This window comes from Stenella coeruleoalba (genome assembly GCF_951394435.1).
Source record: "Stenella coeruleoalba genome assembly, chromosome: 7".
NCBI classification, from domain to species: domain Eukaryota; kingdom Metazoa; phylum Chordata; class Mammalia; order Artiodactyla; family Delphinidae; genus Stenella; species Stenella coeruleoalba.
Window position 1 is genome coordinate 66,771,368 of NC_137153.1, and position 72,089 is coordinate 66,843,456.

At 37.5% G+C, this 72,089-nt stretch overlaps 1 protein-coding gene across 7 annotated transcripts; it reads right to left on the reverse strand.

The window, feature by feature from the left end:
* Positions 1-3,193: 3,193 nt before the first annotated feature.
* On the reverse strand, positions 3,194-51,190 carry IL33 (interleukin 33). 7 transcript variants are annotated; one of them, XM_079927272.1, is made up of 10 exons: positions 51,156-51,190; positions 28,411-28,578; positions 16,611-16,718; positions 10,341-10,466; positions 9,654-9,794; positions 8,406-8,513; positions 7,444-7,494; positions 6,452-6,549; positions 5,007-5,088; positions 3,194-4,590 (listed from the first exon to the last, which is right to left on the reverse strand). In XM_079927272.1, exons 3-10 carry the CDS (start codon positions 16,705-16,707, stop codon positions 4,559-4,561), a joined length of 735 nt encoding a protein of 244 aa, XP_079783398.1. In that variant the 5' UTR covers positions 16,708-16,718; positions 28,411-28,578; positions 51,156-51,190; the 3' UTR covers positions 3,194-4,558. The 7 variants fall into 7 exon arrangements, with proteins under 7 accessions (XP_079783398.1, XP_079783397.1, XP_079783392.1 ...); XM_079927271.1 differs by having other exon boundaries at positions 3,194-5,088; positions 6,452-6,546; XM_079927266.1 differs by having other exon boundaries at positions 3,194-5,088.
* Positions 51,191-72,089: the final 20,899 nt, after the last annotated feature.

Here is a 72,089-nt window from a genome sequence, read left to right on the forward strand (position 1 = left end):
AGACTTTAAACAACCTGTTGCATTCTACTTAAATTAGGAATTTTCTTTCCCCAACTCCCCAAATTTCAACTCTTACTTAGTTTTCTTTCCCAATTCTAAGTCACTTTACTCATTCAAATAAAATTTTCCTGACAATATTTCAAGGTGTCCAATAAATGCATAAAAATGTAAAGAACATAAATAAAATGAGGGAAAACTAAATTTTGACATAATTGTCATTTCTGATAAAATGAAATGGGCAGATTCATTCTGGTAATATGTGTTATCCAACATCAAAACAAATGCAAGTTTGGAAGTTTTAGCCACAACAATCAGAGAAGAAAAAGAAATAAAAGGAATCCAAATCAGAAAAGAAGAAGCAAAGCTGTCACTGTTTGCAGATGACATGATACAATACATAGAGAATCCTAAAGATGCTACCAGAAAACTACTAGAGCTAATCAATGAATCTGGGAAAGTAACAGAATACAAAATAAATGCACAGAAATCTCTTGCATTCCTATACACTAATCATGAAAAATCAGAACAAAAATTAAGAGAACACTCCCATTTACCATTGCAACAAAAAGAATAAAATACCTAGGAATAAACCTACCTAAGGAGACAAAGGACCTATATGCAGAAAACTATAAGACACTGATGAAAGAAATTAAAGACGATACAAACAGATGGAGAAATATACCATATTCTTGGAAAAGAAGAATCAAGATTGTGAAAATGACCAAACTACTCAAAGTAATCTACAGATTCAGTGCAATCCCTATCAAACTACCAATGGCATTTTTCACAGAACTAGAACAAAAACTTTCATAATTTGTATGGAAACAAAAGACACCAAATAACCAACGCAATCTTGAGAAAGAAAAATGGAGCTACAGGAATCAGGCTCCCAGACTTCAGACTATACTACAGAGCTACAGTAATCAAGACATTTATGGTGCTGGCACAAAAACAGAACTATAGATCATTGGAGCAGGATAGACAGCCCAGAGATAAACCCACGCACATATGGTCACCTTATTTTTGATAAAGGAGGCAAGAATATACGATGGAGAAAACACAGCCTCTTCAATAAGTGGTGCTGGGAAAATTGGATAGCTACATGTAAAAGAATGAAATTAGAACACTCCCTAACACCATACACAAAAATAAGCTCAAAATGGATTAAAGACCTAAATGTAAGGCCAGACATTCTAAAACGCTTAGAGGAAAACATAGGCAGAACACTCTATGACATAAATCACAGCAAGATCCTTTTTGACCCACCTCCTAGAGAAATGGAAATAAAAACAAAAGTAAACAAATGGAACCTAATGAAACTTAAAGCTTTTGGCACAGCAAAGGAAAACATAAATAAGACCAAAAGACAACCCTCAGAATGGTAGAAAATATTTGCTAATGAAGCAACTGACAGAGGATTAATCTCCAAAATTTACAAGCAGTTCATGTAGCTCAATATCAAAAAAACAAAAAACCCAATCCAAAAATGGGCAGAGGGCCTAAACAGACATTTCTCCAATGTAGACATACAGATTGCCAACAAACACATGAAAGGATGCTCAGCATCACTAATCATTAGAGAAATGCAAATCAAACCTACAATGAGGTATCACCTCACACCAGTCAGAATGGCCATCATCAAAAAATCTACAAACAATAAATGCTGGAGAGGGTGTGGAGAAAAGGGAACCTTCTTGCACTGTTGGTGGGAATGTAAATTGATACAGCCACTATGGAGAACAGTGTGGAGTTTTCTTAAAAAACCAAAAGTAGAATTACCATATGACCCAGCAATCCCACTACTGGGCATATACCCTGAGAAGACCATAATTCAAAAAGAGTCATGTACCACAATGTTCATTGCAGCTCTATTTACAATAGCCAGGACATGGAAGCAACCTAAGTGTCCATCAACAGATGAATGGATAAAGAAGATGTGGCTCATAGATACAATGGAATATTACTCAGCCATAAAAAGAAATGAAATTGAGTTATTTGTAGTGAGGTGGATGGACCTAGAGTCTGTCATACACAGTGAAGTAAGTCACAAAGAGAAAAACAAATACCATATGATAACACATATATATGGAATCTCAAAAAAAAAAAAAAAGAAAGGTTCTGAAGAACCTAGGGGCAGGACAGGAATAAAGACGCCGATATAGAGAATGGACTTGAGGACACGGGGAGTGGGAAGGGTAAGCTGGGACGAAGTGAGAGAGTGGCATGGACATATATACACTACCAAATATAAAATAGATATCTAGTGGGAAGCAGCCGAATAGCACAGGGAGATCAACTTGGTGCTTTGTGACTACCTAGAGGGGTGGGATAGGGAGGGTGAGAGTGAGAAACAAGAGGGAGGAGTTATGGAGATATATGTATATGTATAGCTGATTCACTTTGTGATAAAAGCAGAAATTAACACACCATTGTAAAGCAATTATACTCCTGTAAAGATGTTTAAAAAAAAAATGCAAGTAAATGACAAAAAGCTACCATACATTTGAATGTTTTAATCAAATAATACTGACTATAGTGATGGTGGAAAATATTTTTTTAAAAAAGGAAAATTAAACTTGTAAAATAAGATAACCTGATTGAAAGATATCTAAATAAGCAGTTGGAAGTCCCAGGTTAAAGTTTTAATGCAAGTGTATGTTGGCTGTTTGATCTTGGGTAAAAGTCACTGAATACCTCCTTTGTACTGGCCACCATGATGGGCACTATGAGTACAAAGGTGAAAAAGACACAGTCTCTTCTCTGAAAAATCTTACTTAATTTTTTTTTTTTTTTTCGGTACGAGGGCCTCTCACTGTTGTGGCCTCTCCCGTTGCGGAGCACAGGCTCTGGACGCGCCGGCTCAGCGGCCATGGCTCACGGGCCTAGCCGTTCCGCGGCATGTGGGATCTTCCCGGACTGGGTCATGAATCCGTGTCCCCTGCATCGGCAGGCGGACTCTCAACCACTGCGCCACCAGGGAAGCCCCTTACTTAATTTTGAATCACCAAAAATATTAGACAAATGACCTACTCCACTTACCAACATTGATGGATTGGTGTATGCTTACTTTCACTTAAGAATTTCACAATATGAGTCATTTTATCATAAAATCATTATGGTCTCACATACTTTTGAAAAATACAGTTTATTCAAGAATATGAACAATGTAATGGATATATTTGGTTACTTAATAATAATCGTTTAAGTATATCATACAGATACACATGGTCAACATTTAGTGTTTTTCAGAGGGAGTGATATAGATTCTGCTTTTATTTTTGTCTCTATAGTAAAATTATTGACAAAGTAATGAATCAAAGATATATTGTTCTATAATTGTTTGCACTCATACAGTAATTCTCAGCCTCTTTTATTTTATGTTCCATCAACAGTTATATTCAATATATCTCAACAAATTAAAAAGCCGACACTTTCAGAAAAAGTCATTTTATAAGTATTCTGTCATTATGTTTGTCATTTATTATCAGTATTACACCTGTGAAGAATTACAGTAGAAATTGCTAAGGTTTTAAAATAAGCAAAAATTATTTAGTAGTTGAGAAATGTTATTATATGGTTGAGTATAAACTTTAGTACCTTAGTAGCAATAAAACACAAAGACGTTTAATGAAGAATACTGCCATAAATAGGTTTACATAAAATTCTACACCATCAGGTAGAAAAAGCAGAATAACAATGTTGGCATTCAGAGGTCAGGTTACGTGGAAGTGAGGTCAGGGGGTGCAGAAGGACACAGATGGTCAAAAGAAATGGAGAAAGAACAGAAGTCAAGTGAATATTCCATAGTAAGCAGGGTTATTGGGAAGCTAAACAACAAAAGGCCTTGTGCATGTCGGAAGAAAGGATGAGAAGAAATTTTGTCCAAGGTAATGAATATATCAAAAGTCATAGATTCCTGGAAGCCAGGGTCAGAAGAACATATGAAGGATAACCAGTTATTGAAAGTGTAATGTTAATCCTATGTCCCGTCTAAGCTCTAGTAGGTTAGAGGACTTATGTCCACACCATGGTACTTGGAACCCATGGTACTTGGAACCCATGGTACTGGGATGCCCAAACATATATTGTGGCTCAGTGCTTTTAAAAATATTCTAGTTTGTTAGATATTCCTAATAATTTCAATTTCATGTCTGAACTAAAATTTATTTCACTTTCTAATGTAAGAATGCCTTGCTTAAAGTTAACTCAGTCTATAAAAATCAGAATTTTAAAAGTGAGTTAGAGGTGAAATTATTCACTTTTAAAATACTAGATTTGTTTTCCTTAATTTTTAAATTATCCTTGCTTTTTCACATATTTATATTACCTGTCTAACTATATAGGCATCTGAAGTTTCGGTATTTACAAACTTGGTGTTTTATTCCAGTTGTGAAATGGTAAATCTGTGTAGCTTCCAGTTGTTTTTTTTTATTAGTGGCTCTAGTGTTTGAGGCTATTATTTGGAATGAGGGAGAATTATGTCCCTATGTAGCTCTTTAAGTTGATTCCTGTCTAAAGCAAAATTGCGGATCAGTCCCTTTGCTTCTCCCCAGAGGTCTCAGCTCAAAATATGAAGAAGTTCTTTCAGGACTGAAAGAGGAAAAATGTAAAGGTCAGGCTGTATCTCTTCAGAATGCTGGCAAATCTCTTTACCAATATGCTATTTAATATACCAATACTTGTACTGAATATGCAGTGATACAGAGGGAAATAAAAAACAGAACTGAAGGATTATAAAAAATATTTTTATACATAATAAGGAAAACATTCCTCAGCATACTAAACATTCCATTTCCCTTCATGTTATCTGTCTCTTTATCGCTTATCCTTTCTCCAGTGGTAGCTGTTTGGACTACTCAACCCAAGATCCGCAGCTTTCCATCATATTAAGTTTGAGAGCTTAAATATGGTATTCTCTTCATTTGAATCCTCAGGGTGTTCCCCTCGTTTAATAAGAGCTAGGTGGTTATCCTTTACTCCTAGAAACACTCCAGGATTGCTCTTACATTCAAATGAAACACATTGGGAGGTCTCCTCATGAAGGACAAAGAAGGCCTGTTCTGGCAATTGGTTTTCACATTTTTGTAGCTGAGGAAGACAAGAGAGAAAGTAACCAATATGTGAGTTGGAAGTCCAGAGTCAACTTTACATCCCTGTATTGGAAACTAAAGGAGAATAATTATTCATAACTTGATATTTCTAACAAGCCTGCTTACTGAGAAGGGGATGGGAGGTGGGGAAGAAATAAGCAGAGGGCCAAAGTAGGGGGATTTGATTTGATTCACTGATAGTATATTTTGAGAGACATGATGGCTTAGAATGAATGGATCTGGATGCAGTATTTCTGGATTCATACTTCTCTTTTGCCATGTAGTATCTCTGAGACCTGGACACTTTGCTTTACCTTTCAAGCCTCAGTTTTTTAGTGTAGCCAGTTTTCTAGATCGGTCAACTCCCAACTTACCCACAGATACATGAGTGATAGAAAATGATTATTATTTTAAGTTATTAAGTGTTAGGGATGGTTTGTTACACAGCAAACCTAACCAATACAATAACTTCATAAGAGAGTTATTGTGAGAATTAAATGAGATAGTACTTGTAAAACCTTTAGCACACTTCTTGGTATATAATAAAGCTCAGTAGGGGTCAGCACTTATTATTGAGTAGTTATATATGCCAAACACTATTATATATACTTAGGAATGTTTTGTTAAGGGAGATGCTGATTACCATCCAGAGTTTATATTAATACCTTGCATGGCTATATTAGTTAGCTCTATATATTTATATAATTTATCTTCTATATTATACTTTAATGTTTTCTTCCTTGTGTCCACTTTGGCTTGTTTGTTCCTCAAGATGTTTATAATTCTTCATCATGACCAATATAATACTGCTATTTACTAACTGAAGAAGACAATGCAGTGAATCCTATGATTAAAATGTAGATTATTATGTTATCTATATATCTTGGCATGTAGAAATGACTCTCCCTTTAGCAGTCTCAGAGTATAAAATTAGTTTTTCAATTGCCTAAGAAAACCATATTTTACAAGGAAATACTTCCTGGAAGAACACAGTAGTTCCTACAGCCAAATAGAAAGGATTCAAGTCATTCTATATAGCAGTGCTTCTCAAACTTTAATGTACCTATGAATCTCCTGGAGATTTGTTAAAATGCTGATTTCGATTCAGTTGTGAGGGAGCCTGAAAGTCTACATTTCTAAAAAGCTCCCAGGCAATGCTGTACTGCTGGCAGAGATCAAACTTTCAGTAGCAAGGCTACACATGCCATTTCACTCCCTTCCATGTTCCAGAAGCAAGTTATTAATCATAACTGATTTTGTTTTATGTACAATAGCACAAACAAAACTTCTTCTTCAAAGTACCCCAAATCTGCACAGATGAGTAGAGTCAGTCATGACAGTTAGGTGCATATTTCTATTACCTCCACAGAATGCTCCTTACTGTTGGCATGCAGCAAGAAGTCTTTGTCTTTTGTGGGGCTCAGGTTTACCATTAACTTCCGATGATCATCACCACCTTCTTGCAATTAAAAAATGCAAATTATAAAGTTAAGAATTGTAACTCATTTTAATTTAAATGAATTTAACACCCAGGAAAAGAGTCCAAGATGTCATATAAAATAACTATTTCATTCAACAACACATCTCTTAGAAATACTTGTACCCAGATGAAACTAAAGAGTCATTGGACAGTAAGGGGTAATTCTAAGTCCCCTTAGGAGAGAGGTTAGTTTTCTTATATACTATTAGAATACTAGTAGAATTGTGAGTCTCATGGGTGTTGCTCTAGTTGTCAGCTTCCCTGTCTGCATAGAAGGCCACTGATGGTTGTCCCCCAATATCCAACTCCTCTTTTTGTGTAATAATAGAATGTTTCCCAGCCTGCCTTCTTGTAGCTAAGTGTAGCAATATGTCTAAGTTCTGAGCAATATAAGGTGAATAGAAGTGTCAGGTGCAACTTCCAGGTTGCGTCCTTAAAGGGAAATAGAACTCAAATAATACATCTGTCTTCCTCTGTCCTGCTGAATGGATATTTTCATGGTGGCAAGGAATCTTGAACCATGTGGATGTTGGCAGAGCCACAAAGAGAAAAGGAGCTGGGTCTGGGCAACCTGTTGAGCAGAACTGCCATTCCAGCCCTGGCTAAAACAGAAATAAAGTTTTGTATAACTTAAGACACTATTATTCTGAATCTCTGTTAAATGTAGCCAAACCTTTATCCTAATTATTAAACTGCAAAATGGATGAGATGGAATATATCAGTTTAGAATCTTAGATCCAAGATTTTTACCATGAATTTGGGCTGGAGAGAACCTTCTGAGACTGCTTTCCTTTCCCATGGAGAATTTTTGGATTTGTCTTTACCCTAAATTTAGGAATTCAAGCACTAGAGCTACCCAGCTTTCGAAATTACCTGTTTCACTTGAGGGGAATTGGGAATCATAGTAACGGAGTAACACCTTGTCTGAAAGAGAATGCATAAAATCCCTTTGGTGAGATACAATTTTATCAAATGGTTCAGTTTCAACATATATATAACATCAGAAAACATCCTCTTCTTTTATTGTATATCAATAAAAGCAAAACTTCTGTGGTTTTGAGAAAGGTCTTAAAAATGTGTAAATATATTCTGAGGAATTCTCCAACAATGTTGGTATTAAAATATTTAAAATGTTGTTCATAGCACTGGTATATTCTTTTACTAGGGTTTATACTTTAGTGATACTGATAAAGCTGGAAAGACCTAGTAGATAATTTAGCGATAGCAAGTATATGTGGTACCTCTTTCCACATTTCACAACAGATACCACTTCTCAGTATCATCCTTCTCCCCTGATGAATCCTGAATAAGCTTTTTTTTTTTAACTTATTTTATTTATTTATTTTTGGCTGCTTTGGGCTTTTGTTGCTGCACGGGCTTTCTCTAGTTGTGGCAAGCAGGGGCTACCCTTCGTTGCAGTGCACGGGCTTCTCATCGCGGTGGCCTCTCTTGCTGCAGAGCACGGGCTCTAGGCGCATGGACTTCAGTAGTTGTGGCTCGTGGGCTCTAGTGCGCAGACTCAGTAGTTGTGGCACACAGGCTTAGTTGCTCCGTGGCATGTGGGATTCTCCCGGACCAGGGCTCAAACCCATGTCCCCTGCATTGGCAGGCAGATTCTTAACCACTGCGCCACCAGGGAAGCCCCCTGAATAAGCTTCTGAATCCTCCTCAATATAGTGATATTCAAGCATCCCCTGCCAATGCATTGGAGTTAGCACATAGCATGAAATCTATTTGCCATGTCTGAGTTAATCTATTGTTTATGGTTTGGTAAATTTATTTTTTTACTTTACTAGTCATCATTATATCATTAAAGACAAAAGGAAATATTCTACCTTTCTCTTGGTCTTTTCCTAAGTCTTCAACATAGATCTCATAATTTCCATCCTCGAAAACAAAAGTAATGTATTGATCGTTGTATGTACTCAGGGAAGCAGAATGTTCTGTAACAAGTAAAAATCTTGTCATTAAGAATTCAAAAACCTTGTTTCCATGAAAAATCTTTTAGAAATTAAAAAAAAGCTTTCTCAATAGGTTGTGTTTGTTTCTGCAATTTGAGCTGCACTTTGTCCATCACTGTTGGACAGATGAAAGCCTCTGGCACAAGCTTAATGTAGCTAAAAGGCTGAGGTGTGCCACCTGAATGGGATTAAAGATGCTAGCATCCTGCATGAAGGCCATGGTAGGCCATGTTAGTGTGCTTATGGGAGGGTTTAGTGGGGAGAAAGAAGCTGGAAAAGTTATAGAGTTTGCCTGAGGAAACCTCTGCTTCCTGACTCCACATGATCTAGGGAACTATGGGCAAGAAGGGGCTGTATTTTGATAGACATGGATAAGTGAATACCCATCTGTAAAGCATGGAGTTACTCAGAGACTTTCAACAGTCCTGGAGAATGCAGGTGTGAGCCTCATTCTGTCTTCTGGCTAAATAACAGTGACACTTAAAGCAGTACTCTCAATTTTTTTTTAATATACGAGCACACATAGAAAATGATAATATTTCTACAGCATGTTGGGGTAAACTGGAGCAGATTTAGAAACTACATATATAGGTCCTGGAGGAAAAAATCGTATTTTCTTTATAGTATAGAATTATGCTAAAGAAAATAATATATAAAAAATTAAGAATATTAAATATTGAATATTTGCACAAGTATGTGATATAATTTAAAACCATTTTAACAACTATTTAAAATACTTGAGTTGAAATTATATTTAAAAAATATAATAGCTCTTCCTTTTATTTCATTGTCAAAATGTTGAAGTTCGGGGAGATAATATGGTTTTTCCCCTAAAGGATAATGTATTTTTCTCAGGAATAATGTATATGAAATTCCAATCCATAGCAAGCATTTCAAAATAATAATGGAATGCTAACTGTAGAACGCACATGCATTGTTAGAGCAACTACCCTGTACTTAGTTTGGATACCACTACATGGGCACATCAGCAACAAATGGACAGAAGTTTCTGATATATTTACATGAAATTGTAGACTTGGGGCTGCTTCCTGGAGTGGCATTTCCAAGGTCCGTGTCTTACCTCCCTCCTCACCCTCACACCACCCCTGTGACCAGTCTTACCTTTGATACTTGGAAGACCAGTTGCTGTAGTATATTTCTGGACCCTAGTTTTATCGAAGGCGAAGCTCTTCACAGACGGTCCAAGGTGTTCCAGCTCCTGACAGGCAGCGAATACCAGATGTTTCTCTTTGTACATTTTAGCTGCAGGATAGGTGTAGGAATAAGACTGGACTGTCAGTCCTCACTCTGTGCAGACTCCTCTCCCATCTCTCCTTTGAGGATTTCCAGTCTAGGCTGCTTGCTGACAATGATGAATGACCCCAGGATTTCAGTCACCCCATGGTCTGAAGGAATCAATACCTCCTATACACTTATATCCCAATAGGGCACACCCGCTGGAGTCCAGGCAAAAGAAAACTAGTCACCCATGGTCTCAACACCCAAAAGGCAACCACTATTCATTTTAGTTTACTTCCTTTAAATGAAAAAAATAAAAATATTGTAAATATATTTATAATTTTGTATCCTCTATTTTTACTTAATATTATAGCATAACCATTTCTCCCATGCTATTAAAAACTCTATATGCCCTTCTGAAAATGGCTAAAAAATAGTTCATCATCCTTACTCTTTTCCAGAAGGAATTTGGATGAGGGAAAAATTTATGTATCTTGATGTGGTAAGTGAAGGCAAATAGATGCCCATCATTACGTTGAAAAATTATCAGGAAATGCAGTTTCTCCTTACCTGTTCTTGGTGAATGCCTTTTGGTGGTTTCTTTCCTAAAGTAACAGGTCTTCTTTTCTATTTTAAGGCCAGAGCGTAGCTGCATAAAGACCATGGGGCAAACTTCTTCAGCCTTCTGTTGGGATTCTGAGCAATTGAAAAAATTGTGATACCATTTCATTCCATCCATCTTTATCCTTTTACAAACCCTGAGTGTACCAGACCAAGAAAGCAACTACAGGTCCACAGTATCTTATCAGAAACCTTGGGGCCAGTTGTGTTTCAAAATTCAGAGTTTATTACATTTTAAGATTGTCATGTAGACCATATATTGTATATACCTAGAACACCCAGCAGGGACTAGGGAAGCACCTCATAATAAAAAATTTTATAGTGAAACAGGAAAATTTACATAAAGTGAAATAAATAAAGACCTCATGTGGTTCAGGTCAGGATTTAGCTGTCAAATGAGTTCAGGTCATATTTTGCTGTCAAACGAGATACGAAAAACTTTAGGTCTTTAGAAAAGATTTTGGTTTCAAAATTGGTTTAAGGGAGTGTGGATCTACATCCAACATATAGCAATTTTTGCCTAACTGAGCGGGAGCTCTTTGATCATATGAAATCTACAATCATTTCTACTTATCTAGAGTATACTTTTAATAATTTTGGAGAGATGACTATAGTCTATAAAAGTTATTGATACTAAAAATAGCCGACCATGTTAGGGAGCTTTCTGCCTATGTTTTCTTCTAGGAGTTTTGTGGTTTCAGGTCTTACGTTTAAGTCTTTAATCCATTGGGCATTAATTTTTGTGAGTGGTGTAGATAGGAGTTAGGTTTCATTCTTTTACATGTTATTATCCAGTTTTCCTAGCACCATTTATTGAAGAGACCATCTTTTCTCCATTGAGTATTTTTGACTCCCTTGTCAAATATTAGTGTGTCTACAGTGGGCCAAGCACTGTACTGATAATTCTACATACTGTTGCCTTTAACCCTTCACGAATAATATTGCAAGGTAGGTATTATTCTCTTTGTTTTACAGATGATGATTTGAAGTTCTTAGCATTCACAACACTTGCCCAAGGTTACAGGTCTGGTGAGAAGATGTGACTCAAGTGTGTCTAATATCAAAGCTATGCTTCCATCTACCTCCATCTAAAAAAAATGCTACACTACAACTTTAGGGAATAGCAAAATGCAAACTGAAATTAAATCAGTTGAAGTAAAAAAAATATAATCAGTTATTCAGTAATTCTGATTTCATTTATCCAAATAAAAATTAAAATCTCAAATAAAACATTAAATTTGTCACTTGGAAATCATAAAAAGCCTTTCAAAGTCAAATAGAAAAGAAACACTTGAGTCATAGGATCTCAATTTCCAACATTATAGTAAATGAATTATCAAGCAATTTATGCAATGTAGCCAAATTTCAATTATTGACAGTAATTCAGAAAATGAAAATAATTCCTTGTGATTTGAGACCCATTCTATGATTTTTTTTTTATTCTCAAGAAGATTTGCCTTCCTAATATGCTTTTCAAAGTTAAGTGGAATAAACTTTTGTTAGTTACTGTTTTGAATTATCTATATCTTACTTCCAATTCAGATGGGCATCTACCTTTAAGTATCTTCAACTGCCTGAACAGGGAAAGGCCATTAAATCATACTCATTCACCCTGGAAATCCCTAATATTCCTTTATAATACAGATATGTCAGCTACAGTATCTCACATTTATATAGTGCAAAGATAATTTACAAAGCTGTGCCAGAGCCAACACTGAACTTGGTCTCCTGACAACTAATTTAATACAATATGTCATTAATTGCATGTTTTGTGCTGGTCTTAGCCTGTCAATAACCAATGTTGTTTTCGGACTGGCTGTTAAGGTTCTTATTATGATTGCAAGATGACCTTCAGCAATAACCATCAGGAAACTGAAGAAATAAAGGTTAATTAATTATAGGATCTGTAAATTACACTGCATATCTGGGACCCCACAGAGAAGTCACAGGTAGAGAGGGTACACGGGCGTGGGGTTCTGCTTTTATTGGGGTTGAGGGTGGGAGCCTAGGATAGCGAGAGCTCACTATTTATTGGTGAATTTAAAACATAAAGGCAGGAATTTAAAGTGTGGGAAGAGAAAAAAAGAAAGTAGTCCAAATGGCCAGTTATGAAAATCAACCAAGATCTCCTTTTCTTTATCTAGTCTTGTGGCTGGCCATGTATTTATTTGAGATAGCCATCTTTGAAGTAGATGCCTCTTTGTAGTGGATACCTCTTTGAAGTGCATGCCTCAGGAATCAAAGCTTAAGTCGGGCACTTGCATTACAAAATAGAAAAACAAAATCCACCTGTCAGGGTTTACACTATACTGTATCACATCGTCTCTTCAGAGTTAAAAGGCATAAGATGATGCTCTAAGCATGCTCATTCCTGTATGCTTCTCATTATGTGTAGCATCCCATGAGGCATCCCATGCCAGGTATGTCTAATATTGAGAGTGGACTCTTTGGGGAGGAGGATATGGGTCTTGGGTAGTTAGAAGTGAGGGTCATAGCACTGGGGAAATATTATGGATGTAGAAAAAGAGAATTGAGGGCTAAATATGTGAATGTAAGGGCTAGCATCTAGTGAGACAAACACTAAGTATAATTCCTTGGGGGATGACTGTGTTTGAAGTATTTAAAATACTTTACATTGGGAGAGTTTGGAAGAAGGTATACTTTGGTATTCGGGGCAGCTGAAACTGTGGTGTGAGGGTTGTGTTCTTGGGAGGAAAGCATGAAGCGGTCATGGCCTTATGAACTCTGTAGAAGAGAGTGTTCCACTAGGGTCAAAAAGCGAGCTCAAACTTATGAAAAGGCTGTTGCCATTTCCTGTGTCTCCATCCTGCTTGATATCTGAGGGCAGTGTATTTATATGGCTTTTAAGGAAATTCTCATAAACAGTTTCATCATAGCAACTGCATGATGAAATCCCTCAGGCATTTCTGGTGAGTAAATGGGAATGGGCCTGGAAATCTTTTTGTAGAGCCAGACCACAGCTGGCAGGAACTACAGAAGGGAATCACTTCATCTTTCATTTTTTCCCCAAACACTAATTTTACCAAGGGCTCTTTGCCCTGTTTACTACCTTTGACCCATTTGTTGCATTTGACTTGGGGACCACTTCCTTCTTTGAACCCTTCTTCCCTTGTTGTATCAGCTGTCTCCTTGGATTCTCCTTGTTTCCCTCTGATCAGTCCATCTCTGTCTCTTTGTTAGTTCTTCCTTCTCTGCCTGATCCTAAAACGCTGGTGTTCCTGAAGGTTTTGTCCTTTGCCTTTTTTTCTCACTCTAGGCTTTCTTTCTGGGCAATCTTGCTTGCTCCAATGACTTCAATCATCTTTTTCTATGTTGATGACTCCCCAAACTGTAACTCTACCTTTGGTCTGTCTCCTGAGCTTTATATCTGTTGCTCTTTCTCTACAGAAATTTTGATGCCACAGGGCATTTTGACTAAAGTTACCTTAAAGCATGTCTATTTCTATCTATGTAGAGCCTTCTGAATTCTGGACATCTCTACCTGAATGACATACACATACCCCAAATGCAAATATACTCATAATAAAAAAACAACTTCTTTATCTTTTACCCCCAATATATTCCTCCATAATTCCCTATCTTTAAAAACAGTACCTCTATCTGCCGTTATCTGCCCAATTTTTAAATCAGAAAGCTGAGAATTATCCATTTTCCCCTCTCTCTATCCTTCAATTTATTCGGTTTACCTTACTGATTTCACTTTCTGAACGTATCTGAATTTTAGTCTTTCCATTCTGCCATCTTAGGTCAGGCCCTCATCACCAGACCCCTAAGATGAATGCAGTAGACCTCTGATCAGTTTCTATTTCTACTCTTGCCTGCTTGCTCCATCTTCACTACCACCAACATGGTCTTTCCAAAATAAAAATGTCTTGTTTTTCCTCAATTAAACATTTTCAGTTGGTTCCCTACTGTCCACAGGATAAAGTGAAAGCTCCTTCACTGTAACAGAAGATCTTCTGTGGAGAGCTGCAAACTAAAGGGGGTGATCCCTACTCAGTTCTACCTTCAACTATTGTCATGTAGGGATATGGGCCCATTTGTTGCTAGATCTTCAGATTTTTTGAGAGAAACCACACATTCAGACTTTTATGCAAAATCTCCCAATTTTTAAATGTTGTCTCAATTAAAAAACAACAGTAATACTATTCAGGCCAACTAAAATACTCCTGCTGGATGGATATGTCCCAGGGCTCCCATATTGTGACCTCTGGATAGATACATAAGGACACTGTATTTTCAGGGCAGGGAAAGGGTTGATGGATATGGGGGAGAGGAATTAACAGAGGAGAATGGCCTGACCCTGAGGAGTAGCTTCCTAGAAACGGGGAAGGAGATGAGTTTGGGGAGAGGCTTTCCTCTAGCTCATGAAGTCCCGTACCCTGTTGGCACTAGAGGTGAAATGCCCTGGTGCTGACCAGAACTCATGTGGGACCTGACTGTATGGATACCTGTAGTGGTTGGGTATTGCGTTTTATGGCTTTGTGATTGTGTAAGATCCTGCTAGCCCAGGGGAGGAGAAGGAATTAAAATGAACTTTGTTGTTTGGGGGCTCAGAGCAGTTTATATAGAAAAATAAGATGTGACATTTTTGAAAAGCAGTTCATACCTGTCACACACCACACAGGGATCTGTTGAAATTTTAGCCAGGAGTGTTTAAATAATGACAATTATAGTATTAAACTGAGCCAATATTGTTGGAACGGAAAATCTGCTAAGGAACCATAAAAATAATGCGATGAGATTTGGGATTATCTTTATCATTGTTTCTCTGAATGGTGTAAATAAGCAGTTAGGGCCACTGAACCCCGACAGGTGGGGTTACATTTTCATTTTCCATCAGTGCCAGAAACTCTGATGTATATTCCAGCCTGCTCCCTCCCTCATTCCAGTATCTACATAGAGCCCACATCTCCTAGGGTACAAAGAAAATTCATTTTTTATTAAGAGGGAATTTGGAGACACAGAGTCACTTCTAATGAGTCACTGTTCCTGCAAGGAGCATTTTGACTCAGACATAAATAAAAGAACTAACTTAGCTGTGATTTCCTGGTGATTCAGAAACCGCAGTCCAATTACTGGTTTTCCTACTTACAAAAGAAGAGCATGGGTGGGCCAGAGCCTCAGGGAGACAGAAATGATATTCTTTAACACTGCTTTCTCTTCTCGCCTAAAATGTTCAGGGAAATGCAGAAGAGCACAAAGGACAAAGATATGCCAGTCCCCACTACCATTTCTCATGCTGTATTTTCTTTCTGGTCCACCAGAGCTCTGTTAATTCTTTTGTGTTACTGCTCTCAAATGAAAAACATGAGAATAAATTTGCATAATTCTTTTCTAGGATAAGTAATTTTAAGAATCAAAGATGTTAATAGTCCTTTGATTTTAAAGGTAAGGCTACTACCTGACTTAGTTACCTTTCAACTTATTCCAAACCCTTTGAGTTTGCAATTGGACAGACTTGAGCATCATTTGGTCAATTCTGCTTTATTTGGGTCCTGGATTATGCAAATATATTTGCTTGTTATTCTCTCCTTTATCAGAAGTCTCAAGTCAAGACCACAAGCTCGATATACCAAAGGTCTTAATAAATGTTTGTTGAATAAAAGTGGGTCCGTTTAAATTTTTGTTAGGAAATCTGGGAAAAAGGTTTTGGGATTTGGTGGCAGGAAGTATGGGTAGAGAAGGGGTTAATATGAAGGGCCATAATTACGTTTATCACTATTAGCAGGTTTAAGTCATCTGAGCCACTCCTGTTCTGTGATATATCAAATAAGCAAAAGTTGGCCAGATATAGTCTGTTTAAAACCAGCACTGGGCTTCCCTGGTGGCGCAATGGTTGGGAGTCCGCCTGCCGATGCAGGGGACACGGGTTCGTGCCCCGGTCCGGGAAGATCCCACATGCCGCGGAGCGGCTGGGCCCGTGAGCCATGGCCGCTGAGCCTGCGCGTCCGGAGCCTGTGCTCCGCAACGGGAGAGGCCATAACAGTGAGAGGCCCACGTACCGCAAAAAACAAAACAAAACAAAACAAAACAGCACTGACTGTGTTACACATTTATGAGCCATCCCTTTCAATTTCAGCTCTTGTATTCTTAGTAGTTTTTGGTAAGGTAGAATGTATAAACATTGGAATAATAAAGATTTGGTAACAGGTAAAAAATAGTGTGTAAAACAATCAGAAAGGCTTAAGTCCTTACTTCTCAACTTGGGAGATTTTACCAAGGCTTTGCCTGCTGAGCTGTTCATCTTTGCTGGGGAAATTTTGGTGGTTGAATACTTCATTTCAGGCTTCATTTTTCAGGCTTCTGTTGGATTAACATATAACATAGTTCAATTGTCTCAACTTGAAAACAAACAGAAACAACTGTGGCTAACTCAGTATAAAATTGATAACATAGCCACATAGAGAAAATAATAATTTCAGTAAAGTTTGAACATCATATTCTGAATATATATCTATACTAGAAGTATAGTGAGAGGACAAAAAGAACTGTAAAGAAATCTTAAACTTTACTTTCTGGGTTTGTTGTTAGTGGAAATATTGGTATTGAAATTCTGAGATTGTTTTTGCTATACTATGGAATAAAACAAATGTATTGGTGTTATAGGATTTTCACTGCAGGGAAAAGGAGATATAAATATAAAATAAAAGAAGAAGGGAAAATCCCTGTAGTGTTAAATTTGAATTACCAATATCAGTGTGCCCATATCTTAGTTTCTACATACTTTCTCCACTAAAAGGAGCCAGGATTCTAGATCTGGGCTGGGAAAGTAGAAGTGAACATTGAGTACCTTGTTGTGCCATAAAGCAGTGAGTCATTAAAAAATTAGTGAGATTGTGTCAAAAGGACACAGGAGCCCCTTTGAAGGGTCTCCTGCTGGGCAAATTTGTCATAGTTTGTGCATCAAAAAAAGTGATGGTTGCTACCTGGGCTCTTTGGTGGGGCTAATGGCAGACTCTGGGAGGGCTCACACCAAGGAGTACTTCCCAGAACTTCTGCTGCCAGTGTCCTTGTCCCCATGGTGAGCCACAGCCTCCCCTCACCTCAGCAGGAGACCCTCCAACACTAGCAGCCATGTGGATGACAGGCTCTTGGTGCTCCAGCCGGGTGTCAGGGCTGTGCCTCTGAGGTGGCAGAGCCAAGTTCAGGACACTGGTCCACAAGAGACCTCCCAGCTCCACGTAATATCAAATGGCAAAAATCTCCCAGAGATCTCCAACTCTGACCCAGCTTCACTCAATGGCCAGCAAACTACAGTGCTGGACACCCTATGCCAAACAACTAGTAAGACAGGAACACAACCCCACCCATTAGCAGAGAGGGTACCTAAAATCATAATAAGGCCACATACACCCCAAAACACACCACCAGACGTGGACCTGCCCACCAGAAAGACAAGATCCAGCCTCATCCACCAGAATACAGGCACTTGTTGCCTCCACCAGGAAGCCTACACAACCCAATGAACCAAACTTAGCCACTGGAGACAGACACCAAAAACAACGGGAACTACAAACCTGCAGCCTGCAAAAAGGAGACCCCAAACACAGTAAGTTAAGCAAAATAAGAAGACAGAGAGACACACAGCAGATGAAGGAGCAAGGCAAAAAACCACCAGACCAAACAAATGAAGAGGAAATAGGAAGTCTACCCGAAAAACAATTCAGAATAATGATAGTAAAGATGATCCAAAATCTTGGAAATAGAATGGTGAAAATACAAGAAACGTTTAACAAGGACCTAGAAGAACAAGAGCAAACAGTGATGAACAACACGATAAATGAAATTAAAAATTCTCTAGAAGGGATCAATAGTGGAATAACTGAGGCAGAAGAACAGAGAAGTGACCTGGAAGATAAAATAGTGGAAATAACTACTGCAGAGCAGAATAAAGAAAAAAGAATGAGAAGAATTGAGGACAGTCTCAGAGACCTCTGGGACAATATTAAAGAAACCAACATTCGAATTACGGGGGTCCCAGAAGAAGAAGAGAAAAAGAAAGGGACTGAGAAAATATTTGAAGAGATTATAGTTGAAAAGTTCCCTAATATGGGAAAGGAAATAGTCAATCAAGTCCAGGAAGCACAGAGAGTCCCATACAGGTTAAATCCAAGGAAAAACACAACAAGACACATATTAATCAAACTATCAAAAATTAAATACAAAGAAAAAATATTAAAAGTAGCAAGGGAAAAAGAACAAATAACACACAAGGCAATCCCCATACGGTTAACAGTTGATCTTTCAGCAGAAACTCTGCAAGCCAGAAGGGAGTGGCAGGACATATTTAAAATGATGAAGGAGAAAAACCTACAACCAAGATTACTCTACTCAGCAAGGTTCTCAATCACATTTGACTGAGAAATTAAAACCTTTACAGACAAGCAAAAGCGAAGAGAATTCAGCACCACCAAAGCAGCTTTACAACAAATGCTAAAGGAATTGTCTAGGCAGGAAACACAAGAGAAGGAAAAGACCTACAATAACAAACCCCCCAAAATTAAGAAAATGGTAATCGGAACATATATATTGATAATTACCTTAAATGTAAATGGATTAAATGCTCCAACCAAAAGACATAGACTGGCTGAATGGATGCAAAAACAAGACCCATATATGTGCTGTCAACAAGAGACCCACTTCAGACCTAGGGACACATACAAACTCAAAGTGTGGGGATGGAAAAAGATATTCCATGCAAATGGAAATCAGAAGAAAGCTGGAGTAGCAATTCTCATAGCAGACATAATAGACTTTAAAATAACAACTATTACAAGAGACAAAGAAAGAGACTACATAATGATCAAGGGATCAATCCAAGAGGAAGATATAAAAATTGTAGATATTTCTGCGCCCAACATAGCATTTCCCTTATGTATTGAGGTGCTCCTATCAGCCATAAAAGGGGAAATTGACAGTAACACAATAAGAGTAGGGGACTTTAACACCCCACTTTCACCAATGGACAGATCATCCAAAATGAAAATAAATAAGGAAACACAAGCTTTAAATGATACATTAAACAAGATGGACTTAATTGATATTTACAGGACATTCCATCCAAAAACAACAGAATACACATTCTTCTCAAGTGGTCATGGAATATTCTCCAGGATAGATCATATCTTGGGTCACAAGTCAAGCCTTGGTAAATTTAAGAAAATTGAAATCATATCAAGTATCTTTTCTGACCACAATGTTATGAGACTAGATATCAATTACAGGAAAAATCTGTAAAAAATACAAACACATGCAGGCTAAACAAAACACTACTTAATAACCAAGAGATCACTGAAGAAATCAAGGAGGTAATCAAAAAATACCTAGAAAAAAATGACAATGGAGACACAACAACTGAAAACCTATGGGATGCAGCAAAAGCAGTTCTAAGAGGGAACTTTATAGCAATACAGTCCTACCTTAAGAAACAAGAAACATCTCAAACAAACAACCTAACCTTACACCTAAAGCAATTAGAGAAAGAAGAACAAAAAAACCCCAAAGCTAGCAGAAGGAAAGAAATCATAAGGATCAGATCAGTAATAAATGACAAAGAAATGAAGGAAAAGATAGCAAAGATCAATAAAACTAAAAGCTGGTTCTTTGAGAAGATAAACAAAATTGATAAACCATTAGCCAGACTCATCAAGAAAAACAGGGAGAAGACTCAAATAAATAGAGTTAGAAATGAAAAAGCAGAAGTAAAAACTGACACTGCAGAAATACAAAAGATCATGAGAGATTACTACAAGCAACTATATGCCAATAAAATGGACAACCTGGAAGAAATGGACAAATTCTTAGAAATGCACAACCTGCTGAGACTGAACCAAGAAGAAATAGAAAATATGAACAGACCAATCACAAGCACTGAAGTTGAAACTGTGAATAAATATCTTCCAACAAACAAAAGCCCAGGACCAGATGGCTTCATAGCGAATGCTATCAAACATTTAGAGAAGAGCTATCACCTGTCCTTCTCAAAGTCTTCCAAAATATAATAGAGGGAGGAAAGCTCCAAAACTCATTCTACGAGGCCACCATCACCCTGATACCAAAACCAGACAAAGATGACACAAAGAAAGAAAACTACAGACCAATATCACTGATGAACATAGACGTAAAAATCCTCAACAAAATACTAGCAAACAGAATCCAACAGCACATTAAAAGGATCATACAGCATGGTCAAGTGGGGTTTATCCCAGGAATGCAAGGATTCTTCAATATACGCAAATCAATCAATGTGATACACCATATTAACAAATTGAAGGAGAAAAACCATATGATCATCTCAATAGACGCAGAGAAAGCTTTCAACAAAATTCAACATCCATTTATGATAAAAACCCTACAGGAAGTAGGCATAGAGGGAACTTTCCTCAACATAGTAAAGGCCGTATATGACAAACCCACAGCCAAAATCGTCCTCAATGGTGAAAAACTGAAAACATTTCCACTAGGATCAGGAACAAGACAAGGTTGCCCACTCTAACCGCTATTATTCCACATAGTTTTGGAAGTTTTAGCCACAGCAATTACAAAAGAAAAAGAAATAAATGATTCCAAATCAGAAAAGAAAAAAGTAAAACTGTCACTGGTTGCAGATGACATGATACTATACATAGAGAATCCTAAAGATGCTACCAGAAAACTACTAGAGCTAATCAATGAATTTGGTAAAGTAACAGGATACAAAATTAATGCATAGAAATCTCTGGCATTCCTCTACACTAATGATAAAAAACCTGAGATTGAAATTAAGAAAACACTCCCATTTACCATTGCAACAAAAAGAATAAAATATCTAGGAATAATCATACCTAAGGAGACAAAAGACCTGTATGCAGAAAAGTATAAGACACTGATGAAAGAAATCAAAGATTATACAGACAGATGGAGAGATATATCATGTTCTGGAGTGGAAGAATTAACATTGTGAAAATGACTATACTACCCAAAGCAATCTACAGATTCACTGCAATCCCTATCAAACTACCACTGGCATTTTTCACAGAACTAGAACAAAAAATTTCACAGTTTGTATGGAACCGCAAAAGACTCCAAGTAGCCAAAGAAATCTTGAGAAAGAAAAACAGAGCTGGAGGAATCAGGCTCCCTGACTTCAGACTATACTACAAAGCTACAGTAATCCATACAGTATGGTACTGACACAAAAACAGAAATATAGATCAATGGAACAGGATAGAAAGCCCAGAGATAAACCCATGCACATATGGTCACCTTATCTTTGATAAAGGAGGCAAGAATATACAATGGAGAAAAGACAGCCTCTTCAATAAGTGGTGCTGGGAAAACTGGACAGCTACACATAAAAGAGTGGAATTAGAACCCTCCCTAACACCATCCATAAATATAAACTCAAAATGGATTAAAGACCAAAATGTAAGGCCAGACGCTATCAAACTCTTAGAGGAAAACATAGGCAGAACACTCTATGACATAAATCACAGCAAGATTCTTTCTGACCCACCTCCTAGAGTAATGGAAATAAAAACAAAAATAAACAAATGGGACCTAATGAAACTTCAAAGCTTTTGCACAGCAAAGGAAACCATAAACAAGACCAAAAGACAACTCTCAGAATGGTAGAAAATATTTGCAAATGAAGCAACCGACAAAGGATTAATCTCCAAAATTTACAAGCAGCTCATGCAGCTCAATAACAAAAAAATAAACAACCCAATCCAAAAATGGGCAGAAGACCTAAATAGACATTTCTCCAAAGAAGATATACAGACTGCCAACAAACACATGAAAGAATGCTCAACATCATTAATCATTAGAGAAATGCAAATCAAAACTACAATGAGATATCATCTCACACCAGTCAGAATGGCCATCATCAAAAAATCTAGAAACAATAAATGCTGGAGAGGGTGTGGAGAAAAGGGAACCCTCTTGCACAGCTGGTGGGAATGTGAATTGGTTCAACCACTATGGAGAACAGTATGGAGGTTCCTTAAAAAGCTACAAATAGAACTACCATATGACCCAGCAATCCCACTACTGGGCATATACCCTGAGAAAACCAAAATTCAAAAAGAGTCATGTACCAAAATGTTCATTGCAGCTCTATTTACAATAGCCCGGAGATGGAAACAACCTAAGTGCCCATCATCGGATGAATGGATAAAGAAGATGTGGCACATATATACAATGGAATATTACTCAGCCATAAAAGGAAACGAAATTGAGCTATTTGTAATGAGGTGGATAGACCTAGAGTCTGTCATACACAGTGAAGTAAGTCAGAAAGAAAAAGACAAATACTGTATGCTAACACATATATATGGAATTTAAGAAAAAAAATGTCATGAAGAACCTAGGGGTAAGGCAGGAATAAAGACGCAGACCTCCTAGAGAACAGACTTGAGGTTATGGGGAGGGGGAAGGGTGAGCTGTGACAGGGCGAGAGAGAGTCATGGACATATACACACTAACAAACGTAGTAAGGTAGTTAGCTAGTGGGAAGCAGCCGCATGGCACAGGGATATTGGCTCGGTGCTTTGTGACAGCCTGGAGGGGTGGGATAGGGAGGGTGGGAGGGAGGGAGACGCAAGAGGGAAGAGATATGGGAACATATGTATAACTGATTCACTTTGTTATAAAGCAGAAACTAACACACCATTGTAAAGCAATTATACCCCAATAAAGATGTTAAAAAAAAAAAAAAACAAATGGGATCTAATGAAACTGAAAAACTTTTGCACAGCAAAGGAAACCATAAACAAGATGAAAAGACAACTCTCAGAATGGGAGAAAATATTTACAAATGAAGCAACTGACAGAGGATTATTCTCCAAAATTTACAAGCAGCTCATGCAGATCAATATCGAAAAAAACAAACAACCCGATCCAAAAATGGGCAGAAGACCTAAATAGACATTTCTCCAAAGAAGATATACAGATTGCCAACAAACACATGAAAGAATGCTCAACATTCTCTAATCATTAGAGAAATGCAAATCAAATCTACAATGCCATATTCTCTCATAAAGGTCAGAATGGCCATCAACGAAAATTCTACAAACAATAAATGCTGGAGAGGGTGTGGAGATAAGGGAAACGTCTTGCACTGTTGGTGGGAATGTAAATTGATACAGCCACTATGGAGAATATATGGAGGTTCCTTAAAAAACTACAAATAGAACTACCATATGACCCAGCAATGCCACTACTGGGCATATACCCTGAGAAAACCATAATTCAAAAAGAGTCATGTACCACAATGTTCATTGCAGCTCTATTTACAATAACCAGGACGTGGAAGCAACCTAAGTGTCCATCATCGGATGACTGGATAAAGAAGATGTGGCACATATATACAATGGAATATTACTCAGCCATAAAAAGAAACGAAATTGAGTTAATTTGTAGTGAGGTAGATGGACCTAGAGTCTGTCATACAGAGTGAAGTAAGTCAGAAAGAGAAAGACAAATACCGTATGCTAACACATATATATGGAATCTAAAAAAAAAAATGTCATGAAGAACCTAGGGGTAAGACGGGAATAAAGACACAGACCTACTAGAGAATGGACTTAAGGAAATGGGGAGGGGAAAGTGTAAGCTGTGACAAAGTGAGAGAGTGGCATGGAAATACATACACTACCCAATGTAAAATACATAGCTGGTGAGAAGCAGCCGCATAGCACAGGGAGATCAGCTTGGTGCTTTGTGACCACCTAGAAGGGTGGAATAGGGAGGGTTGGAGGGAGGGAGACGCAAGAGGGAAGAGATATGGGAATATATGTATATGTATAACTGATTCACTTTGTTATAAAGCAGAAACTAACACACCATTGTAAAGCAGTTACATTCCAATAAAGATGTAAAAAAAAAAAAAGAAACAAGAAAAATCTCAATAAACCAACTAACCTTACATCTAAAGCAATTAAAGAAAGAAGAAGAACAACAAAAATCACCCCAAAGTTATTACAAGAAAGAAATTATAAAGATCAGATCAGAAATAAATGAAAAAGAAATGAAGGAAAGAATAGCAAAGATCAATAAAACTAAAACTGGGTCTTTGAGAAGATAAACAAAATTGAGATATCATTAGGCACACTCATCAGGAAAAAAAGGAAGAAGACTCAAATCAACAGAATTAGAAATGAAAAAAGAGAAGTAACAAGTGACACCGCAGAAATACAGAGGATCATAAGACATTACTAAAAGCAACTATATCCCAATAAAATGGGCAACCTGGAAGAAATGGACAAATTCTTAGAAAAGTACAGCCTTCCAAGACTGAACCAGAAAGAAATAGAAAATGTGAACAGACCCATCACAAGCACTGAAATTGAAACTGTGATTAAAAATCTTCCAACAAACGAAAGCCCAGGGTCGGATAGCTTCATAGGAGAATCCTGTCAAACATTTAGAGAAGAGCTAACACCTATCCTCTCAAACTCTCCAAAATATAGCAGAGGGAGGAACACTTCCAAACTCAGTCTACGAGACTGCCATCACCCTGATACCAAAACCAGACAAAGATGCCACAAAGAAAGAAATCTACAGGCCAGTATCACTGATGAACATAGATGCAAAAATCCTCAACAAAGTACTGCAAACAGAATCCAACAGCACATTAAAAGGATCATACACCATGATCAACTGGGGTTTATCCCAGGAATGCAAGGAATCTTCAATATATGCAAATCAATCAATGTGATACATCATGTTAACAAACTGAAGGATAAAAACCATATGATAGTGCTTCCCTGGTGGCGCAGTGGTTGAGAGTCCGCCTGCCGATGCAGGGGACACAGGTTCGTGCCCCGGTCCGGGAAGATACCACATGCCGTGGATCAGCTAGGCCCGTGAGCCATGGCCACTGAGCCTGCACGTCCGGAGCCTGTGCTCCACAAGGGGAGAGGCCACAACAGTGAGAGGCCCGCGTACTGCAAAAAAAAAAAAATAAAAAAAAAAAGAAAAAGAAAACCATATGATAATCTCAATAGTTGCAGTAAAAAGCTTTTGACAAAATTCAATTCCCATTTATGATTAAAAACGCTCCAGAGTTTTTAATCAAAATAAAAAAGCCAATAAAAGGCATATATGACAGACCCACAGCCAACATTATTCTCAATGGTGAAAAACTGAAACCATTTCCTCAAAATCAGGAACAAGACAAGGGTGCTCACTCTCAGAACTATTTTTCAACATAGTTTTGGAAGGTTTAGCCACAGCAGTCAGAGAAGAAAAAGAAATAAAAGGAATCCAAATTGGAAAACAAGAAGTAAACTGTCACTGTGTGCAGATAACATGATACTATACATAGAAAATCCTAAAGATGCCACCAGAAAACTACTAGAGGTAATCAGTGAATTTGGTAAAGTAGCAGGATTCAAAATTAATGCAGAGAAATTTCTTGCATTCCTATACACTAACCATGAAAAATCAGAACATTGCATTTACCAGTGCAACAAAAAGAATAAAATATCTAGGAATAAACCTACCTAAGGGGGCAAAAGACCTGTATGCAGAAAACTATAAGACACTGATGAAAGAAATCAAAGATGATACAAACAGATGGAAAGATATACCATGATTTTGGATTGGAAGAATCAACATTGTGAAAATGACTATACTACCCAAAGCAATCTACAGATTCAATGCAGTCCCAATCAAATTACTAATGGCATTTTTCACAGAAGTAGAACAAGTTTTTATGTACAGTTTGTATGGAACACAAAACACTCCAAATAGCCAAAGCAATTTTGAGAAAGAAAAACGGAGCTGGAGAAATCAGGCTCCCTGACTTCAGACTATACTACAAAGCTAAAGTAATCCATACAGTATGGTACTGGCACAAAACCAGAAATTTAGATCAATGGAACAGCATAGAAAGCCCAGAGATAAACCCATGCACATATGGTCACCTTATCTTTGATAAAGGAGGCACGAATATGCAATGGAGAAAGACAGCCTTTTCAATAAGTGGTGCTGGGAAAACTGGACAGCTACATGTAAAAGAATGAAATTAGAACACTACTTCACACCATACACAAAGGTAAGCTCAAAATGGATTAAAGACCTAAATGTAAGTGCAGACATTATAAAATTCTTAGAGGAAAACATAGGCAGAACACTCTATGAAATAAAGCACAGTAAGATCCTTTTGGACCCACCTCCTAGAGTAATGGTAATAAAGGCAAAAATAAACAAATGGGACCTAATGAAACTTAAAACCTTTTGCACAGCAAGGGAAACTAAAAAAAAAAAAGAAAAAAACAAAGCAACCTAATCAAAAAATGGGCAGAAGACCTAAATAGACATTTCTCCAAAGATATACAGATTTCCAAGAAACCCATGAAAGGATGCTCAACATCGCTAATCATTAGGGAACTGCAAATCAAAACTACAGTGAGATATCACCTCACACCAGTCAGACTGGCCATCATCAAAAAATCTAGAAACAATAAATGCTGGAGAGGGTGTGGAGAAAAGGGAACCCTCCTGCACTGTTGGTGCAAATGTAAATTGATGCAGCCACTATGGAGAACAGTATGGAGGTTCCTTAAAAAACTAAAAATAGAACTACCATATGACTCAGCAATCCCACTACTGGGCATATACCCTGAGAAAACCATAATTCAAAAAGGTATGTACCACAATATTCATTGCACCACTATTTGCAATAACCAGGACATGGAAGCAACCTAATTGTCCATCAACAGATAAATGTATAAAGAAGATGTGGCACATATATACAATGGAATATTACTCAGCCATAAAAAAGAACGAAATTGAGTTATTTGTAACGAGGTGGATGGACCTAGAGTCTGTCATAGAGAGTGAAGTAAGTCAGAAAGAGAAAAATACCATATGCTAATGCACATATATGGAATAAAAAAAAATGGTACTGATGAACCTAGTGGCAGGGCAGGAATAAAGATGCAGATGTAGAGAATGGACTTGAGGAAACAGAGGGGGAGGGGAAGCTGAGAAGTGAGAGAGCAGCACTGACATATATACAGTACCAAATGCAAACTGGATGGCTAGTGGGAAGCTGCTGCATAGCACAGGGAAATCAACTCGATGCTTTGTGATGACGTAGAAGGCTGGGATAGGGAGGTGGGAGGGAGGCTCAAGAGGGAGGGAGTTTGGGGATATATGTATACATATAGCTGATTCACTTTGTTGTACTGCAGAAAATAACACAACATTGTAAAGCAATTATACTCCAATAAAGATTAACAAAACAAAACAAAAAAACAAAGTACAATGGGAAACCAAAGAAGGGTTTTAAGTAATATGGAATATGACTTAGTTTTTAAAAGAGTGCTCTGACTGCCATTTTAGGAACAGATTGAGGGAAGTAAGAGGGTAGGAATGAAACCAGTAGGGAGTCTGCATTAGTGCAAACTCATAATAATGATGGTGGTGGCGATAATACTAACAGTTATAACAGTTACAGTATCTTGGACATCTTCTTTGGGTCAGATGTTTTACATACATTATTTATAATTGTCACCATGACACTAATATTTGAATATGATTGCCTCCATTCTAGAAGTGAGGAAATAGAGGCTCAGAGAGATTAAGTATTTTGGAAAAGGCCACATAGCTAATAAGTAACAAAGTCAGAATCTGAAATCAAGTCCATCTGGTTCTTTCTCTTATTCTATGGAAGCCATTGGTAGAATGAAGTAGAATTATATTCCTGGGCCTTTAATTCCATTCACTGTGTCATCAAGATTGCATGTTCTGGTTTGTGCAGAGGATCTCTGAGGATGTGGTGGGATTACACAACCCGTTGTTGGCTACCAGAAAATTACTGAAAGGAGTCAGCATCCCAAAACTGGTCCTGTCTGGTAGGGGGAAGAAAAAATGGGGATTATGGCTAAGCTTGGCAACACTGTCAGACTGGCCATCAGACTGTATGTCAGACTGTATGACTTAATTCTGAGAGATTTTGCAGGGAAGCAGAAGGGAGAAGGTGAGAGAGGAGTGTGCTCACACTGACCTTCTACTCCCTTGATTGTGGTGGCTTCACTTCTTTCTTCTGGGGGAGATCAGAAGTAAGTGATGTCGAGGAAAGGGAGATTGAGTTTGGGGAACCATGAGACAGCACTCAAACTGAATCACTTCCTGTCCCCCACTCCCCACATCTCTGAAAATTTCTACATGCCTCCTAGGGAGAGGAAACACTCTATTAAGAAATCTGGCAAATCAATCTATGACTCAAGCTGAACCTTTTGTTAGAGGAGGGGAAGGATGGTATGAGTTTTTAGGAAAACTTTCTTTTATGTCTTTAAGGTAAATAACACAGTATTTATAAAACACTTCTATGCTTTCTTACGGTTTTCCTGGATGCAGTCTTATCTAATCATTTTTATACACTGGTACGACCTGCCCTTCAGACTTTCTAGCCTCACACAGCCCCTTCCTCTATGCCCTGTGCATTTTAGACCCACTGGACTATTTACTGTTCCTCAAGCTACCATGCACTCTCACACCTCCATGCCTTGCTCAAGTTGTTCCTCTTGCTAAAGTTGCCTCTTCCCCTTTACCTGGGAAACTTCTATTTAACCCTTAGAGCTCAATTCAAATTCCTTTGTCTCCCAATCAGCAGAATTTATTGCTTCCTCCCTTATTTGCTTATCGTATCCAACTTTATTTGTTTCCCTATCTTCTCCACTGGACTGCTAGTTCCTTGGGAACCAGCATTATACCTTAGTCATCTTTTGTCTTCCAAGCAGCTACCCATAAGCAGGCACTCAATAAATGTTGTGTAATTTGGATCTGTCCTTGCAAAAACCCTACAAACTAGACAAGGCAGGCATCACCAGCCTCTGTGGATCCCAAAGATCCACAGAGTGGTGGAAATGGGACTGTGGGTTGAGCAGTGTGAAATGGGCACTACTGAATTTTGACCTACAAAAATGACAGTTTTATATGGCTCAGCCTAATAGAACCCAGGTCTTCTTGTTCTTGGGTCAATGCTTTTTCTAAAGCATTTAAAGAAGCTGACATTATGTTTGGCCTCTGGCCCTGTGGTTTTAGTGTGATCAACATTTTGAATTATTCAGTTCAATGTGTTGTTTTATTCCCCTTGGTTGCCCCTCCCCATGCGTCACATACTTTGGAGACCCAGCTGTGTATTGGACCAAGTCTTTAGTAATTTTTGAAGAAGCAGAGGTAGAATGACCTCCCATTCTCAAGCTTAGACCCAGGATTTGCTCCCTCCCCACAGGGCTTTTCAGCTGTCTAGGTCACAGTCTCCTCATCTGAAAAATGAAGAGAGTTCCTGAAAGCCAGTGTCTTCTTATCCTTTTGACTCTCTTTCCTGTGCTCCTATACAGGTTCCTGGTTCAGCCCCTTCTTTCCCCTCTCCCTGGGCTTGGTTCTATACCAGCAGCCACACCAGCCCCTTGACCACCCAAAAGATACCATCCTCAGAGAAATGCACAAGCTCTGCCTCAGCCCTGTGCCCTTCTCCTCTCTTTTCACTAACCTTATAGCAGACAGGATGAGGCGGGCGGACAAGGGAGCATTAAGTAACCTAGATGGGTAGAGGTGGATCTGAAATCAAGGTACATAATGGACTTGGGTATGTTTTGTCTTAGAGCAAACTTAAAGTGAAAAGGGAAGTCTATTGAGTCTGTAGTGTAGATTTGTTTTTGTTTTTATGGATTCAGAGAGCCCTGAGTGCTAGAAGAAAGCAATATATGGGAATGAAACAACATAGAATAAATAGGTCTTTAGTTTTAGTTTGACTCTGAAGTTTAAAGTTGAGATCACTTTTTTCTTTTATTTTGAAAATTCTTTTTAAGTAAAACTGGAAAAGTAATATACAAATTATGAATTTTGTAAAAAATCAAAAGAGTATGAAAAATCCAATAGGATTTTTGAAGAGTTAAAAGTTCTGTATTTTTAAAAATTAACCTTTATATAGTGTTCACTCTGTGCCAATACTGTACTGTACTAAGTGCTTTATATATATAACTCATTCAATCATCATAGCAGTTTTATCAGGGGGTACTATTATCTTCCCTATTTTACAGATGAGGAAACTGAAGCACAGAGAGATCAAAGAGCTTGCGTAAGGTCCCATAGCAAAACCTCAAGCAAACTTTTAGAATTCATGAGGTATTCCAGAAAAGTGGTGGAGAAATTCAAATCTGTTGGCTTTCAGATCTTCTTCCCTATTCCTGAGCCCAGAGCAGAAACTTCTTTCCCATACTGGGCTTCTGCTTAAAGTTTTCTAGGTCAAAAAGGTTTCCCTACTAAGAAAACAAAATTAAAAGTTTGAAAATATGACATGCCACCTGGATTATTTGACCTTATAAGGGAGAGTGAAACTGAGACTCAGTTCATATGCCATCAGTGGTGGTCTAGCTAGTTAATAGATTTAGCAACATCATAAGGAGAAATCATTATAATCATTACAGTTTGTGGGTGGAAGAGGAAATTTTCAAAACTTTTAAAGAAGTAGAATCCTTTTCTGAAAAAGGAATATTGAATAGAACCCCCAAGAGACAAAAAAGAGAAAATCAGGAATTTGTTGATTTATTAATATAACTATGGTTTATATATTTAAATTTATAATATTTGCTCATTATAAAGTTAATTAATCAGAGACTTCTGTTTCCGACCTAACAGTGGATTAGTTACCATGGCCAGCCCACCTGACAAAACAACTATAATGCTGTAAGAAATATTTTTTAAAGTTTTTTCAAGGGCTTGCCTGGTGGCGCAGTGGTTGAGAGTCCGCCTGCCGATGCAGGGGACACGGGTTTGTGCCCCGGTCCGGGAAGATTCCACATGCCGCGGAGCGGCTGGGCCCGTGAGCCATGGCCGCTGAGCCTGCGCGTCCGGAGCCTGTGCTCCGCAATGGGAGAGGCCACAACAGTGAGAGGCCCGCATACCGCAAAAAAAAAAAAAAGTTTTTTCAAATTTATCGTTGAGCTGGCATAAAAGTAAAAATGTATAGTAGGCATGCAAGCTTGGCTTTTTCCTAAAGTTGTCTGCTAAATGCTAGAGAAAGCGGACAACTACATGAAGTGCGGGGGCCAGGAAATAAAGCCCAGGATGTGCCTAAGATGGGGATTCTAATAGGGAATTGCTGCACAAACCTGGATATCCAAAGGGCTACACTCACAGGTTAAGGCTGATTGAGATAAATAAACCCCACTTGCAGAAGGGGATAGCTAGGAAGCTTGTTTGTCCGAGGGAAGGGAAACCATTGCTCTGAGAATTTATCTCCTCATGAAAAGTCAGCCCCCACAGGGGTTTGCAGCCTGTATTCACACTCACTACCTGTGTGCCTCCAAAAGCCTGAAATAGAGAATTAAACATAAAATGGTTTTAGGTTGGTAGTATCCCAAGGCATATTGGAAAGGAAAACTCAAATCTTATCTTGATGAATTTTACCAGCTGCAACTCAAGCCACAGAATATTCACAGAGAAAAATTTGCAGGATGAATGAGTAATTTGCAGTCAAGATTTATAAAGCAAACAAGAATACTAGGCATCATGGTGAGAGCCCATGGAGGGAACAGACAGCAGAAACCAACCTGCAAAGGCTTCATGTATTAGAACAATCAGAAATGACATATAAAACAACTGATTTTTTTTTAAACAACTGATTGTAATATGTTTAGGTAGAGCTCTAAAAAGATTGAAAACATGAACAAAGAACAAATGGATTTGAAAAAGATCCAAATAGAATATCTAGAAATGAAAAATATATTGTTGAACTTAAAGCTCCATGGATTGATTAAACAGATTAGACACATATGAAGAGAGTCAGTGAACTAGAAAATATATCTGAAGATATTCCTTGGAATACAATCCAGTAACACTTAAAGGTGAAAAATAGGGACTTCCCTGGCGGTCCAGACTTCGCCTTCCAATGCAGGGGTTGTGAGTTAGATCCCTGTTCAGGGAGCTAAGATCCCACATGCCTCGCGGCCAAAAAACCAAAACATAAAACAGAAGCAATATTGTAACAAATTCAATAAAGACTTTAAAAAAATAATTATTACTTTTTTAAAAAGATGAAAAATATAAAAATGGGGGTAAGAGACTTCAAGGACAGAATGAGACAGTCTAATGTGTATCTATTTGGAATTTTAGAAGGAAATAGAATAGGAAATGAGCAATATTTGAAGATATAAAGGCTGAGAACTTTCCAGAATTATTGAAAGACCCCAATCCTCAGATCTAAAAATCCCAATGAATCTCAAGTAGGTTTAAAAAAAGAAAAAAATCTACATCTTGATATATTAAATATGAAACTGCAGAACATTTTTAAAAAGAGAGAAGATTGTAATGTCAGTCACTGAAGACAATGAAACTATTTGGATGAGCAGAAAGGAAATTTTGATTGTGTTTATGGATCAGTGTTTAGTCTTAGAGTAGCCCCAGAACCTGTGAAATTAGCAGCAGATAGATGCTAGAACCACTAAAGCACTTTTGCCGTCCACTGAGTACCATTAAAAACTGCAGGGCTGGCCTAAAACTCCTTATTTTACAGATGAGGGAAGTGACACTCAAAGCAGGTCTTACTTAAGGTCACACAGCTAGTGAGTGAGTATATGGTGGAGGATCAGGACCAGAACTTAGGTCCCCAACTCACAGAGCAGTAGCTATGACTGCTCTTTCCTCTATAACCTGCTAATGTTTCATTAAAATTTTAAGCAACAACAGCAAAGAAAAACAAAGTGTGAAGAAATACAGGGAACTGTTCCATTTTATCAGGGAAATTTTTGATGCTGTCCTTTTGTCTCAAGTATGGAATTTGTTTTTTTAATTATTTATTTATTTATGGCTTTGTTGGGTCTTCGTTACTGTGCGAGGGCTTTCTCTAGTTGCGGCGAGCGGAGGCCACTCTTCATCGCGGTGCGCGGGCCTCTCACTGTCGCGGCCTCTCTCGTCGCGGAGCACAGGCTCCAGACGCGCAGGCTCAGTAGGTGGCTCACGGGCCTAGTTGCTCCGCGGCATGTGGGATCTTCCCGGACCAGGGCTCGAACCCATGTCCCCTGCATCGGCAGGCAGATTCTCAACCACTGCGCCACCAGGGAAGCCCTCAAGTATGGAATTTAATAAATGTTTGAATACCTTCTTCCACAGTACAATGTGCTGTCTCTAGGAACCAATGAAACTGCTCACTTTTTTGCATGGGGATAAGGGCATACAGCCTTGATTTGTTTCCTTCTAGCTTGTAAGACAAAGTGAGGGAAGAGTGAGAAAGGTTTTAGAAGATGTGATTAAAACTGAATCACAGAAAATATTTCTGGCACAGCATTCCATAGAAGGTGGCAGGGGAACAAGGAGTGGGGGCAAAATCTGAGATAAAGGCTTTGCTGAGAAATAGACAAGGTAAAAGCAGGTGCCAAGCCACAGCATGTGAATATACCTGAGTTACTAGGTCATAAAATCAGCACTCAAGACTGGAGATAAAAATCCAATCTGTTTTGCTTCAGTTCGTTGTTTTAGACCTGCCTTGTTTTGCTTTCTAAAAAGTTTATACCTAGATCCACAAAGGAAAACAACTTGCAACGGTAGGCAATGAAGCTATATCAAACTCTATCATCCCTGTTTATTCATAAAAAAGATAGTAATTGCATCTATGTGTATGTATGTTTGGAAGAATTATTTCTGGATCTTACCTGTTCTCCACAAATACATACCAAGAAGTGTGAGAGCATCTGGAATTGGCAACAATACAACCAAAACAGATTGCTTAACCAAAGATGAGAATTTGCCCATTAATGTCAGCTATGACTCTGGAAATAGTGCCCAGATTCCAAAGTCTAAAGTGGTTTAATATTTGTACAATTCCAAATCCTAACAAGGATATGGTTATCTGGGCAGCATCCGAAATTCTAGCAGGTGACTTGCTGTTTGTTTTTTAAGAGAAACATCATATTTTAGACAGGAAAAGCTTTAGAGTTTGAAGTGCATCTTTAAAGCAGAATGCAATATATATCTTTAAATTTCTAAAGAAGCAGACTGATTTGGGTATGGTACATTTCTTAACTACATAAAACATTGATAAGAAGAGTTTATTCCAGATACCATATATATATATATATATATATATGTTTAAAGCCAGTGAAAGTATACCTAACTTCCATTCCCAGTACATAGGGATGCCACTAGATATTTCTGGAATGATCCTGGAGGCTAGTAGGCTTCATTTGAAGGCAGATTTGAAAAACTGAGGAATAACAAGAGGAGCTTCCGAAAGGGTGAGCCAGATGTTTATGGTAATGGGGAAATAAGGACTTTAATGTCTAAAATTTAGGACCAAGAGGAACTTCCCTGGCGGTTCAGTGGTTAAGACTCTGCACTTCCACAGCAGCTGTACAGCCAAACAATAAAAAAATATAAAATTTAGGGCCAAGAGAAGGCAGCCCAAAGCAGCAAAACTTTGCATTGGTAGAAGATAATGTACCAGACCCACTATAAAAATAAAAACATTTAAGAAAAAAGTTTCCTCTTTAAGAATGGAAGTCAACTACTAGTTAGTGCTTGCTAGTTATATTATGAAGACTAAATATAAGCTCTAAAAATACCCTTTGCTTTGTTTGAACTTAAGGCTTCTGACACCCAACCAGAAGATAAGAGTTGTCCTTGTGCTTAAAAATAAACCCAAACCAGTCAGTCAGTCAGCCTTTAGTGCTTTGATGTCACGTGTAGAACCTCTATATTACCTGGTTTATCAAATGCTTGTGATAAATTACATAAAGTAGATACTTGGTTAAATTGTATGTCACTTGGACAATGTTTTATTTAATAAAACATTGAGGGTGGATTATTATTAGATCATAATGATTCAGTAATAACTTGACAAAATTTCCTTAAAGTATGTTGTATTCAAAGTCTATAAAAACTCCATTTGTGATCATGGGGTTAAGAGAACAATCCTTTTTTTCTACTATAGTGTAACATTTTAAAAAAGTGGTTCCTGACTTTTTTTCTGAAACCCAAATATAATATGATGGTTTGTTTTCTTAATGTTTTCTTCTCTAATTAATGTTGCTTTGCAGTTGGTACACAACAGAGGCATACCTCAACTCCAAAACTACAATCCTAGGGAAGATATCTTTTTCTGAAGTGTGTTTGTCAGCTAACTTAAGTCTAGTTGCCCCAGACTGAAACAACATATTTCTAGGAAAAGTAAAGAAAATGCATGCATTAAAGTTGAAGGAGAACCACAATGCTTATCTATCAAAATGGCTAAAATGAGGAAGACAGGAAATACCAGGTATTTGCAAGGATTTGGGACAACTGGAATTCTTATACATGGCTGATGAGAGTGTAAATTGCTACAACCACTTTGGAAAATAATGTGGTAGTATCCACTAAAGCTGAACATATACATACATTTGGCCCAACAAGTCTACTTGAAGGTATATATCCAACAGAAAGGCATAAAAATATTTGCCAAAATATATGTAGGGGAATATTCCTAGCAGTCCTAGTCACATAACTCCAAGCAGCAAACAATGCAAATGTCCGACTACATTATAATGGATAAATTGTGGCACATTCATTTAGAGGAATTCTAACCAGTAATGAGAGTAAACAAGCTACTTCGATGTGCAACAACACAGAGGTATCTCACAAACATAATCGTGAATGAATGCGGCTAGACACAAAAAGATATAGAAAGTATGAATTTATTTATAAATAGGTCAAAACCCCCAAAGGCATATTGAATATATGATATTAGAAAACCTAATAATGGCTTTTCTTGAGGTAGAGAGAAGTGACAACAAGAGGGCAGGAGGAGGATTCTGGAGTTCTTTACTCTTCTGTTTCTTTTTATGGTTGCATAGGTTTGTTCACATGATTTGTGCAATTTTCTGTGTGTATATGTTAATGAATTTTTTAAGTTAAAGGAAATAGAGACTGTCAGTGAATTGTAAAATATATGGAGTCTACTTTTTCAAGTGTGGTGATCAAAGAGACTCATTGACAGAATTAAGTAAGCAATCTATTTCATGGCTAAAAAAAAAAAATTAAAGGAACATCAGCGTCTGTATTTAAGAATGAATTGAACTGACTAGAAAATGGTCAAATGGGAAATGGACACATTCCTCTTTTCCCTTAGTATGGAAGAAGTGCTTCTGATATGTCTGATTAAAGACTTAGTTTTCTGTCCTGAAAATCAGATTAAAGAAAAAAAAATTTTTTTACATCTTTATTGGAGTATAATTGCTTTACACTGGTGTGTAGTTTCTGCTTTATAACAAAGTGAATCAGTTATACATATACATATGTTCCCATATCTCTTCCCTCTTGCGTCTCCCTCCCTCCCACCCTCCCTATCCCACCCCTCCATGTGGTCACAAAGAACCGAATTGATCTCCCTGTGCTATGCGGCTGCTTCCCACTAGCTATCTACCTTACATTTGGTAGTGTATATATGTCCATGCCTCTCTCTCGCTTTGTCACAGCTTACCCTTCCCCCTCCCCATATCCTCAAGTCCATTCTCTAGTAGGTCTGTGTCTTTATTCCTGTCTTACCCCTAGGCTCTTCAAGACATTTTTTTTTCTTAAATTCCTTATATATGTGTTACCATACGGTATTTGTCTTTCTCTTTCTGACTTACTTCACTCTGTATGACAGACTCTAGGTCCATCCACCTCACCACAAATAACTCAATTTCGTTTCTTTTTATGGCTGAGTAATATTCCATTGTATATATGTGCCACATTTTCTTTATCCATTAATCCGATGATGGACACTTAGATTGATTCCATCTCTGGGCTATTGTACATAGAGCTGCAATGAACATTTTGGTACATGACTCTTTTTGAATTATGGTTTTCTCAGGGTATATGCCCAGTAGTGGCATTGCTGGGTCATATGGTAGTTCTATTTGTAGTTTTTTAAGGAACCTCCATACTGTTCTCCACAGTGGCTGTATCAATTTACATTCCCATCAACAGTGCAAGAGGGTTCCCTTTTCTCCACACCCTCTCCAGCATTTATTGTTTCTAGATTTTTTGATGATGGCCATTCTGACTGGTGTGAGGTGATATCTCATTGTAGTTTTGATTTGCATTTCTCTAATGATTAATGAAGTTAAGCATTCTTTCATGTGTTTGTTGGCAGTCTGTATATCTTCTTTACAGAAATGTCTATTTAGGTCTTCTGCCCATTTTTGGATTGGGTTGTTTGTTTTTTTTGTTATTGAGCTGCATGAGCTGCTTATAAATTTTGGAGATTAATCCTTTGTAAGTTGCTTCATTTGAAAATATTTTCTCCCATTCTGAGGGTTGTCTTTTGGTCTTGTGTATGGTTTGCATTGCTGTGCAAAAGCTTTGAAGTTTCATTAGGTCCCATTTGTTTATTTTTGTTTTTATTTCCATTTCTTTGGGAGGTGGGTCAGAAAGGATCTTGCTGTGATTTATGTCATAGAGTGTTCTGCCTATGTTTTCCTCTAAGAATTTGAGAGTTTCTGGCCTTACGTTTAGGTCTTTAATCCATTTTGAGCTTATTTTTGTGTATGGTGTTAGGGAGTGATCTAATCTCATACTTTTAGATGTACCTGTCCAGTTTTCCCAGCACCACTTATTGAAGAGGCTGTCCTTTCTCCACTGTACATTCCTGCCTCCTTTATCAAAGATAAGGTGACCATATGTGCGTGGGTTTATCTCTGGGCTTTCTATCCTGTTCCATTGATCTATCTTTCTGTTTTTGTGCCAGTACCATACTGTCTTGATTACTCTAGCTTTGTCGTATAGTCTGAAGTCAGGGAGCCTGATTCCTCCAGCTCCGCTTTTCGTTCTCAAGATTGCTTTGGCTATTCGGGGTCTTTTGTGTTTCCATACAAATTGTAAAATTTTTTGTTCAACTTCTGTGAAAAATACCAGTGGTAGTTTGAGAGGGATTGCATTGAATCTGTAGATTGCTTTGGGTAGTATAGTCATTTTCACAATATTGATTCTTCCAATCCAAGAACATGGTATAGCTCTCCATCTATTTGTATCATCTTTAATTTCTTTCATCAGTGTCTTATAATTTTCTGCATACAGGTCTCTTGTCTCTGTAGGTAGGTTTATTCCTAGATATTTTATTCTTTTTGTTGCAATGGTAAATGGGAGTGTTTTCTTGATTTCACTTTCAGATTTTTCATCATTAGTGTATAGGAATGCCAGAGATTTCTGTGCATTAATTTTCTATCCTGCAACTTTACCAAATTCATTGATTAGCTCTAGTAGTTTTCTGGTAGCATCTTTAGGATTCTCTATGTATAGGATCATGTCATCTGCAAACAGTGACAGCTTTACTTCTTCTTTTCCGATTTGGATTCCTTTTATTTCCTTTTCTTCTCTGATTGCTGTGGCTAAAACTTCCAAAACTATGTTGAATAAGAGTGGTGAGAGTGGGCAACCTTATCTTGTTACTGATCTTAGTGGAAATGCTTTCAGTGTTTCACCATTGAGGACGATGTTGGCTGTGGGTTTGTCATATATGGCCTTTATTATGTTGAGGAAAGTTCCCTCTATGCCTACTTTCTGCAGAGTTTTTATCATAAATGGGTGTTGAATTTTGTTGAAAGCTTTCTCTGCATCTATTGAGATGATCATATGGTTTTTCTCCTTCAATTTGTTAATATGGTTTATCACATTAATTGTTTTGCATATATTGAAGAATCCTTGCATTCCTGGGATAAACCCCACTTGACCATGCTGTATGATCCTTTTAATGTGCTGTTGGATTCTGTTTGCAGTATTGTGTTGAGGATTTTTACATCTATGTTCATCAGTGATATTGGCCTGTAGTTTTCTTTCTTTGTGACATCTTTGTCTGGTTTTGGTATCAGGGTGATGGTGGCCTCGTAGAATGAGTTTGGGAGTGTTCCTCCCTCTGCTATGTTTTGGAAGAGTTTGAGAAGGATAGGGGTTAGCTCTTCTCTAAGTTTTTGATAGAATTCGCCTGTGAAGCCATCTGGTTCTGGACTTTTGTTTGTTGGAAGATTTTTAATCACAGTTTTCATTTCAGTGCTTGTGATTGGTCTGTTCATATTTTCTATTTCTTCCTGATTCAGTCTTGGCAGGTTGTGCATTTCTAAGAATTTGTCCATTTCTTCCAGGTTGTCCATTTTATCGGCATAGAGTTGCTTGTAGTAATCTCTCATGATCTTTTGTATTTCTGCAGTGTCAGTTGTTACTTCTGCTTTTTCATTTCTAATTCTATTGATTTGAGTCTTCTCCCTTTTGTTCTTGATGAGTTTGGCTAATGGTTTATCAATTTTGTTTATCTTCTCAAAGAACCAGCTTTTAGTTTTATTGAGCTTTGCTCTCATTTCCTTCGTTTCTTTTTCATTTATTTCTTATCTGATTTTTATGATTTCTTTCCTTCTGCTAACTTTGGGGTTTTTTGTTCTTCTTTCTCTAATTGCTTTAGGTGCAGGGTTAGGTTGTTTATTCGAGATGTTTCCTGTTTCTTAAGGTAGCATCGTATTGCTATAAACTTCCCACTTAGAACTGCTTTTGCTGCATCCCGTAGGTTTTGGGTCGTCGTGTCTCCATTGTCATTTGTTTCTAAGTATTTTTTAATTTTCCTCTTTGATTTCTTCAGTGATCACTTCGTTATTAAGTAGTGTATTGTTTACCCTCCATGTGTTTGTATTTTTTACAGATCTTTTCCTGTAATTGATATCTAGTCTCATAGCGCTGTGGTTGGAAAAGATACTTGAAAGAATTTCAATTTTCTTAAATTTACCAAGGCTTGACTTGTGACCCAAGATATGATCTATCCTGGAGAATGTTCCATGAGCACTTGAGAAAAATGTGTATTCTGTTGTTTTGGATGGAATGTCCTATAAATATCAATTAAGTCCATCTTGTTTAATGTAACATTTAAAGCTTGTGTGTCCTTATTTATTTTCATTTTGGATTATCTGTCCATTGGTGAAAGTGGGGTGTTAAAGTCCCCTACTATGAGTGTGTTACTGTCAATTTCCCCTTTTATGGCTGTTAGTATTTGCCTTATGTATTGAGGTGCTCCTATGTTGGGTGCATAAATATTTACAATTGTTATATCTTCTTCTTGGATCGATCCCTTGATCATTATGTAGTGTCCTTCTTTGTCTCTTCTAATAGTCTTTATTTTAAAGTCTATTTTGTCTGATCTGAGAATTGCTACTCCAGCTTTCTTTTGGTTTCCATTTGCATGAAATATCTTTTTCCATCCCCTTACTTTCAGTCTGTATGTGTCTCTAGGTCTGAAGTGGGTCTCTTGTAGACAGCAAATATATGGGTCTTGTTTTTGTATCCATTCAGCCAATCTGTGTCTTTTGGTGGGAGCATTTAGTCCATTTACATTTAAGGTAATTATCGATATGTATGTTCCTATTCCCATTTTCTTAATTGTTTTGGGTTCGGTATTGTAGGTCTTTTCCTTCTCTTGTGTTTCTTGCCTAGAGAAGGTCCTTTAGCAGTTGTTGTAAAGCTGGTTTGGTGGTGCTGAACTCTCTCAGCTTTTGCTTGTCTGTAAAGGTTTTAATTTCTCCATCAAATCTGAATGAGATCCTTGCTTGGTAGAGTAATCTTGGTTGTAGGTTTTTCTCCTTCATCACTTTAAATATGTCTTGCCAGTCCCTTCTGGCTTGCAGAGTTTCTGCTGAAAGATCAGCTGTTAACCTTATGGGGATTCCCTTTTGTGTTATTTTTTTTTCCCTTGCTGCTGTTAATATGTTTTCTTTGTATTTAATTTTTGACAGTTTGATTAATATTTGTCTTTGTGTTTTTCTCCTTGGATTTATCCTGTATGGGACTCTCTGTGCTTCCTGGACTTGATTAACTATTTCCTTTCCCATATTAGGGAAGTTTTCAACTATAATCTCTTCAAATATTTTCTCAGTCCCTTTCTTTTTCTCTTCTTCTTCTGGAACCCCTATAATTCGAATGTTGGTGCATTTAACGTCGTCCCAGAGGTCTCTGAGACTGTCCTCAGTTCTTTTCATTCTTTTTTCTTTATTCTGCTCTGCAGTAGTTATTTCCACTATTTTATCTTCCAGGTCACTTATCCGTTCTTCTGCCTCAGTTATTCTGCTACTCTGATCCCATCTAGAGTATTTTTAATTTCATTTATTGTGTTGTTCATCATTGTTTGTTTCATCTGTAGTTCTTCCAGGTCCTTGTTGTGGACCAGTGTTCTGAAGTTGGTTTTCCCACGTCAGAGGCACAACACTGAGTCCTGGCTGGAACACCAAGAGCCTTTCATCCACACGGCTCAGAATAAAAGGGAGAAAAAGTAGAAAGAAAGAATTAGTAGAAGTAGAAAGAAAGAAAGAAAGACAGGAGAGAGGGAGGGAGTAATGATGGAAGGAAGGAGGGAAGGAAGGAAAAAAGAAAGAAGATAAAGTAAAATAAAGTAAGATAAAATATAATAAAGTTATTAAAATAAAAAATAATTATTAAGAAAAATAAAAAGACGGATAGAACCCTAGGACAAATGGTGGAAGCAAAGCTATACAGATATAATCTCACACAGACGCATACACATACACACTCACAAATAGAGGAAAAAGGGAAAAAAATCATACATCTTGCTCTCAAAGTCCACCTCCTCAATTTGGGATGATTCATTGTCTAAAGGAGGGAAGGAAGGAAAGAAAGAAAGAAAGAAGATAAAGTAAAATAAAATAAAGTTATTAAAATAAAAAATAATTTTTAAGAAAAAAAAATTTTTTTTTTAAAGAAGGAAGGATAGAACCCTAGGACAAATTGTGGAAGCAAAGCTATACAGAGAAAAATCTCACACAGAAGCATACACATACACACAAAAAGAGGAAAAGGGGAAAAAATCATAAATCTTGCTCTCAAAGTCCACCTCCTCAATTTGGGATGATTCGTTGTCTATTCATGTATTCCACAGATGCAGGGTACATCAAGTTGATTGTGGAGCTTTAATCCGCTGCTTCTGAGGCTGCTGGGAGAGATTTCCCTTTCTCTTCTTTGTTGTCACAGCTCCCAGGGGCTCAGCTTTGGATTTGGCTGCGCCTCTGCGTGTAGGTCGCCGGAGGGCATCTGTTCTTCCCTCAGACAGGACGGGGTTAAAGGAGCAGCTGATTCGGGGGCTGTGGCTCACTCAGGCCGGGGGGGAGGGAGGGGCACATAGTGCGGGGCGAGCCTGTGGCGGCAGAGGCCAGCGTGACGTTGCACCAGCGTGAGGCGCGCCATGTGTTCTCCTGGGGGAGTTGTCCCTGGATCCCGGGACCCTGGCAGTGGCGGGTTGCACAGGCTCCCCGGAAGCGGGGTGTGGTTAGTAACCTGTGCTCACACACAGGCTTCTTGGTGGTGGCAGCAGCAGACTTACCGTCTCATGCCCGTCTCTGGGGTCTGCGCTTTTAGCCACAGCTCGCGCCCGTCTCTGGAGCTCCTTTAAGCAGCGCTCTTAATCCCCTCTCCTTGCACACCAGGAAACAAAGAGGGAAGAAAAAGTCTCTTGCCTCTTCGGCAGGTCCAGACTTTTCCCCGGACTCCCTCCCGGCTAGCCGTGGTGCACTAACCCCCTGCAGGCTGTGTTCACGCCGCCAACCCCAGTCCTCTCCCGGCACTCCGACTGAAGCCCGAGCCTCAACTCCCAGACCCGCCTGCCCTGGCGGGTGAGTAGACAAGTCTCTCGGGCTGTTGAGTGCCAGTCGGCCCTGATCCTCCGTGCGGGAATCTCCCCTCTTTGCTCTCTGCACCCCTGTTGCTGTGTTCTCCTCCGCGGCTCCAAAGCTTTCCCCCTGCGCCACCTGCTGTCTCCGCCGTGAAGGGGCTTCCTAGTGTGTGGAAACCTTTCCTCCTTCACAGCTCCCTCCCACTGGTGCAAGTCCCGTCCCTATCCTTTTGTCTCTGTTTATTCTTTTTTCTTTTGCCCTACCCAGGTATGTGGGGGGTTTCTTGCCTTTTGGGAGATCTGAGGTCTTCTGCCAGCATTCAGTAGGTGTTCTGTAGGACTTGTTCCATGTGTAGATGTATTTCTGGTGTATCTGTGGGGAGGAAGGTGATCTCCGCGTCTTACTCTACCACCATCTTCCCGGAAGCCCCCCTAAAGACAATTTTTGAGGTGTTTTTCAGACTAAGGCAGAATCCTCAGGATGACTTTGAAAAGAATTTGGGTGCCCTTCTCAGCGACGGGCAAGAAGTCCTAAAAAACTAAAAATGGTTGGAGTTCTGCAGGAATGAGGGGATGCTGAGAGTTTACCTAGCATGAATGTTGTTTTTTAACTGACAAATCTCTTTTCTTTCCCCAAAAAAGAAATTTAGATATGCAGAAACCTCAGCCATTCATGGCAATACTGTCTCCATCTGACAATAACAGGTCTAGGTATAGGCATGTAACACAGATCTTACCATTGAGACAAAGGGGAGGTGTGCCTGGGACTTCTGGGAAACTTTCTCTCCTTAGAAGTAAGTGCTGTTTGACTTCCACTCACTTGCCCTCTGTGAGGATGTGGTGCTCAAAGCTGGGCCAGCCATCTTCTCCCATGAAGGGAGAGATCATGGACAGTCTGAGAATGGCAGAGCAGAAGGGTAAGAAGAGCCTGGGTCTTTTGGTTATGTCCTTGATTCTTTGCACCAACTCTGGGGCTGCCAACTTCAGAACTTCTTGTTAAGTGAGCAGTAAGTGTCCTTATAATTTGAGCCATATTCAATTTGTTATTCTTTTATTGCAGCTAAAGCATATCAAGTGATACAAATTATCTTTACATATTTTTTGTCTAAATGTAATCTACATTGGCTTTTTCTAAATCCTAAAAAGAAATGGCTAACATCTAATGTATTCTGGACATTGACTTAATAATATCTCTAAATACAGTTGGGTTGTTTAAACATTCTCCCCCACCCCCTGCTCAAAGCCCTTCTTTATAAACATTTTTAATTTTAGTAAAAAATAGATAATATAAAACTTACCATCTTAACCATTTTTAAGTGTACACTTCAGTAGTGTTAACTACGTTCACATTGTTGTGCAACAGATCTCTAGAACTTTTTCATCTTGCAAAACTAAAACTATATCCATCATACAACAACTCACCATTTCCCCCTTCCCAAAGCCCATGGCAACACCATTCCACTCTCTGTTTCTTGTGTTTGACTACTTTAATACCTCCTATAAGTGGGATCATATAGTATACAGTATTTGTGTCTGGCTTATTTCACTTAGCATAATGTCCTCAAGGTTCATCCCTGTTGTAGCATGTGACAGGATTTCCTCCTTTTTTTTTAAGGCTGAATAATATTCCATTGTATGTATATACTATATTTTCTTTATCCATTCATTAGTGGACATTTGGGTTGATTCCACCTCTTGGCTATTCTGAATAATACTACAATGAACATAGGTGTGTAAATAACTCTTCAATATCCTGCTTTCGATTCTTTTGGATACATACACAAAAGTGGGATTGCTAGATCATATGGTGGTTCTATTTTTAATTTTTTGAGGAACCTTCATACTGTGTTCCATAGCAGCTAGTTTAAACATTTTAATATTTAAATAATGATATATTTTAAGCAAAATTTTAGTATAATAATATGAATACATAAATTGATATTTTAAAATCAATAAAAATATTTTATATGAGAGAAAAGCATGATATGACAGAAACAGAATGGATAAACTGAAAAATTTTATATCATGAAAAGATTTTGAAATTTATAAGTAATTATTTGAGTTGTTCTTTTAAAAAAAAAATTCAGATTGCCAATAGTGGTACTATTATTACTAGTTTAACTATTAATTTTACAGATTGCCAATATAGTACTTTTATTGCTATTTTATTCTTGTAAAACACCAGTAGGATTTGTTCACCAAAAATTTATATATATATATTAATTTGTGTATAATATTGATTATGAAAATCATATACATATAATCATGCATTAAGTCATTGTGGGTGCACACATAGTAGCCAAATGAAATGACTTGTAAAGACATTGAAGATCAAACTTCAGTTAACATCCTATTTATAAAGTGAACTTTTAAGCAGGTTTCCATATCCTCCAGTAACTAATGCAGCAACCAAATTTAAAAAACTGTCAATTAATAACACATCAACATTTTCAAAGTCAAAAAGAACTTAAACAATTGGACCAAAGTGTAAATCAAACAAATGTTTATATACTCATAACAAAATAAAATATTAAAAATAATTGTAAGAAGTATTTTGACATATATCATAGAACTCCAGTGATAATACAAATATGAACTCATGATTTTAACTGAACTGCTTTAATTTCAGTATTAAGATGATATAATCCAATGTATATCCCAGGGCCCAGATTTTGGTAGCCTAATAATGTTCTCCACTGAAGAAACTAGGGCTCTTTGGAGAATGGCTGATTTAATGTTTCAGATAGAAGAAATGCAGGGTGAGCCTGAATAACTTGTTGCCTGAGAACAGAGATGCATATTTTAAAGTTCTGAGGTAGTTTAAAAAGAAAGAGCCACCGTGAAGGGGCTTCTGTGTGCTAAATTGTGACCAAGTGACTGAAGACAACAAAAAATTATAGCTAATCAAAACAAGTCTGAAAATGAGTTAATTACACATCACCAAAAATCATGAGTCCATAATGATTCTCAAAAGAGAAAAGCACTGGACTTTCCTGGTGGCGCAGTGGTTGAGAGTCCGCCTGCCGATGCAGGGGACACAGGTTCGTGCCCCAGTCTGGGAAGATCCCACATGCTGCCGAGCGGCTGGGTCCGTGAGCCATGGCCACTGAGCCTGCGTGTCTGGAGCCTGTGCTCCGCGACGGGAGAGGCCACAACAGTGAGAGGCCTGCGTACCGCAAAACTTAAGCTATTCCACAGCTCCTTCACTACCACATTATCCCAAATTAGTTGATAGAGGCCAAAGCCACAATGAGAGTCCCTTCCAAAGTTGGTATTCAGCTGGCATGCTCCACGTGGCTAGTTCCTTTCTCACTTATCTCTGCCATGCCATGCCAGCTGTTAAATGTTTTGAACATCATCCCTGGACAGACCATGAGATTTTCTTTCACAGCCAAATGGCCACCCAGTGATATACTGCATTGTGTATTAGATATTAAATTTGATTGTTAGAAGACGTTTAAAATTCAAGAGTATAGAAGCTTTCTACTCACAGATGTGTGAGTTCCTGGACATTGACCTGAATAAGCTAAGACACAATCCATACCCTGGATATTTAATTCCCATAAATGTTTCAACAGAGCTATCTTGTGCAATGATCAGAAATACAACTCAGAGGTCTGGAAACTTGTCCACCATGATGTGACAAGCCTTTGTCTCCCACCCTGCCTACTTCATGGGCTGTAGCAGTTTCCCAGATTGCTGACTTCATCATCCTTACATGGGAATCCAAGTAAGCTCAGTCTTGGTTACCTGGTAGCTGGGTTTAAAGTGAAAACTACTGAAATGAAAAGACTATGCTAGACACTTCTCTTCTCCAAAATAAGACCTAATTATTTTCCTCCCCTGGACAGATATGACCTCTTTCTATGCCTAATGATGCAGAGCAAAAGAATATAACTGGTGTCCCTTTCTTTGCCAAGAAGAGGTGTTGCATGTAATAAGTACAGAAGTTATCTGAACCTAGCAGTGAACTACAACCCTCGAGGTTACTAGTCCCTGCATGATTCTATCTAGATAGTAGGGAGAGCCAATAAGTCTAAAGCCAGATGCTCTTTTAGGAGCATTTCCCACAAATAACCAGAAAAAAAAATTGGACGCTGCTATAAACTGGACTTCTATCTAATTTTTTATACTTTTATGAATTAAAAAATACAAAGATTTATAAACAACCTTTTTTTCCAACTGGCACATCACAGTGCGAATGACTTTAATGCTTCTAAATGCTGTGTCTAATCTCATGGACCTCATAGTACTGAGGAGAAATCCTTCCACTTGACATAATGAATGGTAATAATAATTGGACAGCCACATGTAAGCATTATATGTCACATCCTAGGCATGGAACCCTCCAAACTTTTTTAGTAAAACAGCTTATACTCCTTTGAGTCAATAACATCCGATTTATTCTAATAAATGTAATTGGCACCACATAGTGACAATTATGATTATGATTTCACAAACCATATGGCATGTGAGAAAGTCAGTGAAGGAAAAAATATGCATGCTCTTTGATAAAGTAATGCTACATATACATTGAGGTAATATGGATCTTATACAAGTCATAATGAAGAAAAAAAAGGAAGCTAAAGATAGCCACCGAATTACACTAGAATGAATGTTGGCACCTAGGTCTGTGGCTCAAACTCTTAAAAATGACTAGAAAATAAGAAATATTTACTCAAGGAAACAATATTACTACTATTGATTTACCTGCATGAAGCAATCATGCTGACTACTGATAAAGTATTGTTTAAACAGGATTGCTAAAGAGTGTAGACAATTAATATATACAATATATGTATAAAAGATAATTGAAAAATAAAACCTTAGGTAGGAAAAAATTTGGAACTAATAAATTCAGGTTAGAGGAAAGTTCATGTTTGGGTTTAACAAGCCCCCAAATGAAAGAACATGGGGAAAAGTCATATCATTTCCTCTTTTTAAAGAAAATATAAACTACTTAAATAGCATTTCTTAAACAACTGCAACTGATAGAGCCAGCAGGCTAAGAAGTTAGGGCTAAGAAGTTAGAGTGGTTGAGATTTGAACACAGCAGACATGCAAAACTATGAAGTTCTGTCCAACTCTTTAAGAAAATATCTAATCTTTGCTAGGAAATCCAAGAGAAGTAATGAGCAAAACATTCTTACAATTGCAAAAGGTCTCAGATTCATTAACACTGCTGGGGAAAATTGTGATGATCATCCAATTTATGAGCTGTTCAAAGTGAAGGGGAACTAGATGTAGACTGGTATGCTGGTTAAAAGTAAAGCCAAGTTTACGGATGGATACTGTTTGTTCTGGCATTACCAGTGGGAATGACAAAAGAAAGTCACATAAGAGAACAGTGGCTGACAAGAACACTTTCCCTCAGATGGTAATGAATGTAGCCCTAAGGAAAACAGGTGAAAGGTTTTAATGTTATCTCACTAAAATTTTTGTTTGGAAATGATGGAAAATTTGAGTAGAAAATGGCTTCACAAAGAGGATTAGAGACACATTAAATTAAGTCATTTGGAATCCATTTTCTCTGTTGGTCTTTCTCATTCATGGAACTTAACTCTGGGTTTTAATTGCTGTCTGAAATTTGCTAGTTGTGTCATGTTGGGTTAGTACGATCTTTCTAAATCTCACCTGCTTAATTTTATAAATGGAGAAGATAATATTTATTTCACAGAGGTACTGTGAAGATTAAATGGGAGAATGTGGAATGAATGTCTCACATTTAGTAAAATTTCAGTGATCATTAACAGTTACCTTTCATGACTGCTTCTGACTTGCTTTACCTTCATAAGCATCTCATCACCTCTCTAGGGTAGAGTGTTTTATTATTGTTTCAATTTTGTTTTACATTTTACACAAGAAAAAAAAAATTCAGGCTCAGGAAAGTTAAGATCCAAAATCATACAGCTAATCAATGACAGATAATGGAGTTGAGGCCTATCTTACTCTAAAAATCTGTGTTTTTTCCTATTATGCTATACTGCACTCTTCACTTAAAGCAAAAAACAAAACAAAACAAAAAAATCAAAAACCTTCACAGATATAGCATGATTTACCAACAATAATAAGGACAGCATGTGAACGTGTGCCAGGAGTCTGCTACAGGGAAGAAGTGCCCCAAACTCTTTATTCCCCCCTTTAACACCTCCAAAAATGAACTTTGCCTGTCCTCTAAGGCTGTGTACCCTTAAAGTTTCCTTTTTGCATACAGATATAGCACCAGAGAAACCACAGGGAAATTGAAAAGAGATTAGAGGTTCTACCAGGATTTCCTAAAGTCCTTGAACCAAGCATCATTTTTTTTTTAATGGAATTAAGATCTCTTTCTGCTGTTCAAGGAGATTATTTTTGGTCTTAATGTTTCTAAATGTTCCTGCTGCAAGTTGAGATATAAGAGAATTCTATCACTTGATTCCCACCATGTTTGGCAAAATTTCAACTTGTTGAATGAAAGATACATTGATTTTGGCGCAGTTACACTCACATCTCCAAAAAAGACCTCATGCTATCAGATTTACTGGCATAAATATTCCCTGATGTATATATTTTTCTTCCCCCAGTGCTGCCCCCTCTGCAGTACTTCCATGTAATGATTTAACTTTGCACTCATATCTCCAAAACAGACCTCATGCTGTCAGATTTACTCGCATAAACAATTCTTGGTGTTTATTTTTTTCTTCCCTCAATGCTGCACCCCAACCCCCCTCCTCACCTCCCACAGTATTTCCCTGTAATGATTTAATTCTTCCATGGAGCAGAACTTTTTACAGCTGAAACTCAGATACATTCCCTGAATTTGGTCGAAAGCTGTTTATTTAATCCTCTACAGACTTTGGCCAGAAGAGGCAGCTCCCATTTCTCAATTGCTTCCCTTACTTTTTAGACCTATTTCAACCCCTAAGTGAAAGTTCCCCTCAGGATTCTTCTCTCTCCATAAATGGGAAAGGAAAAGAGGTACATTCTTGCTTTAGATATTGTAAGTTAAACAGTGATGGGAAAGTGAAAAAAATCTAGGTCAACATAGTGCTGAGAAAATGAATTATGCAGCCACCAGTCAAATATTTGTAGGAAATCCAGGATCCTTTCAGAGAAGCATGGAGAAGAAAATGTGAAATTTGAGTTGCAGACAGTGATGCCCATGAGAATTCTTTACAGTTTAAGGACACTACCCAGCTGTGTGATTCACCTCAAGCACCCACCCTAAACTTTAAGAAACAGAGGATTCTGAAGTTTTCTGAACACAGAGCTGTGCCTTTTCAGGGTCGAAATTAGAAGAAGTGCACTAAGTATTCAAAAGACAAATGTGAGAAGCAGTAGGTAGGGATGTAGGGAACAGCATAGGATGACATACAGGGATGCATACAGTGACATAAAGAGATGATTCAAGCTGAGGAAGCACAATGCTGAGGAGTGAGTGAGCATCAAGAATATCCAGCCACACCTAGTCCTAGATACTCCACTCTCAAGTCTCCGAAGACCTTCTAGAATCAACTCTTGTGCAGCCACAATACTTAGGACCTTGTGTCATGTTTTAAATTAAAATAGTCTGGAGGCAAGTATTCATGCAGGGAAAGATAAGGCAAAGGAAAGTGCAAGACAGCAAGAATTAAAGAGAACAAAAACTATTTTCACTCTAAATGAAGAATAGTAACAACACTAATGAGCTTTTAAATTTACTTATTTAGAATGTTAATTCCTTATTTTTTCACAAATTATTTTTGAGCAGATTGTTTTGAGGGAATGGCACTTTTCAGTTCTTATATTTGTCCTTCTTTCTTGAAAACCGCTTGTAAACAATTGTGAGTATGTTTGTCTTGGATAAGCATTTCAGGAGTAGGAAATAGAATTATCAACTTGCTTTACGAAGTTTTGTGGTGAGGAAGGGGAACAGTACTATAAAAACAATTTATTTTAGCAATCTGTTAATAATTTTATAAATCACTCAAAGGAAAGCAAAATGGAATTCGAAGTTAGTAGCAACTATTATCATCAACTTTTACTTCTATTGGCAATAATAATAAATCGACCTAATCCTTTATTTTATAGAAATAAAACCATTTCTCCATGGTTCTCAAGGTCTCACTTTGCAAGACGTGACTAAAAATCTACCAGAATATTGATTTCATTCTTACCTTGTGATCTTGTTTTGATTTCTCCCCTGAAAAGCTGCAGTTCTCTGTTCAGAGAGCTTGCAGTCTCTATTTATTACCGAAAGTTTGGCAGAGAACCAAACTGCTGTAGAAGGGAGAGCTGAATGGATGAGATTTTAGCAGGTTTTAATAGCATGTAAAAAGCCAATAGTTACAATCCTGTCAACTAAGATTCACTGCTTTCTGTCTTCTCCCCATTTCCATCTTAAATTAATCCAGCAATTATGGATTTTATGTTCTGTTTTTATACTTCCAATTCACATGAGAGTCATGTCACATGCAACACTTTCATTATCCCTAAGCCTGAGCAATTATCTGTTACAAGCTAAGTGTTGTGTTTGTGAGGAATGAAAGAAGAGGGCTGTATCTCCTCTTGAAATAAAGCAGTGAAGGAAGAAGGCAAGTAGGCAAGAAGCTAGACGATCTGTGCTGATTTGGAGTTGAGCTGTGTGCAGTAAATGGGAGGGAGAGATGACAGGCAACAACCAAGGGACCTGTCATTATGCTCTACCCTGGTAATTCTTGCAAATACTAAGATTACAAAGGATAAACAGTGTGACTTTATGATGTACTCTGAACTCTGTTTTATTATAAAATGTTCCTCTTTATTTAAGAAGTATCTCTTATAAGCAGTATGTAGTTGGTTTTTGTTTTATTTTGTTTTAACCAGTTTGGCTATCATTTATCTTTGTACTGGACTATTTAGTCTACTTATATTTACTGTATTTACTGATATATTTGCATTTATGTCTACAATTTTGCTTTACTTTTCTATATTTTGTCCTCCTGGTTTATGCCACATTTTCTTTCTTTCTTTGCTTCTTTTGGATTAATCAAATTTTTAAATTATGAAAATTTCCCCTGGCAGTCATGCACTATAACTTTTCTCTCCTCAGAAGAGTAAGATTGCAAAATACAACAAAAACTGCCAAAACTTCAGCTCTGTTTTAATGGCTTTCTAATTATTTTAAACGTGTGCCTCATGCAATTCCCTAATTTGGCAAATTTTTTGAGGAGAAGACTCTTTGTATGTCAGGCTCAGTTCTCCCCGGCCTTTTTTTTCCACTAAGTTATTGGCCCTTCAAGGCTCCAATTTTGTCTCTTCAGCCCCACAAGACAACCAAAGACTTTGCTGATTTCTCTGTTTCCTAGCAGTGGCCTTCTGCCCAGAGAGAATCCAGATTGCCTGCCTCCTGGTGCAAACATGGAATTGACCAATGCCCTTGGGAAAAAAGCAGCTGTAGCTTCAGCTTCCCTGTCCTTGGAATCTTGATTCCTCATCCTCAATGCTTCTTATCTTTCTCTTACCTTAAATGGGTTTTTGTTTGCTTGTTTTTTTGTTTGTTCATTTGTTTGTTTGTGATGTTTTATCAGCCCTTTTTGGTTATTCTTTTTTTTTTGTAGTACCTAGACCTCTCACTGTTGTGGCCTCTCCCGTTGCAGAGCACAGGCTCCAGATGCGCAGGCTCAGCGGCCATGGCTCACGCCCAGCCACTCCGCTGCATGTGGGATCTTCCCGGACCGGGGCACAAATCCGTGTCCCCAGCATCAGCAGGCGGACTCTCAACCACTGCGCCACCAGGGGAGCCCTCTTTTTGGTTATTCTTAATGGCAACATTGGACTGCCACAAGCTACTCCATTCTATTCGAAGTGAAAGTCCCTAGCTATCTGAGTTCAATACAAATGAAAACATGGCTCCAGAAGCCAGGAGGACTGCAGGTCATTTGGGCTTTATTCAAGTGACAGTAGAATTTATTATCCAAACTGTAAAACTTTTTAGAATGAGAAAAGTGTTATTAATAATTAGTCAGAGTAATAGGTGAATACTGAGATATGGTCACCCCGGTTTTATGACTTACATAGTTCTTTCTCCTCTCCTGTTCATTCTCAAGTACCAACTGCCTCCTTTCAGGGTAGCTACAAGGAGGCTGTCTGAAATTTTGCTGACCCACAGACACATACTAGATCTGGCAATGTTACTTTGTTCCTAAAAGAGAAAAAAAGCTAAAACTGAGGGTTTACTACAAGCAGACTTTTAAAAATGAAATTGTAAAGGATATACTTCAGACAGAGGAAGTTGACCCCAAATGGTAGACCTAAGGTTCAAGTAGAATTGAAGAGCAAAGCATATGATAAATATGGAGGTACTACTAAACAAATATTGAGTATAAATGATGATAATAATTTATTGTAATATTAAGAAAAGCTAGAACTAAATACATGACAAAACTAGCCCATAAATCTGGAGAGGTGATTATAGGAATGGGAATTCTCTAAGACCATGTATTTGTCAGAAAGAGGATAAAAATATTCCTGAATTTTAGGCTTAGATACATTAAACATGCCTGTTACATTTTTCAGGAAGATTTTCAGAATAATAGATATCAGGCACATAACTAACTTCCAAACTATTGGAGGAGGAAAAATAGAATGAGGTCAAGTATACTGAGATAAAATAGGGAATTCCCTAGCAGTGCAGTGTACTTTCACTGCTGAGGGCCTGGGTTCAATCCTTGGTTGGGGAACTAAGATCCTAGAGGACCCATGGTGCTGCCCAAGAAAAAAAAAAAAAGGAGATGAAATAGTTGTCTATACAATACAAATCAAGCAAGACTGGAGAAAGAACAAAACAGTTCATACAATACAAATCAAGAAAGGAGAGAAAACAAAACATGCAAAAGACAAGACAAAGAGAAGAGACAAAATAGAGTATATTTAACCCAAATATATCAATAATTTCATTATATGAATTATATGCTCCAGTCAAAAAACTAATATTGGGCTTCCCTGGTGGCACAGTGGTTGAGAGTCCACCTGCCGATGCAGGGGACACGGGTCTGTGCCCCGGTCCGGGAGGATCCCACATGCCGTGGAGCGGCTAGGCCCGTGAGCCATGGCCGCTGAGCCTGCGCATCTGGAGCCTGTGCTCCGCAATGGGAGAGGCCACAACAGTGAGAGGCCTGCGTACTGCAAAAACAAAAACAAAAACAAAAACTAATATTATTGGACTTGAAAATATTCATCCATATGCTGTTTTTAAGAAACATATACAAAATCTATAAATTGAAATTAAAGGTTAGAAAATTATATGTTGGCAAATACTAATCAATAGAAAGCTAGTATTGCTTCATTCATGTTATGCTTTTAGGTAAAAAGTTTACCTAAAGATGAAGAAGTTTACTGAATATGACAAAACATTCAATACACTGGGAAGAAATATATCTAAACTAACAAAAATCTGTTACAGTCTAAAGTACATAAAACAAAAATGAATAGAATTATGGGGGGAAATACACATATCAATCATTCTAGTAGAGATTGAATATGTATAAGCAACTATTAAGCAGAAAAAATATTCATAAGAATTTAGAAATCTTGGATGACACAATCAATGAGCTAGGTCAAATGGATATATAAATTTCATTTTATCTAAGAGTGGAGAATACATACTCTTTTCAAGCATGCATAGAACATTTACAAAATTAAACATATTCTTGTCCATAATGTAAGTTGCAGAACTATTTCAATTGATGTCACTTAATATGGCAGAATATGGAATTCCAGGGTTCCATGCCTTCACAAAAGCAACAAATAAGCTGACAAGAGCTGTTAAAATCAAGTTTCACATTACCCTTCAATCTAGTAAAAACTTACAACAACCACAAAAAGCTTAATGAAGAAAGAAGCTGGTGCATTGCAGTGAGAGAGTGCTGTGGCATTTTTAATTGCCTACTTGCCATCCTTCATCCCCCAGATCAATGGCAGCCAGGAAGATGACAGCCTGCACCCCTGGTGCAGATGCTAGTGCCAGAAGGAGGAAGATAGACCTTATTCTCAAAGAATTCTGGTTGTGTGTTTTGACCTGTCTTGAGGCTCCCTAAAGGACTGGTGCAGGTACTTTCCTTTCTTTTATTTGATTTGAAGCATTCCCAGGGCTGTGGTGGCCTCCTGGGAAGTGTTTGCCAAAAACATTTAAAGGCAAAAGAATTGGCCGCAGCATCGTGGGACAAGATATAAAACAGAATAAGCAATAGACAAGTCAAAAAGCCTGGAAAGGAAGAACTTAAGAAAAGAGATACATGGGAGAATAAGGTCTTTTAAAAGTTCACATGTATACTGGGTAATCAGGAAGTCAATGCTCATACCCAAGTCTGGACACATGTTCAAAACAGGCCTTAGAAGACCCTATATTTTCACCTCTGGCTGACCTTCAGTCTCCATGGTAGCATGAAGTGAAGGCTAAGGCAGAGTTATAAATCACCTGGCTAAGCACTGAAGGAATGCCCAACACAGAACCAACTTGAAAAAACTGGGAGAGTAATTTTTTCTTTTTCTTTTTTTCTTCTAATTTTGGCTGTAGTTGTTTAAGGAAATTATGGTCATAACACTAGCTGACCACTAAGCTAATGGAACACAGACTTCAGTGGTCACATGTAACAAAGAATACAGACTGTAGAAAATACTTTAGAAAACTCACTAAACAAACAACAACAACAACTCACAACAAGCAGGAGCAGCAAACCTGGGAATGGGAAGAATTGAATTTCCAGAGTTACTACATTATAATTTTCAATATGTCCAGTTTTCAACACAAATGATGAGGCATGGAAAGAAACAATAAAATATGGCCCATCCACAGGAAAAAAAGAGGTCATCAGAAACCATCCTTGAGGAAAAGCAAACATGGGACTTACCAGAGAGAGACTTTAAATCAGCTGTCTTAAATATGTTCAAAGAGATAAAGGAAACCAGGAGAATGATGTCTCACCAAATAGAGAGTATCAATAAAGAGAAAGAAATTATAAAAAGGAACTAACTAGAAATTCTGGAATTGAAAAAAAAAGTAAAATAAAATGAAAAATTCACTAGGGGAGATCAGTAACAAATGTGACTATTAACAAGAATCAGTGGTTAGGTCATTTGGGGAGAAGAAAGAGGAAAGAATGAAGAATAATAAACAGAGATTAAGAGACCTTTGGGACACCTCAAGCATACCAACATATGCATAATAGGAGTCGTAGAGGGAAAAAAGAGAGAAAAGAACACAGAATATTTGAAAAAATAATGTTTAAAAACATAAGTTTGATGAAAGACAGGCATCTATACATTCAAAATACTCAATTAAATTCAAGCAGGATAAACTCAGAGATCCACACTGAGACACATTAGAGCCAAACTGTCAAAAGCTAAAGACAAAGGGAGAATTTTGAAAGCTGCACGAGAGAAGTTTCTTATCATGTATAAGGTATCCTCAATAAGGTTAACAGTTTCTCTTCAGAAACCAGGGAGGTCAGAAGGCATTAGGATGACATATCTAAAGTGCTAAAAGAAAAACACTGTCAACCAAAAATTCTATATGTGACAAAACCATCCTTCAAAAATGAAGAGAAAATTAAGACATTCTCAGATATACAAAAACAGAGTTGGTCACTAGTAGATCTGCCCTGTAAGAAATGCTAAGGTAAGTCCTTTAGTCTGAAATGGTAGGACGCTAGACAGTAACTTGAAGCCATATGAAATAAAGAACAATGTTAAAAAGTAGCTACATGAATAAATATAAAAGCTGATATTGTTATATTTTTTATTTGTAATTCTTCTCTTTTTTCTTTGTAATTTAAAAGAATAATGCATAAAATAATAATTATAGATCTATAATTAATGTAGAAACATTTAATTGTGACAGAAACATTGGGAAAAATGAGGATGGAACTATAAAGGAGAAGAGTTTTGTATGCTATTGAAAATGTTAGCATTAACTCAAATTTGATTATTATAGAGTTAAGATTTTATTGTAATCCTCAGGGTTACCACTAAGAAGAAAACAAAAATACACAGAATAAGAAATGAGGGTGGTCAAAATAGCACACTAGAAAAAAATCAATAAAAAGAGAAGGCAGTAATGGAGAAAATGGGGAAAAAAATATATAAGACTTAAAGGTAACAAATAGCAAAATGGCAGAAGTATGTACTTCCTTATGTGTAGTTACTTTCTGTAAATGGCTTAAATTTTCCAATGCAAAGGCAGATATTGGCAGAATGAATAAAAAACATGATCCAATTATATTCCATCTATAAGACACTCACTTTAGATCCAGGGACACAAATAGGTTGAAAGTAAAAGCATGGTAAAATATATTCCATGCAAATAGTAATCAAAAGAGAGTTGGTGTGGCTGTGCTAATATCAGACAAAATCGACTTTAGAACAAAAATTGTTACAGGTGACAGAGGCGTTATAGATTTATTAAAGAGTCAATCCATCAAGAAAATTAACAATTTAAAACATATACTCTCCAAATAACAGAACCCCAAAATATATGCCACAAAAACTGATGGAATTGAGGTGAGAAATAGACAATTCAACAGTAATAGTCGGAGACTTCAATACCCTACTTTCAATAATGTGTAGAACAGCCAGACAGAAGGTCAATAAGAAAATATAGGGCTTGAACAACACTATAAACCAACTAGACTTTACAGACATCTATGGGACACATCTGTGGAACACAACAACAGCAGAATACATTTTTTCTCAAGTGTACTTGGAACATCTCCAGGAAAGACACATATTAGGCCACAAAACAAATTTTAATGAATTTTAAAATATTTAAATCATCTAAAATTTCTTCTCTGAGTACAATGAGAGAAGACTAATAACTGAAGGAAAACTAGAAAATTCACAAATATGGAGAAATTAACACACTCAAGCAACTAATGGGTCAAAAAAGAAATTAGAAGTGAAACTAGAAAATAATTAGAAATGAATGAAAATGAAACATATTCAAACTTATGAGATGCAGAGAAAACAGTTGTAGGGGAGGAAAATTTTTCCTCTACCCTCCTAGGTTTCTTAAGCTAGCCTAATAATCAAATTGACATAAGGCAGCTTAACAGGAGAAAAATACACAAATGTAATTTTGTTTGTATAGAGGTCCCATGGGTGTGGGACCTAAGAAGTGACCAAAGCAGGGTTAATATACCTTCTTAGACGAAGAATCAATTATTTGTGAAGACCTGACAAAGCAGAGGGGTTTTTGCTTGGGGTAACAAATTAATGAAGAAATAATACAGTTTGTTTATACAGATTTCTCAGTTTTGAATTCCCTATCGCCAGTAATAAGAATGCCTTCCATCCTCTCAGCATAGAGAGGGTATCTTCCAATGGGAGCACTGTTTCCTGCTTTCAGAGAAACAAAGGAGGGTCAGAATATTCTTCTTGTACTGGCTGTTTGTCAAGTAACTTCAGTACATAATAATCAATATGCCACCTTGGCATATTTGGGGGCAGCCTGCCCCAAGCCCCATCACAGTGCTCAAAGGAAAATTTATAGCTGTAAACACCTACATGAAGACAGAAGAAAGATCCCAGACCAGTAATCTAACTCTAAACCTTAAAGAACTAGAAAAAGAAGAGTAAACTAAACCCAAAGTTGATACTGAATACAAGTTCGTGTGCCCAATGTAGAATGAGGCCAAACAAAACAAAACGTTGAAGTTTGGAGCAGAGAAAGGTTTATTGCAGGACCAAGCAAAGATAACAGGTGACTTGTGCTTAAAAAAACCCCAAACTCCCGGAAGTGTTTCAGCAAGGCATCTTTAAAGGCAAGGGGAGGGAGAGGTGTCCCAGAGTACGTGATCAGCTCGTGCATAATTCTCTGATTGGTTGACGGTGATCAATCCTTAAGCGCCAAAAGGTCTGGAGGCTGTGTCCTCCTCATCATCAAGTAGTTAATTTCTTCCATTTGGTGGTGGTTTTATCATCTGAAAAACTAAGGAAATATGCATCAGATACTATTACCTAGGTACTTCAGAGAGGAGCTAAAGCAAAGGATATGGGGGAGAGTTCTGTCCCAGGAAGACCCCATAGGGTCCTGCTTAGTTACAAAGCTAGCAGAAAAAAGGAAATAATGAAAATAAGAGCTGAATAAGTGAATTGGAGAATAGAAAGGCAAAAGAGAGAATCACTGGAACCAAAACTTGATTCTTTGAAAGGATCAACAAAATTGACAAAACTTTAGCTTGACTAAGAAAAAAAAGAAAAGACTCAAATTACTAAAATCAGAAATGAAAGTGAATATATCACTGTAAATCTTATAAAAAATTATAAGAGCATATCATAAACAATTATATATTAACAAATTAAATAACCTAGATGAAATGGATAAGTTCCTATAAACATGCAAATTATAAAAACTGCCTCAGGAAGAAATAGAAAATCTGAACAGACCTATAACAAGCAAGAAAAGCCTAGGATAAGGTACCCTCCCTGGTGAATTCACCATTCACTTAAAGAAGAATTCACAGCAATACTTCTCAAACTCTTCAAAAAATAAAAATAAATATGCTATATATTATATTTTATATTTTATATCTCAGTGTTACTGGGAGAAGAAAGAAAAAGAAAGATTAAAAAATAAATTCTAAGATTCCAAAAGCTAGTTTAAAATACTTCTAAACTTCATCAGAATGTTGAGCTCTAAAACTGACTTTAGTTATCGCTTACACAAAGTGAAAATACTCTGTAGTCATGAGATTTTGATTCCATTATAAGAATGATATTTATGTAATACCATTTTTCTGCATTGATTTTATATATTCTTGATTTTATATATTCTTGTTGTCAACCATTAATAAAATGGTTATAGTATAAAAAATAAATAAGTAAATATAAAAAGAAGAGCCAGGAACACTTCCTACTTTATTCTATGAGGCCAGAATTACTCTGCTATAAATGCCAGTAAAAATATCACAAGAAAAGGACACTTTACACTCATATCCCTTATGCATATAGATGCAAAAATCCTCAACAAGATACTAGCAAAAATGAATCCAGTAACATATTAAAAATATTCTACACCATAACTAAGTGGGATTTATACCAGGAATGCAAGAGTGGTTCAACATATGAAAATCACACTCATGGGATGAAGGGGAAAAACTACACGATCATCTTGAGCTATACCAAAACAACTTTTAACAGAATTCATTACTACTTAATAATAAAAACACTCAACAAACTAGGAATAAAAAGGAACTTCCCCCAAAGGATAAAGGGCATTTATAAAAAAAACTCACAGTTAGCATTACTCTCAATGATTAAACAGTGAAAGCTTTCCCCTTGAGATCAGAAACAAGACAAGGCTGCTTGCTTCACCACTTCTATTCAACATTGTACTGGACGTTCTAGCCAGTGCAATTAGGCAAGAAAAATAAATAAGACATTCAAATTGTAAAAGGAAGAAGTAAAGTTATCTCTATTTGCAGATACATAATGTTATATATAGAAAATCCCAAAGAATCCACAAAAAAGATTAGAACTAATAATTGAATTTATCAAAATTGCACATTACAAGATCAGCACATAAAAATCAGTTGTATTTCTATACAATTGCAATGAATCAAAATAAAATCAAGAAAACAATTTCATTACAATAGTGTCAAAAAGAATAAAATACTTAAGAATAAATTTGACTAAAGAAGTGGAAGAATTATACACTGAAAATGACAAAACATTGAAAAAGTTAAAGAAGACCTAAATGAATGGAATGAGAGACCTAAATGATTCATCCATGTTTATGAATCAAGGGTCTTAATATTGTTAAGATGACCATATTCCCCAAATTGATCTACAGATTTTACACAATCCCTATCAGAATTCCAGCTAGTTTCTTTGTAGAAATGACAAGCTGATTCTAAATTCGTATGGAACTGCAAGAGACCTAGAATAGTCAGAACAATCTAGAAAAAGAACAAAACTTTGAAGGACTCATACTTCCTGATTTCAGAACTTACTACAAAGCTACAATAATCAAAATAGTGTGGTACAGGCATAAAGAGAGATATATAGAACCATGGAATAGAATAGAGAGCCTAGGAATAATCCCTTGCATATATGTTCAAATGATTTTTGACACTGGTACCAAGGTCATTCAATGGGGAAAAGCATAGCCTTTTTCACAGAGTATATTGGGACACTGGATATCCACATTGAAAAGAATGAAGTTGGACAGCTACCTCACATGATACACAAAATACATAAAAATGGATCAAAGACATAAATGTAAGGACTAAAACCATAAAAGCCTTAGTAGAAAATAAAGGGGTAAATCTACATGATCTTATATTTGGCGATAGATTTTTAGATAAGTCCTTGTTTAACATGAGACTGAAATAGATATTTGTTTTAATAATCTGAAGTTGTTGGCTCTGCCCCAGCACTCACTGAAAGCTCACCAGAAGCCTCAGGGCAATGGAGCCAAGTGGGGCAGACCATAAAGTTAGCCTCTGTGGTCACATAGCAGGGAGAATGGGTCTGGAGAGGCACTCAAAAGGCATCCAGCCCAAAGACCAGGGGATCCCTTCTTTAGGCTTTTGCCCACGGTAGTCATGTCTTTCTGAGGGACAGGAATATAGCCTGAATTTGGGCTGGTGGCATGATCCTAAGGTCACTGGGTGTTCTCCCAGACTGATACCACCTCCTGAAGGAAACCTCTATGGTGCCTCATTTTTCTTTGTATCCTCTGAGCCCAGCCCATAGTAGATATAATAAAGATGTTGGTGTTGACCCCATGCATGTAGAAACACTTATTTCTGACCCGCTCATTTCACAGGATCATATTACATAATTTCCCTTTTCCTATTCCAACCCATACAAGACCCTCTGGGGTTAATGTATCTGAAGAATTAACTTGAAAAGGCTCTTTTCCCCATTGTCAAAATATTTTTGGCCAGAGTGTTATATGATTTGAACAATGTGCTACTCAAATATTTACTGTAAATGCTCTATCTTGAGTCTCCAGCTCTTACACTTCGTATTCTCCTCTAATTCCACAGAAGCCAGGATTGTTTAAAGGTCAATATTCCTTCGGTGAAAAACAACAGAAGCCACATAAATACCCTGAGTTCAGTCAGGATACAAAAATCTAAACTTTAACCGTGAAACTCTGTATCAGGTATTGCTTATTCTTTTCCCCAAATTTCCCCTGACTTAAAGCTTTTCTTGGGTAATCTGACTCTGCATAGGGGCTCAAAAATGAAATTGTGGGAGTGGTAAAATGCAGGGAATCACAGGTGTGTCTTCCTGACAGACATTTTAATAAATGAAAGTTGTGTGTTTTATGTCCCATTGTTATAGCTGCTGGACATTCCTGCTCCCATTGGTACTGCAATGAAGTGAGTGCAATGTCTGGTTTCCATTTCATCTGTAAGATGTGAGCCTCATATTGAAATATGTATTCTCTGTGCCTAATTTAGGCCCTGGCACATAGGAGGGTGCACATAGGAGGGCTTACTATTCTAATAGTAAGACTAATTGCTAAGTATACTTATTGCTTACTCTGAGCCATGCACTATGCTATGCACCATATATATACTATCTCATAATTTGTATAGCATAGTGCATTTATATGTACTATCTCAGTTAATTCCACAATAACTCCATGAGGTTGATAGTATTAATCCTCATTTTACTGATTTATAACAAATGTTTTGAGGTGTTAAGTGACTATCCCAAGTCAGCCTTTAAAATATATCTAGAATTTGATCACATGTCACCACTTTGCTGTTCTTGCTGGTCCAAATCACCATCACTTCTCACCTAGTGTTCTCTAAATATAAATTAGGTCAAGGTGGCTTATAGTGTTGTTCAGATCTTTTATGTCTTCACAGAATTTTTTGTCTAGTTGTTCTATCAATTTCTGAGAAAGGAGTGTAAAATTTATAATGATACTTGTGAAATTGTCTATTTCTTACTTTAATTCTGATTTGTCATCAGGTATTTAGAGACTCTGTTATTAGGTACATACATATTCATTATTGTTTTGTCTTCCTTTTATTATATTTGAAATGCTCCTTTTTCTCTCCTAATATCTTTATCTTGAAGTATACTTTATTTGATATTAATAGACCTCCATACTATTTGTACGATAATATCTTTTTCATCCATTTAGTTTCAAACTATCTGTGTCTTTATATTTAAAATACATTTCTTCTAGACAGTATATTTTGTTTTTCTTTTTTTGTTTGTTTTTTTGTTTGTTTGTTTTGCAGTACGCGGGCCTCTCACTGTTGTGGCCTCTCCCGTTGCGGAGCACAGGCTCCAGACGCGCAGGGTCAGTGGCCATGGCTCACGGGCCCAGCCACTCCACGGCATGTGGGGTCTTCCCAGACTGGGGCACGAACCCATGTCCCCTGCATCGGCAGGCGGACTCTCAACCACTGCGCCACCAGGGAAGCCCTAGACAGTATATTTTGGATTTTTCTTTTTTATCCATTTTGACTGTCTCTGCCTTTTAATTTGAGTCTTTAATCTATTAACACCTAATGTAATTATTGATATGATTGGATTCAGGTCTACCATTTTACTGTTTGTTTCACTTTGACTTGTGTTTTTTGTTTCTGTCTTCCCTCTTTCTTACCTTCTTTTGGACTACTTGAATATATCTTAGAATTCCATTTAAATTTATCTACTGGCTTTTTAGCTATGCTTTTTTTGGTGTTTTTAGTGGCTTTTCTAGGAATTACAATTCATATCTATAGCTTATAACAGTCTGCTTTGAGTTAATATTGTACTACTTCACATAAAATAGGGAAATCTTGCAAGTGTATAGGTCCATTTACCATTCCCTCATGCTATAGTTGTCATGTGCATTACATCTACATATATTATAAGCCCTACACTACCATTTTATAATTTTTGCTTCAAGCAGTTATGTGAGTTTTAAAGAAATTAAGGGGAAAATAGTCTCATATTTATATACATAGTTACCATTTACAAGGGTCTTTCATTCCTTCCTGAAGATCTGAATTTCCATTTGGCTTTATTTCTCTTGAGACTGAAGAACTTACTTCAACATTATTTTTTGTACTGCAGATGTGGTGGGGATGAATCCTCCTAGCTTTCTTTTATCTGAAAATCTTATTTTACCTTCATTCATGAAAGATATTCTAACTGAATATAGAGTTCTGAGTTGACAGATTTTCCCTCTGGTACTTTAAAGATATTTTGCTGTCTTCTGGCCTGCATTATTTCTTATGAGAAAACAGCTGTCATTTACATCGTTGTTTCCCTGTATGCAATGTGTCATTTTTCTCTGATTGCTTTCAAATATTTTTCTTTCATTTTTATCAGCTTGACTATGATATTAATAGGAGGCTTTTTTCCAACTTATTTATCCTTTATAGGCTTCATTAAACTTCTTAAATTTGTAAATGTATGTCTTATGCTAAATTGGGGGGAATTTGGGCCATTTTTTCCCTCTCAATTAACTCTATCCTCTCCTTTCAGGTATCCAATCACATACATGTTAGAACTTTTGATATTGTCCTATAAGCCTCTGTTAAATAAAATATTTTTTTCTCTGTGTTCTTCATATTGGATAATTTCTGTTGATCTATTTTCAACTCCATTCCTTCTTTACTCTGCCATTCCATTCTATTCTTAAGCCCATCCTGTGAATTTTTTACTTTAGCTATTTCATTTTTCAGTTTGAGAATTTCCAGTTGGGCTTTTAAAAAAGTCTCTTTTCTTTTAAAATTTCCCATCTTTTCATTAATTGTGAGTATATTTTCCTGTATATCACCAAGCATAGTTTTAATATAAGCTTTGAAATAATTGTTGGCTAATTCCAACATCTGAGTCATCCTAGATTGTTTTCTATTGATATTTTTTCTTACAAATTTACCGTTTTCCCGATTCTTTGAATGTTGTGTAATTTTGATTCACATCCACAATATTGTGAATGCTCTTGAATCTGAATATTCCTCTGAAGAATATTGATTTTTAGAAACATACAGTTAACTTTTCCTCTACAATGGGTGTAGCTCAAATTTTAGCTGGGCTCTTTTGGCCTTACCAAAACACCTGCTTTGAGTCTTTCCTCAGTATGCATTTTCAAGGGTCAGGCAGAGATTTGGGCAAATTTTATACCCAGAATTTGGGACCTCCACTTTCTTGCTCTCTCTTTTTGGGGATTTCCTCTCTCACCTTCCAGTGAATGTGGTACCCTAAACTCAAACCCTGTTCTCTGATTTTTAAACCAGTAAGACTGTGATTTTCTAACAGAGCTTTATCTACCCCACATGGCTTTTAGCCATGCTAACAAAATGGAAACTTGACCTTTGCTCTCTTCTGCCAAGTATCTACCTATTTTGTTCACTATTTGTTCAGGTATTTGTTTTTATATTTTGTTCAGCATTGATAGTTGTTATCTACAAGTGGATTGGCTTGGTAATTGGCCTTATTAGGAGTGGTTCTTTTTTTTTTCCTTTGTTGTTTTTTGTTAATCTTTTATTGTAAAATAAAACACAGGTACAGAAAACCATCCAAAATAAATGTATGTTTAATGAATCATTATAAGGTGAATACCCTTGTAACCACCCCCCAGGTCAGGAAACAGAATCCTGTCATTCACCTCAGAAAACCCCTTCTATGTACCCCATTCTATCACAACCCTGTCTTTCCTCCCTCAGTTAAAAACTACACTGACCTTTATAGCAATCATTCTCTTGTATTTTTAGTTTAATCTTCCAAGTGTGACTCCTTAGACACCATAGTTTGGTCATATTTTAGAGTATAATCTATTGTTTTCCCCCTACTTTCTTTATTTTCTTTACAATTGATCTATTGGTGAATTCTGGATATTTAACCTGTAGTGTTTCTTCCCCTTTTCCCCCTTTGGCTATCACTCTTTTCTGCATTGTATAATTTACTAATTTACCTTGTTTTTTCCCTCATTCTCCTAATTATGAGTGCAAAGTTTTGTGTATGTTTTGTTCATTATTTTATCCTCAATACCTAGAACAGTGCCTGGCACAGAATAGGCACTCAATAAATATTTATTGAATGAATAAGTTAACAAGCATAATTTCCATAATTTTTCTCCTCACATTCTCCATATTGAATATTCAAAGATCTAAAAATTACTCTGGAAACATTGGTATCTCTGTATATTTCTTAAAGAAAATGCCCCTTCTCTAGAAAAAAATGACAAGTTGTATTAGCCTCTGTTCTTTTTACAAGTCAATGCATTCACTCAATCAACAAATATTTATTTAACAGCTCTGAAGTGGCAAGCACTAGTCAATACACAGATAACGCAGCAGCAAAGCAAAACAAAACAAAACAAAGCCCCTTACCCGGGGGAGCTTATATTCTAGTAAGATAAGAAAAATATAGCCAAATAAATAAATAGATATATGATATAATATCAGGTCGTGGCAAATGCTATGAAAAAAAGCTGGATAAGAGCACAGAGTATGTCAGGGTCTGCTATTTTAGAAAGGGTGAGCAGGAAAGGCTTCTTTAGGTAAGTAACATTTGAACAAAGATTTGAATGAAATGAGGGGAAAACCTGCCTGTATATTTTGGAGAAGAGCTCCAGGCAGAGAGCACAGCAGATGTAGAGAGCCTGAAGCAAGAGCAGGGTTGCCCAAGGAAGAGTAATAAATGCAGTGTGTCTGAAGACCAGTGCATGACGAGAAAAGGGATGAGAGAAGATCAGGGAGGAGACAAGGGACCAGGTAATGTAGGGCTCTGTAAGCCATGAGTTTTATTTTATGCATGATGTGGATATATTGGAGGATATTCAGTAGTCAAATGACATTGTATGGCTTACACTTTTTCAAAAAAAATTCTTGCTGCTATATACAGGAAAGACTTAAAGGGTTGACAAGAGTTTAAAAAAAAATAGTTCAACTGAGGACTATTGCAATAACCCAGGCAAGTGATGATGATGACTTAGACCAAGGTGTGGCAGTACTTTGATTTGGGGTATATTTTGAAGGTAGAAGCAGCAAGATTTTCTAAAAATTTCAGGTGAAATGTGAGAGAAAGTGGGGCATCAATGATAATTCCAAGATTTCGAGCTTCCCAAGAGGGAGAAGAGGTGTCATTTACTGAGATACAGAGGAATAAGTGGAAAGCAAGTTGGGGGTGGTGGTGTGGAGAGATAGAAGAGTTCATCTAGGGCTACTTAAATATAAGATATTTGCTAGACATATTCAAGTGGAGATGTAAGTATGCTGCTGGATATATAAGTTTGAGCTTTGGCAGATACATGGTTTTTTCGTTACTAAATGGAAAGCCATAGTACTTGATGAGGTTGCATAGGGTGGTGTCTTAGTCTCCTCAGGCTGCCATAGCAAAATACCATAGGCTTTCTGGCTTAAAAAACAGAAATTTATTTCTGGATGCTGAGAAGTCCAAGAACAAGGTTCTGTCAAGGTAGGTCTCATTCTGTGGGCTCTTCTTTTGACTTGTGACTTTCATCTTGCTGTGTGCTCACATGACCTCTGTGCATGCGTGGAGAGACAGAAAATGCAATTTCTCTGGTGTTTCTTCTTAGAAGGGCACTAATACTGACACATTATGGCCCTGTGACCTTATCTAACCCTAATTATCCCAAAGGCCTCATATCCAAATACCATCCCATTGGGGGATAGGGCTACAGCATATAATTTTGGGGAAATACAAAATTCAGTCCATAAACAGAGGAAATGTAGACTGAGAAGAGTAAAGATCTGAAGATTAAACCCTGAAGCATTCTAACTTAAATGTGGAAAGAGTCAGAGAATTGAGCAACTAAGACAAGAAGGAATCATGAATGAGGTAAGAAGAAATCCAGGAAACTGTGATGTCTTGAAAGCTAAATGGAGAAAGTGTTTCAAGTGTTGCAACTGTGTCAAACTCTGCTAAGAAGTTAAGAAGGGATAGTACTAAGCACTCCCCGTTGGTTTTGGCAATTTGGAGATAATGATTACCTTGGCAAGAGCTACTTTAATGGAAGGGTGGAGATGAAAGCCTTCAAGAGAGAACAACAGGATAAATGCAGAGATCATGAGAATAAATAACTCGTTTAAAGAGTTGCTGGAAAGAAGAGGTTATCTGGAGCATGGTGATCTGGATGTAAGGAAGTATATTTTAGGAGATATTGCAACAGTTTGTATGTTGATATGAATTAGAGAGTAGAGGGTGGAACATGATGATGCAGGTGAGAGAAGGGGTAATCACAATGTTATAGTCTCTGAGCAGGCTCAAGGATATGGGATCTAATGCACACATGGAGGAGTTAAACTTATATCCCTTATTAATTTTTTATAATGATATTTTTTTAAGATTTATTTATTAATTTTTGGCCGTGTTGGGTCTTAGCCGTGGCACATGGGATCTTCGCTGAGGCATGCGGGATCTTTTCTTGTGGTGTGTGGGCTCTTCGTTGTGGTGTGTGGGCTTCTCTCTAGTTGTGCGTGTAGGTTTTCTCTTCTCTAGCTGTGGCGCTCAGGCTCCCAGGCACGTGGTCTCTGTAGTTGTAGTGCGCAGGTTCCAGAGCGCATGGGCTCTGTAGTTTGCAACACGCAGGCTCTAGTTGAGGCACACAAGCTCAATAGTTGTGGCATGTGGGCTTAGTTGCCCCATGGCACGTGGGATCTTAGTTCCCTGACCAGGGATCGAACCCACATCCCCTGCATTGCAAGGCAGATTCTTTACCACTGGACCACCAGAGAAGTCTTGTATCACTTATTTTTAAAAGGTAGTCAGAATATATGGCACAGATGAAAGTAGGCTGGCATATTTGGGTGTGGGAAGACATGAAAGTTGTCATCTACTTGCTTCCGAGGGAAAACAAAGAAAGGTCATAAACTGAGTGTGAGGAAGGTGGAGAAGCTGTTTAATGTTAGAACAGAACAGAATAGAATAGAATATGAGAAATGCTGAACAATCCTGAGGACCACTTGCATTTGGGGGTCTTACTTTTTAAGTGAGGTCTATCAGGAATGTATGTGTTTTTCTTGGGCTATGTACAGAAGCTTTGGTGTAAGTGCTGAGTGGGTGGAGAATTGGATTTTACCAGGGTTGGAATATGTTGGGTGAGAATGATGGAGGGAAGATAGGAGCAAAGGAATTGAGGATGTATGCAAAGATGTGATGAAAGTGACCGATCCTGGAATGTCAACTAGGTGAGAGGAAAATGAGAACATGATTGAATTGATAGGCAGTTCAAAGGTGCTAAGATCACTGAGCTGAAAGTGCTTGTGAAGTCAAAGACTTATGGACTAAGGATGAGCTGGAAAGAGAGGTGGTGGTGATCGGAAAGCAGTATGCTTGAAATAGAGATTTTGTTAATGGTACAATAATTGATATCAAGCATGGCTGTGGGAATGAATAACTGCAGTGGATTGAAAGACAAGTTCACTGGAGGTGAAGAGGTCAAGGAGCTATGACTTGGATATTGCTTGTATTATCTTAATGAATATTTGAATCATTAATAGTGATGACAAGATGAATGGTGAAGAGAAAGACTATAAGCCAGGTAATCAAATCTTTACTGAAAGATCAACAGGATTATGATATATGACTGAAATAAGGAATGGGAAGATCAGTTGGTGGAATATTCTGATACATGTGCTTCAAAGTACTTAATAAGCATCAATTGCTTCTCTTCTCAGGCTTTTTGTTTCTTAATGAGAAAGTCTTTCTTTTTTTAACCATGATCTTAATTATCATTTTAGTTGAGTTTCTCTAGATCTCCATTAGCTCCATTATGCCTTTAAAAATTTAGTTGCTAGGACTTCTGGAATGGTATTGTGAAAACCCCCTCCACTCCCAGTAGAACAACTATAACTAGTGAAAATTACTAGTTTTAAAAAAAATTTTATTGAAGTGTAGTTGATTTACAATGTTGTGTTAATTTCTGCTATACATCAGAGTGATTCAGTTATATGTATATATTCTTTTTCATATTCTTTTCTATTATGGTTTATCACAGGATATTGAATATAGGTCCCTGTATTATATATTAATATATATAATAATTTGCATCTGCTAACCCCAAACTCCTAATCCTTCCCTCTCCCACCCCCACAACCACACATCTGTTCTCTATGTCTGTGAGTCTGCTTCTGTTTTGTAGATATGTTCATTTGTGTTGTATTTTAGATTCCACGTATAAGTGATATCATATGATATTTGTCTTTCTCTTTCTGATTTACTTCACTTAGTATTATAATCTCATGTTGCTGGAAATGGCATTATTTCATTCTGTTTTATGGCTGAGTAATATTCCATTTTATATATATATATATATCACATCTTTATCCATTCATCTGTTGATGGAAATGTAGGTTGTTTCCATGTCTTGGCTATTGTATTTATTTATTTATTTTAAATTTTATTTATTTATTTTTGGCTGCATTGGGTTTTCATTGCTGTGCGTGGGCTTTCTCTAGTTGTGGCAAGTGGGGGCTACTCTTCGTTGCAATGCTCGGGCTTTCCATTGTGGTGGCTTCTCTTGTTGTGGAGCACAGGCTCTAGGCACACAGGCTTCAGTAGTTGTGGCACGTGGGCTCAGTAGCTGTGGCTCGTGGGCTCTAGAGCGCAGGCTCAGTAGTTTTGGTGCACGGGCTTAGCTGCTCTGCAGCATGTGAGATCTTCCCGGACCAGGGCTTGAACCCGTGTCCCCTGCATTGGCAGGTGGATTCTTAACCACTGCACCACCAGGGAAGTCCTTGGCTATTGTAAATAATGCTGCTATGAATATAGGGCTGCATGTACCTTTTCAAATAATTTTTTTCTAGATATATGCCCAGGAGTGGGATAGCTGGATCATATGGCAACTCTATTTTTAGTTTTTTGAGGAACCTCTGTACTCTTTTCCGTAGTGGCTGCACCAATTTACATTCCCACCAACAGTGTAGGAGGGTTCCCTTTTCTCCACACCCTCTCCAGCATTTGTTATTTGTAGACTTTTTAATCATGGCCATTCTGATTGGTGTGAGGTGATACCTCATTGTAGTTTTGATTTGCATTTCTCTAATAGAAAATTACTATTTTTAAAAATAAAGTCTCTGGAAATTCTCCTAAGGGCACAGTGCAAATGAAGAAACATTTTTTCAAGGAAAATCTAGATCTTGATGAGAACAAGAGTCTGTGGAACTTGAGCCATGATCTGTCTGCTCCATCCTCCTCCCCACCCCACCTCACAGCTCAGCATAATGGAAGCTCACACCAGGTAGATATGGACAAGAAGACAGGGCTCCTTCTCCCTCCATTTCCCTGGGCTTTGGTATTTCCCTGGGAGGGGCAGGCTGACAGCACTCCTCATGCTTTCCAGCTTTGTGTTGCAGAGTCTAAATTCTAGGAGAGTGTGGCCAAGAAGTTGGGATCTCCTTTCCTGCATCTAGTCCCCACTAATAGGGCAGAATCTATACCCAAGGCATGGCAATCTGACAGTACTGAGGCCGTGAATATCCTCACCACAGCTCACTTGTAGGATCGAGGGTTTGAAACTTAGAGGGCAAACTGATAAGATCGGAAGCTGCCACCACTACCTAGCACTCTGCTCATAAAGCAGAAGTGTCACTCTAAGAGAAGTGGACCATTGTACCTGCCCCCCAGCTCTAGAGCAGAGGTGCAAAGATTTTTTCCAGAGGGAGAGGCAGGCCATAATAAGAGAATTCCAAAGCTCTCCTCAAGAGAACTGACTTTATCTGGAAGAGAGAATGAAGAAGCCTAAGGGCACTCTTGAAAACAATGACCATTTTGGTGGTAAACATTAAAAGAAAGACAGTAACTCCATGAAAACAACAACTAAACTATAGGTCAAGTAGTCTACTAGAGAGAACCAGGAAAAGATATAGCTAACAATAGTCTTATTAGAGTTATAACAAGCCTCATAGAAGGGACTCAAAGACTACCACTGCTAAGAGGTCTGAATTTAACTGGATCAGACTGCAGAGCGACTTATGCCCCAGGGCATTACCAAAAACAGTGGCGAAATCAACTTGCAATTAATAAAGCCTAACAGCTGCGTGTAATACCAAATAAAGCAGGTAGCTTAACAGTGAAGACAGGAAAAGAGAGAGAGGATCCTGCTAAAATCACTGTCATCATCATATGCACATGCCCAAGGCTGGGCCTTC

Bases quoted from the DNA above. Each gene is read 5' to 3' on its own strand.
- IL33 (XM_079927266.1), bottom strand. From the start codon at position 16,707: ATGAAGCCTGAAATGAAGTATTCAACCACCAAAATTTCCCCAGCAAAG. The intron at 10,467-16,610 runs GTAAGGACTTAA...TCAATTGCTCAG, and splicing joins AAAATCTCCCAAGTTGAGAA to AATCCCAACAGAAGGCTGAA. The intron at 6,550-7,443 runs GTAATTTCGAAA...TTTAATTGCAAG, and splicing joins ATTCCCCTCAAGTGAAACAG to AAGGTGGTGATGATCATCGG.